At 42.9% G+C, this 71,641-nt stretch overlaps 3 protein-coding genes and 1 long non-coding RNA gene across 5 annotated transcripts in view; 1 reads left to right on the forward strand and 3 right to left on the reverse strand.

Annotated features, from left to right (window-relative positions):
- Positions 1–778, reverse strand: part of LOC146756962 (uncharacterized) — a 7,238-nt gene extending 6,460 nt beyond the window's left edge. Inside the window, exon 1 of the long non-coding RNA XR_014937005.1 lies at positions 651–778. This is a non-coding gene — a long non-coding RNA (uncharacterized LOC146756962). The remainder of the gene's footprint in view (positions 1–650) is intronic.
- Positions 779–3,273: 2,495 nt separating this feature from the next.
- On the forward strand, positions 3,274–15,562 carry LOC146756963 (uncharacterized). Its single transcript, XM_085523283.1, has 4 exons — positions 3,274–3,324; positions 12,028–12,154; positions 12,753–12,863; positions 12,969–15,562. Exons 1-4 carry the CDS (start codon positions 3,274–3,276, stop codon positions 14,738–14,740), a joined length of 2,061 nt encoding a protein of 686 aa, XP_085379409.1. The 3' UTR covers positions 14,741–15,562.
- Positions 15,563–19,571: 4,009 nt separating this feature from the next.
- LOC146756964 (zinc finger CCCH domain-containing protein 11A-like) lies at positions 19,572–30,055 on the reverse strand. Its single transcript, XM_085523284.1, has 3 exons — positions 29,998–30,055; positions 20,620–20,693; positions 19,572–19,789 (listed from the first exon to the last, which is right to left on the reverse strand). Exons 1-3 carry the CDS (start codon positions 30,053–30,055, stop codon positions 19,616–19,618), a joined length of 306 nt encoding a protein of 101 aa, XP_085379410.1. The 3' UTR covers positions 19,572–19,615.
- Positions 30,056–31,223: 1,168 nt separating this feature from the next.
- LOC146756965 (ankyrin repeat domain-containing protein 26-like) lies at positions 31,224–55,091 on the reverse strand. Of its 2 annotated transcripts, XM_085523332.1 has the most exons (17): positions 54,992–55,091; positions 54,827–54,890; positions 51,796–51,881; positions 48,556–48,773; positions 46,790–46,970; positions 45,061–45,207; positions 43,530–44,486; positions 43,138–43,290; positions 41,694–41,869; positions 41,432–41,498; positions 38,852–38,964; positions 38,303–38,444; positions 37,260–37,553; positions 36,340–36,572; positions 35,706–35,952; positions 33,731–33,776; positions 31,224–32,215 (listed from the first exon to the last, which is right to left on the reverse strand). In XM_085523332.1, exons 2-17 carry the CDS (start codon positions 54,864–54,866, stop codon positions 32,073–32,075), a joined length of 3,243 nt encoding a protein of 1,080 aa, XP_085379458.1. In that variant the 5' UTR covers positions 54,867–54,890; positions 54,992–55,091; the 3' UTR covers positions 31,224–32,072. The 2 variants fall into 2 exon arrangements, with proteins under 2 accessions (XP_085379458.1, XP_085379459.1); XM_085523333.1 differs by lacking the exon at positions 45,061–45,207.
- Positions 55,092–71,641: the final 16,550 nt, after the last annotated feature.

Consider the following 71,641-nt stretch of genomic DNA (forward strand, 5'->3'; position numbering starts at 1 on the left):
AGATTTCTGAAGACATTTCTTGGAGAAGCTAAGAACTCTGGGGAAACTGCATCTGTGTGGAAAGCTCAGAAGTTAACCGGGTCTTGAAAATAATTTAAGCATGCTTTGTTCAAGCCAGATAGTGAATTTTTCATTAAGTTAACACTTGTCAAGAGGTCACAGCAGCCTCTGGTTTTCCCCTCATCATACTTGATAGCTATAAGCTTTGTCCTTTATCTCTGCTGAAAGCTAAGGATGCTGATGCCTCTGTTTGCTTTAAGGGCCTCAGACAACCATCAATTAGGAATTCAAAACATCTGTGACTGTTCCAATCTATGTAATCATAAACTTCTCGGTTCCTAATGAGGAAAATGTGCTTTGACTTCTTAAATCACTCCAGATCATCTGATTATTTTCCTAATGGAACTACAAAAATTGAAGTGTGCTTGAAGAGAAAGGTATTGCAAATCTGGGAGCTAACATTTTCTACAATGAATTTTATTTTCCTTAGTGAATATTTTGATTGTTCCACCCAGACTTTCAGCTGCTGTTGCTGCTCTGCTCAAGTAACTGATTCTATTCCAGTCTTGACCAGAGACAATCCATGTACACAAGCCTAGGAACATACAAAGAAAATGTGTCACTCTCAGAACTGCAACTTCAAAACTTACCTTTTTCAGTCGCTTACAAGGACACTTGAGTTTAACCTTCTGGCTGCAGTTCAGAGGACAATCACCTGAATGGCAAATCTCTTCACACCGGTGACCACAAGGCAACTACAAGCAAAACAAGAAATACCCCACCAATGAATAACTGAAATTGCATGCAGTCTATGAACTAGTTTTATTTCAGACACAGCAGCTAAACAGAAAACTCATTCAGCTCATCAGGTTTGTCTTCCTACCTGCAAAACTGGAAAGAAAAAGGTCAACTTATTTCACTAGTTACTCAGAGTTTTTTGGTTCACATAGAATTATTTATCTTTTACTGGGAACGCTTGATCAAAAAACAATTTTTTCTTTCAAATGTTACAGGAACAGTCATCTCCACAATGATTCATATATCGACTGCCCTACCTACCTGTATGATGGAGGAATAAAAGTAGATGAAGTAAGAAGAAACTGAAAACTGAAATGAAGTGTGATGTGACCCAGCCTGACCCACAAATTGCTAACAAGAGGGTAGAATTAGAAGCAAAAATACCACAAAACTAGTTTTTATGTGCAAGAACCTTGCAAACTATGCAGGAGTCAAATACAGGCCACCAATATTCTGAATTAATTTCACTAAATCCTAAATTTCTGCATTTGGTAAATTATCCTGTTTTTGACATCTGATAAATAGCATTTCCTTTTTTTAAACTATCAGTGAAAATTTTAACACTTATAATGAAACTATTATTATTCATTACTGTATATAATTATTCATTACTGGGATAATTTAAATATGCTGCTGCCTTTTAGGGATGTAACAGTGTTCCCAGAATGACATTAGAGATTAAAAAAATAATTCACAAGAATAAAAACAAGTTTTCTTCCACAGTGTGTTGGGAGCTCAACTGACCTTGCTCAGGTCCCAAACAAAATCTTCATAATGATGATTTTTCATTTCCAATTACATAAATCAATACTGTCCAATACTGTTTATAAACAAAGGCAATAACTCATGTAAGATACCCAACTGATTCGTTTATAAAGGTAGGTTTAAACAATATCACTCCCTGTACAGAAAGAGTTGGGGGAAAACACACTGGACAAATGACCACAGAGTCTCTTCCAGGATCCCACCTTAAGAGGCAAGAGCTTTTCCATTCATTTACATTTATTTTATCCAGCCATTAGATCTTATCCACAGACTGAAAAACTTCTCTACTGTCCTTTCATAACAGGCTCTTTATTCCCATAATATTCCCTTCATTGAATTCCAAGCAGCTTCAATCAATGTTTCTTGAATACAGTAGCCAGAACTGCAAGTAATATTCCAGCTGGAAGAACATTGTACAATGCCTTAATTGCAGCTTATTCTCCACAGAATATCTTTCCCTATACATCTTCCACTCTCCTGTTCACTTCTCTCCAGTTATCCATGCTGCAACAGTAAGGATTTCTACTGTCTCCCAGGAGGGTTGTTATTGGCCTTGACATGCCCAGTCTCACTGGTTTTTCTGTATCTGTACCATGTCCCAAACGCATGTATTCTGCTGCACATGCATTTCCTCAGTTGTCACCTACTGACAACACACCACAAATTCTCATAAGAAAATCCCAATGAGTTTTTGGTGCCAAGGTCATTACTGCAAACAGTGCAAGACTAGCCCTCAATTTGAGCCCTTGGAAAATCCCCTTATTGCCAACATTTCTCGTTCCAATCACTCCTGCAGGAATTTTTGTTGTTGCTTATGGCTTTTGAGGTGGTTGCCCTAAATAAAAAAAAGAACCACAAGCAGTTGTTTCCTTCAGTAAACACCAACTCTCGCAACGATCATCTCTTTTACATGAATTAGCTGTTTACTGTCTGGCACAGCCTCAAGAGCACAAGTGAAGTATGACATATGGGACTACATCTCTTCTCTTTGTCTGGAGGAAAAAAGGAATTGGTCGTTCTATCAAAGAAGGAATTCAGTTTTGTCTTGCACAACTGATCACCTGCAAATCTACTTGAACTCTGCCTCATTGTTAAAAGATGGGTTAGATGCTCATGATTAAGCCTTGCACATGCTGAAGTCAGGCATGCTTCCATTAATAATGTCAAAGCCTGAACAGTTACATACCACCAGAGCACAGCACAGGAATATACTTAATGCAATACCAAAAATCGTATTTGCTTATTGAGTTCATACACAGCTCACATTCAGTGGGATGCAGGACAAGAATGAAGCTGACAGTTTCAGCTGCTTCTCAACCCCTCCAGTGCAAACACAACATAAACTCATGGGAAGCAGTTCTATGAGTGGCAAAACAACAGCCCCAAGAGCTAAGAGAACAGAAGCAATCCAACCAGTTCTGCCAGATAAGTGCTGTAGTGGGAAGGGAGGTGGTTTTGTCCATTTATTTTTTGCAAATGTTGAGGTGCTAAAATATAATGTGTTTATCCCCTTAGATCTTTTTCACTGTAAATATTCTGTTGTTAATAGCTAGTAAACTAAAGGCTGAAAAGAACAGGCTTTATATTTGTCATAGCAAGCCCATTAAAAGAAAGCAGTATAACCCACAACTCTGAAAACAATCAAACAGAAATCTTCATGAGCGTTTTCCACTTTGGGAATGCATTTAAATCCTAACATTATGCCTGGTGATGACAAAAACCGTCAACATTTATGGATGCTTAACTAATCTTCACCAGCAGGTAATAAGCTATCTGTTAATGCACACATGAGAATAACCCCACTCTTGAGCAGCTGTCACAAAGTTACAAACAAAAGCCAAGCTTATCACTTCCAACCCATGGGGCAGACTCACCAGTTTTAAAGTGTAGCTCTGCTCTCAGAGCTCTGTGAAAACCTCTACTGCTGAAGCTAGACACTGAGAAGGATACATGCTTATGATAGAAGCAAAGCTTTCATTGCACAGTAATAAAATGTAATGGAATACTGGCGGGGAGGTTCAACCTCTACTGCCATCCCACTAACATCTGCCTCTGATGTCATGGGCTGACATAATAAAATAGGAGGCATTACTTTCAGAGCAGCCCTCATAGATGCATTACAATGGGGTCCCATGTTTTACAATAAGATAATAGCAGAATGCACAGTAAAAGCACAAAGTACTGTTATTTTGTTGAAAAAATAATAATTACACGGAGCAAAGAAAAACATGTTAAACAGACCCACAAGTACTGGTAATGGACATGTAAGCAATGAAAACAGATATGACTGTTAAAACTTTCGTTTAAGATCTGTCTCAAAACATCTGCTAACGTGATCATAAGAATTTAATCACCCCTGATTAAAAAAAGTTACATTTCCTTCAACAGGATATTTAGCTATTGCTACCAAACAAAGCAAAGAACTTTTTAATTAAAGCTTCACATCCAACAGCTGTAGCAGTATCAAAGACTTTGCTTCTCCCTTTAAGCAGATAGGAAATACGAGCTGTACCGCACAACATCTGAAGTCTTTCTTAATAGCTCAATACTACCACATGCAAAACAAAAGCATGAAACCTGGCAGGACTTTTCAATTCCTGCTGTATTTTTCCCAAGGCACCAGACAATACAGCTGATTTTCATAATCCTTGGAAGAAGCACAACACCTGCAATTCAAGTACAATGCTTTCCACCATTTCCATTAATCAAAAAGACAAACATCTCAAAGCTTCAGGAGAATACTGTATTCCATTGAACCTAAACTGCACCATGCCGAACGTGGTGGAGTTACAGAATACACTGATTTTTAATAAACATTAGTTTTCCTGAGCTCTTCTGGTAAACCAAGCTCAGATTCTGACACTGAAAAGGAAATTCTCATAAAAACTAACCTGGTATTTACTTTTGGGCTGCTAAGATAACACAAAAACATTTCAGGTTTGGTGTTGAGGAGACAATTCTATTTAGGCATGTAGAAATTAAGAAGAACAGAGAGTACTTCTGAGGTTATCAGAACAGGACTAGGGAAAGCAGGAGGAACAGAAAAACAAGGACAGGAACTACATGAAGCAGGACTGTGCTAACACATTCCAAGAAAATTACTAAGACAGAACTAGAAACACAGGAAGGGAAGAGAATGTATTTTTATGTAACTGATTACACTACAAAGTTTTGCGTGTAGATGAAACAAGATAAATCCATATCTACAGGAATGAGAAAAGTTAACCAAAAGCCTTATCCAACTAAAACAGACCCTGCTGCCCTGAGTCTTCTGTTCACATCCCACTGAATTCAATTCTAAAAAGGCCCTGCTCTACAAACGATGCAATTCTGAATTGCAGACTTGAATTCAGTAGTACTACTGGATGGATTTTAAACCTCAGACTGAGTCTTGGGAATATATCCAGAAAAATCTCAACAGTTAACATTAATCAAAGTCAAAGAAGAGATATGGAAAAAATCTTTGAAGAGAACCTGAAGTACAGGAACAAACAGTTCATGTTAAGAGATTAGAAGTACTCCTGAAAATAAAGAGGAGGAAGCGTTGCAGCAAATAAAACCAAAGTAACAGAGAAGGAAATGGAAGGACAAAAGTTAAGAGGTAAACAGTGAAATAAATCCCCTGCCGGGAAGAGAACTTTCAGACATCCAGGTGAGAAGATTGTGACAGATGGATTCATTTACTCAAGTAAGACAAATAAAGAGGATGTGCAAAACGAAGACATCACAAAGACAAGGGCAGAAAGCAGAAGATGCAAGTAGACACACAGCAAAGAGTCCAGAATTTCTATTGGGGTTTCATGGATTTGTTAACATAACCTTGTCTGAAAAACAGAGACTCTTGGGAAGCAGGCAGGAATACTATCAGTTTTGCAAGTTACTCAAAACCAGGAAAGTCTATCTAGTAAAAGACTGGACACTTCTGAAACCAGAAAATAATGCAACACAGGTTTTGAATCTATGTCTATTCAGTTGAGGCAGAATTCAGGCAAGGTGAGACAACAGATCTCAGACTAGAGGACTCCACAGGCAAAGCAGCACAACGGAACAGAAAGCAAACAGTGCAGAAGGACAAGCTGAATCAAATTACTTCTGAGTGCCAACTACATACTACTGGAGACAAAGTACAAGGCCAAAACAGAGTAAAAAACCAATAAACAATTTCAGGATTAAGTATTCTCAACCCTTTGAAATTATGCACAAGCCTTTTCTTTACAGCTGGGATGCAGAATTTCTGAGAAATTCTGAAGTGTCTAACAGTGGAAACACTTTCCAAAATATTCCTGACTATTCACGTTTTTTCCTCTTTGTAAATTTCCTAATTCTACAGTAAGGAAACAGAGTGAAGAAAGGGCTGTCACCCTTGCCACAACTAATGACAACTAAAGAACAAAGGCACAATGGTAAGTAATACATAGATTTCTGAAAACACACAAGCAGCACAGAATAACAGCACTGGGAGGGACTAGGAACAAGTCATTTTGCCCATCCCTCATGTCTTACAGCAATAAAATCCATAACTAGACTAACCCCAATATATGTCTAAGCTGTTACTGATGAAAATTCTGTAGCTTTTCCAACCTATTCTTCCCAAACTCTGCAAGCTTTACTACTCAAAGGCAGTAACTAACACGAATCTTCCTAACTGATACAACCACTAGTTCATAGCCTGTTTGCCATATAACAAGTTTACTATTCTTCTTCACAGCAACCCTTCATATAGTCACATACAACAAAGCAATTAACTCCTTTGTCTTAAGCTTCAAGCTACTCAATATGTTTCACTAGCACAGTCAGTCATTAAGAATTCATTTTACTTAGGTCCCGTGCAGTTTTTTTTGTTTCTCTTTTCTTGTTTCCTAAAACTGTTGTGCAGACACTGATCACTGACCCTGCGCAAGAAAAATCACAAATACACTCCTCTGTATTTGTCCCAACCAAAGAGTATCCTGTTGAGAAAGTCTGTTCAAGATCAGTTTTCAATCAGTTTTTCAGATCAAAGGACATACTCTTCCTCATTCAACCTCAGCAGCTTCAAGCTTCAGCTTTCAAGCCATGAATGAAGTATTCACTGATACTGTCTTGGAGTCCTTAAACCTCATAGAATAAAAAAATCATTACGGTTGGAAATACCTCTAAGAACAAGTCCAACCATCAACCTATCAGCACCACATTTGCAGCGTTTGAGGCACGGACTCAGATGTGAACGATCCAAATCGTTTATTACAAGTTCTCACATCCCTTATAGACCTTCACAAGTTGTTATTTTCTAACTTTCCCGTCCGCCCTTACAACTTTCCCAAACACCTTTACATGTCAACAAAGCATTCTACAGAACCCTTTTCAACTGTCCATGCAGGCACGTATCCAATCAGAGCTCTGAGACCCTTCTTCTCCTTGCAGAGGTGTCCTTGGTTCTCATGCTGTTTATCTTGCTCCACAGCTGCTGCTCTGAACAGCTTTTCTTGTATTCCCACAAGTACCAGTGCAGCCACCGCCCTCAGGCACCCTGGCCATCCCTTACTCACTTCCTTGGCAATTTGCAGCTCAGGGGTTTGGCAGATGACTTTTTTCCTGGCAGTCCTTAAGGTTCAAAGTCCAGCTGTAATCTCATTTCCCAAATATGTCACTTGCTGTTGAGTTATTTGTGCTTTCTGTAAACCAAGAAACTCAGCAAACTCTCAGTCTATTGTACACAGTCCTTTTGTTGCTGTGGCAGCCACGTGCTGCAGTAAAGTTCCACCCTAGGATGGAGGATCCCAGATCTCAGGCTCATGAGTTGACCATCATTCAGCTGTTCTCACAACCCTGGGTAACACTGTCCAGGTTAACTGAGACTCTTCTCCCCATATCAGGGCTTTCCTTTTCAAAGGCAAATAACCTTAGGCTTCCTTTGGCCAAACCAGGCAGAAGAGACATCCCTCAAATCCAGAAGGTAAACTTAATCTTTTTGTTCCTTAACTTGGTTAATAAAGTGCATGGATTTGCCACCACTGAGTGTATCCATTCAACTATTCTAGTACTTGCCCTCAAGTCTTGTACCAAACTACAGCACTTGCTATCAAAATTGGAATCCAAACTCCAAAAAGTTACCTATTATTTCTTTTATCCTTCTACAGTCCCATACCCTCAAAGGGCACCGCTTTACGCTGACTAGGCAAGCTCTTGCTTTTAACTTCTATTTAGGGCTTCATTTTTGGCCCTGATGCCCACACCACTAAGTGTATCATATTTGAGATTGCTGTAACTCCTGGGGGTACAACATTGTTTTGCCCAGTTTGTGTTAAAGCCAGAGTTACAGTTTTTAATCAGTCAATATCGTTGCACTCTTAGCTCCAGTTTTATTCAATTTCTTGCCAGAGTAACCTGGCAGGTACAAGAATTTCTGTATTCCTGCTTGTTTTCTTAGCTTATGTTTAATTAATCCAAAAAAGGAAACCTTTTCCCATTGGGCAGTAGCATCTACTACTGTTACAAAACCATCTATGGGTAGTAAGAAGCACCCATATCCACCAGAAAACGAACCTCAATATCCTGCTTTCCTAAATGCAATTTCCCATTGCAGTTTGCACACTGCTTTTCTTCCAGTGAGGTCACCCCCAAGTACACTGCCCGGTGCAACTCAAGGGTAGGTATGGCCAGCCATACGGACCACAAACCCACACAGAACCGCAAGGTATCGCTGCACAGAAGACTTATTAGGACCCTTAGACAAGGATCTGGGGAAAGTCGTATTCTTACAGCAGCTTCTGGGTAAAGCTCCTACCCACAGCTCGGTTCCATTGCAAGAGTTCTGTTCAACACAGAATGTCCTCTGGTGCTGTACCGGAGATTGCCTCTTGCTGGGACATACTCGTGGGGGAGAGGAGTGAAAGGAACGCCAGGACAGCAAGGGAGGGATGCCTGATGACAAGGGTGTGCGAATGTCCCCACCGAAGGAAGCAAAGAGAGCCGGCAGAAAGCGATGCTTCATTAGCGTAACAAAACACAGCCCCCATTCCTCCCTCCCTCCTCCCCCGCATCCCTTCCCTTCGCCATCCCCCGGGGGCAGATGTGCCATGAAAACGAGCTCTGGGCGTGATCGTTGTGGGAATTCCTGCCTTCCTGAGCCTGTGCGGAAGAGGCGAGAGCCTGTCTGGAAGCCATCCGGGCAGCACCGCGGTGGCAGGAGGTGCACCAAGGCCGTCCTGCGGCCAGCTCCGGGCTGAGGGCACTCGGCGTCCTCTGCTCTACGCGACTCCGAGGAGCCCGGCTACCTGCACCAGAGCTGGGAGCAGCCTGCTCCGCACCCAAGGTAGGTGCCCTTCGTGGCTCGTGCAGAGGAGCGCACGCTTCCTGCCCCCTGCCAGCAGCACCGGGAGAGGAGCGGGGAGCGGCCCCGGACGGGGCGGAACCCGCACTGCCGTACCCCAGGCGGGACCCTGGTCCCGGCTCCAGCTCCCGCTCAGCGCAGCAGGTTTGCTGGCCCAGACGGGCTGCAACCAGGGCGGCAGTTCATGCAGCCCGGGCTGGGCTCCGAGGGGCACGGGAACGGGCTGGGAGCTGGGACAGTGAGGAAGGGAGCAGAGGAGGTCAGCGTGCTCTGCTGCCCGGTTGGATCTCTGTAACACAGCGCAGCTGGGGCTGCAGTTCTTCCTCTGGGCCACGGGAGACACGAGACGGCCTCGCTCTGCAGCTGTGCACGCGTGGATTGATGGAAGCTTTAAACCCCCCGATGCCTCCTTTGGAGTGTCTTAATGTGAAGCCTCCAAGTGGAAATTTGCACTCGCCCTGCTCCTCCTCCCCGGCAGCCCCCAGCTTCTCTTTGGGGACCCTGCGGGCAACACGTGCCTCTGGCGACCCTTGAAATGGCGTTACCTTTTGTTTGCTGAGCGCTTGCCTGATGGCTCAGCTGGGGTTGTGCAAAGCCCTGGCAAGGCTTTTGTTCAGGCTGTCCCGGCAGCTGCAGATGCCCTGAGCACACAGCTGCGGGCCCTGAGCACGTTCAGCATCTGCAGCAGCTCCGGCACTGGGCTCTGGAACAGACGATGAGAAGCTGGCAGCCTGTGGGCTGACTGGAGCACGCGTTGAGAACACGGCCGAGCAGCAGCAGGTCAGTAAAGCACAGCCCAGGTGCCTTCTGCAAAGGGCACGCGCTGCTGAGAGCGTCCCCTGGCAGTGAGCGCAGTCTGCGTGCTCGGCTGAAGAGGGAGGGAGGAATGAATTTATTGATATCATGCAGGTGTCCTGGAGTGCTCTAACAACTGCTTAACAAGGCTGTTGTAACCACGTGGTTGTTTATTGCCTTAATTGTTCTGTTTAGCACTGCTGCTATTCGATAAGTTGCCTTCACGGTTCAGTTAAAATTCCCAGCACAGCATCGGCTGGTGGTGGCTGTGACCGTCACAGGCTGGTTTGGCTGCAGTGCTGTCAGATACTCTCTCTTCTCAGGAGATGGAAAAATAATCTCCATGTGGTTGGATGTTTTGTTGATTTATTGTTGTGTTTAAGTAAGCCTTAAGTAAGTTGTGTTTAACTCCTCGCCGTTTTGCACTTCCTTACCCGAGGAATGTGAGCCATCACCACTTTTAGGTAACATCAGCAGTAGGTGGTTTTGAGAACTACATCAGTCACCTTTACAGAGTACTTTTCCCAACCCTTTTCTGAGGGCTTGCTTGATTTCAGCAAGCCCAGGGCTACTTCCACTCCTGAGAGGATGTACGGACATCTGCCAGAGGATTTAATCCATTTGCCACCAGGTGTTCCCTCACGGATCTGTGGAGGTGGTGCTCCAGCAGGCTTGCTGTGTTTGAGTGTTGGGGGCTGCATTCACGGTGTTCTTCCATGAACCAGGTGCTTTTCTGCACCTCCTGCTGGATGGTTGGATGGCCATACCATTTTCTAACAGTATTTCTGTTAGGGCAGGCAATAAGCCGTCATTCTGCTGCCTCTGTTTGCCTTAACTGTGTAGAGGCAGTGCCTTTAATTAGTGCTATGGGTGCAGTTTTGCATCTGTTTGGAGCCAAACCCTACAGGTGGAGGATGTGTGGCCTAAAGGATTGTAGGCGACTCAGGGAGGTCTTCGTTTATTGTGTGAATAAGCATTACCTGCACAACTTGCACCACGTAGTGCAGCAGAAATATTGTGGAATATCAGTCGCTTTTGATTCTGGGAGGACCGGTGCAGTTCTCTTTTGCTTCATATGTCACTTCCAAACCCGACACGATGCTGATAACACTTTTCCCATTTTGCGTCCTATTACTGCCCCCAGTGACCTCTGCTTTCTGCTCAACTACAGCAGTCGCCACGAGAACATTCACAGAAGAATTTGGGACGTGCTTCATGTCTCTTGTCATCGGTTTGTTTCCCTTCTTGCCATCCTGCAGACTTTGCCCATTGGTCACAAGTGGATCCAAACACAGCATACACTCCTAAGGGAGAAGCAGGACTATATTTGTTGATATAATAGGGATATGCTGTAGTGATTTAACAGTGACACAGCAGGATCGGAGGTGGCTGGATACACTTGGTTATTTACTGCATGGAGGGTAGGGTTACGCACACACCTACAGGAGGCCCTCCCATTGAGTCACGAGGCTCAGAGTAGTTCCCCTTTTTTTCTCATGTCTTCAGACCACAGAGGTAAGGAGCTAGGATGTGGCTGGATCCTCTCCTAGTCCCAAGCTTGGTCAAGGCTTTGTGTGGAAGGAATCATACGTGCACAGTCCCTCTAAGACAGAACCTTAGAGAATACATGAAAGCTCCAAAGTAACCATGGGTGTCTTACAGAAGATCTGTATTGAGAAGGAGTCTTGATGTCAAGCTGCAAGGGATCTCTGTGCAGGTGTGAGCTGCAGAAACAGCCCTGCTCGAGGGCAGGTCCTGTGGTGCAGCCCGCTGCTGTGCAGCAGAGCTGGAGGGGCACTTGGGCTGCTCCCTCTTTTGGGGTAAGATGACTGCCTCCTTGCCGTGCTTTGTCTTAAGTCCCCTCTCAGTCTCAGCTGTTGAACTAAGTGTCAGCTACCAGTTGTTTGAGCCTCCCAGTCTGAGACAGCTTTGTGACGGTTCATCTCTTTGAGCCAGATTGTTTCCTGTGCTGCAGCTCATTGTCTTCCTCTGCAAGGCTGGGCAGTGCCCTGCAGAAGGGCTGAGCTGGAACTGGGACTGCTGCATTCCCTCACAGCTCCCCTGCCATTTCTCTTCTCTCTGCAGGCTCCAGTTCAACTTCTGCCTTCCAGCCGTGATCATCCCAGCCTGCAGGAGAGCAGCAAATGGCCGCAGCACATCCAGTTGAGGTAGGGGTTGGGGAAGCAGGCAGGAGAGGCCAAGGGGCCAGGGATGTGAATGCAGGGGTAGAGGGAGGTGTCCTCAGCCAGTGTGTGTGTGCTGGGGACAGAAAAGCAGCTGGGGTGTGAGGTTCTGTCCTGTGCGAGCTGCTTGCCTGGGCCTTGGCTGTTCCCAGCAAGGAGCCTCTTTGCTTGCAGGAGCCCGTGAGCTTTGAGGAGGTGGCCGTGTATTTCAGCAGGGAGGAGTGGGCGCTGCTGGACCCTGTGCAACGAGAGCTCTACCGGGACGTGATGTTGGAGACATACCAGTGTGTGGCCTCGCTGGGTGAGAGCTTGTTTGCCTTTCCTCCTCGTTAGGGCACCTTTGGCTGTGCAGAATGAGCCTCTGCAAGCCGGGCCTTGAATAAACACCATGCAGCTACATATTGACTCACACCACAGTGCCAGCAAGAAAGGAGATACTGAAAAGCATGAGTTTCAGAAGGGATTAGTATGCACGGCACTCTGATCTAAGCCACAGAGTCAGTGCTGGCAAGCAGGCATCAGCCAGGAGGGAGAAAACCAGCCCTTGTGTTGTGTGTTGCTTGGTGCCACCAGCTCCAGCTCACAGATGAATCCCTGGTTACTGCTATGGAATTGAGGATTTTCCATGCAATTGCCATCAACATTTTGATGCCTTGACCACTGGTAGACTGTAAGAAAACAAATAAGCTGTTGTAAAGTTAATTTGAAAGAAAAAATATCCCTTCACAATGTTCAGAGATGTCAAAACATTCTTTGCTCCAAGGGAAGCTGTAGGCACGGTGTCATTTAGACATAAATGGTGGTTTCTCCTTGGGGAGGGGCACAGAGTGGAACTGTTGAACAGGCACTGTGCCAGCATGAGGGAAATGCTCTCTTGTTCCCTGTTTCTCTCCCTGAAGCTCCACTTCCAGCCCCCAAGCCCATGCTGATCTCCCTGCTTGAACGAGGGGAAGACCCCTGGATCCCAGATGTGCGTAGCCCTGAGGCCATGCCAGGAGACCTCAGCCCAGGTGAGGTGGTGGAGGGAAGGGGAATGTTGGGGCTGTAAGAGCCTTCTCTGCCTGTGTTTTATTTTGGGCACCGTGTGCTATTGCTGCATTTCCTCTGTCATCCAGCAGCTGATGGGATCAAAAATACAAAGGAGGTTCCGCAGAGAAATTGTGTAGTGGAAATGCAGCAGAATCGCATCTCTGTGGAAGAAATCAGAAGGGATGTCCAGGAAGTCCTGCAGCAAGGTCAGGGTGAGCACATCAAGAAGCCCCTGGGAAAGCGTCTGGGAATGACACTGAGGAACCCAGTGGACTCCAACATAGGTCCAAAGCAGCCTGAGGAAACCAGGAGCAAGGATGTGTGCCAGATGAAAAAGCAGAATCCATGCACTGAGTGTGAGAAAAGCTTTAAACTGGATTCCAGCATCACTAGCCACCAGTGCACGCACTCAGCAAAGAGGCATTATGAGATCTGTGATTCTGCAGAGAGCATGAAATGGAGACTCCACCCCACTGGCCAGCAGTGCATGTACACAGGAGAGAGAGCCTTTGAGTGCTCTGACTGTGGAAAGACTTTTACGGACAGTGGGAGCCTCACTTCCCACCAGTGTATCCACAGAAGAGAGAGACTGTACAAGTGCCTTGAGTGTGGGAAGAGCTTGAAAGGTATTTCTAAACTCAAAATACACCAACGTGTCCACACAGGAGAGCGACCGTATAAGTGCCTTGAGTGTGGGAAGAGCTTCAAAAACAGTTCCAGCCTCACCATCCACCATCACATTCACACAGGAGAGAGACCCTGCAAGTGCTCTGAGTGTGGGAAGAACTTCAAAAACAGCTCTGAACTGAAGGTGCACCAGCGTGTCCACACAGGAGAGAGACCATATAAGTGCTCTGAGTGTGAGAAGAGCTTCATAAGCAGTTCTAATTTGAAGCTCCACCAGCGCATCCACACAGGAGAGAGACCCTGCAAGTGCTCTGAGTGTGAGAAGAGCTTCATAAACAGTTCTAATTTGAAGCTCCACAAGCGCATCCACACAGGAGAGAGACCATATAAGTGCTCTGAGTGTGAGAAGAGCTTCATAAGCAGTTCTTATTTGAAGCGCCACCAGCGCATCCACACAGGAGAGAGACCCTGCAAGTGCTCTGAGTGTGGGAAGAGCTTCATAAGCAGTTCTGATTTGAAGCTCCACCAGCGCATCCACACAGGAGAGAGACCATATAAATGTCCTGAGTGTGGGAAGAGCTTCAAAAGGCGTGCTGAATTGAAGATGCACCAGCGTGTCCACACAGGAGAGAGACCATATAAGTGCTCTGAGTGTGAGAAGAGCTTCATAAGCAGTTCTGATTTGAAGCGCCACCAGCGCATCCACACAGGAGAGAGACCATATAAGTGCTCTGATTGTGGGAATAGCTTCATAAGCAGTTCTGATTTGAAGCTCCACCAGCGCATCCATACAGGAGAGAAACCCTTTCAGTGTCCTGAGTGTGGGAAGAGCTTCAAAAGCATCTCTGAACTGAAGGTGCACCAGCGTGTCCACACAGGAGAGAGACCATATAAGTGCTCTGAGTGTGAGAAGAGCTTCATAAGCAGTTCTGATTTGAAGCACCACCAGCGCATCCATACAGGAGAGAGACCATATAAGTGCTCTGATTGTGGGAAGTGCTTCATAAGCAGTTCTGATTTGAAGCACCACCAGCGCATCCATACAGGAGAGAGACCATATAAGTGCTCTGAGTGTGGGAAGAGCTTCAAAAGGCGTTCTGAATTGAAGATGCACCAGTGCATGCACACAGGAGAGAGACCCTATAAGTGTCCTGAGTGTGGGAAGAGCTTTAAAAGGTGTTCTGAGCTGACACTGCATCAGAGCATCCATCAGGAAAAAGAGACCCTGTGAGTGTCCTGAGTGTGGTAAGAGCTTCAAAGGGAGTTCTGAATTGAAGCTGCACCAGCATATGCACACAGGAGAGAGACCATAGCTTCTGTCGGACATTTTAGAACATTTTGGCCAGGCCTGCATGCAGGGAGATGCCTGGGAACTTGTCTTTTCTCTCCCTCAGAGAATCCCATCTGCTGTGTTACCAGAATGTCTGCACCAGTGAGCTGAAATGGCAGGAAGCCTTGAGTGTGAGAAGGGCTTTGTGCCTAGCAGAGAGCTCCTCACACTCCCAGAAGAACTTCATGCAAAGCTCAGTCCTCATTAAACATTGCAGTCCACAGGACAGGTAGCTACTAGGAGTGCATCTCCTGCAGGAAGAGTTTCTCTCAGGGCTGGTGCCTCATTTCTCATGGGAAAACCCCCAGCAGGAGAGACCCTCAAAATGCTGGAGAGCCCGGGGATGAGGGAGACCAATGCTTCTCTCCATGCAGGAAGAGTTTGCAAAGGAGACGGCATCACCGACACCCTCTGCAGAAGGGACTTAACCCAGGAGCTTCAGATGGCCTTTCCTTGCTGCCCAAAGCACTTCTCTCACCATGCCCGCTTTCCACTTCTACTCTTCCCACCAGCTGCTTTTTGATGCTGTTTCCTAGTGGAGAAGTGGTTGTGTAGGGATCTGCTGTGTGTCTGTGTGCATGTGTTGCTCTCAGTCATTTCTGAGCGCACTGATGCATCCCAGAGAAGGGTCAGCAGAGCAGTAAGGTGGCTCTTGGAGGTTTTCTGAGAATCTTCTGTAGTGGAAAGAGAAGGGGGTGAATAAAGTAGCTGAGTTGTTCTGGAGCTTTCTTCACTGTAGTCTTGTTTTTGCTCTTAAAATAAATGTCAGCATGTGGAATGAGGAGAGGGAAAGGTGCAAGCAGGGTTTGGTTTTGGTGCCCTCTCCAGCCCACTGCTTGCTTCTGGACAAGGCATTTCCTTTCTTAATAGGGGAGATGCTCCAGGCCCTTCACCATCTTCGTGGCCCTCCGCTGGACTCTCTCCAAGAGATCCCTGTCTTTTTTGTACTGGGGAGCCCAGAACTGGACACAATATTCCAGATGAGGCATTAATAGGGCAGAGTAGAGGGGGAGGATCACCTCCTTCGACCTGCTGGACACGCTCTTTTTAATGCACCCCAGGATGTCATTGGCCTTCTTGGCTACAAGGGCACACTGCTGGCTCATGGCCAATCTGTTGTCCACCAGGACGCCCAGGTCCCTCTCAGCAGAGCTCCTCTCCAGCAGGTCTTCCCCCAGCCTGTACCGGTGCATGTAATTATTCCTCCCTAGGTGCAAGACTCTACACTTGCTTTTGCTAAACCTCATCCGGTTTCTTACTGCCCAGCTCTCCAGCCTGTCCAGGTCTCGCTGAATGGCAGCACAGCCTTCAGGCATGTCAGCCAATCCTCCCAACTTCGTGTCATCAGCAGACTTGCTGAGGGTGGTCACTATCCCCTCATCAAGGTTGCTGATGATGTTTCACAGAATCACAGAATCACAGAATTACCCGGGTTGGAAGGGACCTCAAGGATCATGTAGTTCCAACCCCCCTGCCTAGCAGGGCCACCAAACATACACATTTACTAGATCAGGTTGCCCAGGGCCCCGTCCAACCTGGCCTTGAACACCTCCAAGGACGGGGCATCCACAACCTCACTGGGCAGCCTGTTCCAGGACCTAACCACTCTTCTAGTAAAGAACTTTCCCCTAACATCCAACCTAAATCTTCCCTCCTTCAACTTAAAACCATTTCCCCTAGTCCTGCTATTATCAGCCCTTTCGAAGAGTTTACTCCCTTCCTGGGAGTAAGTTCCCTTCAGGTACTGAAAGGCTGCAATGAGGTCACCCCACAACCTTCTCTTCTCCAGGCTGAACAAACCCAACTCCCTCAGCCTGTCCTCATAGGGGAGGTGCTCCAGCCCCCTGATCATCTTTGTGGCCCTCCTCTGGACCCTTTCCAAAATCTCCATATCTTTTTTGTACTGAGGGCTCCACACCTGGACACAGTACTCCAGATGGGGCCTCACAAGAGCAGAGTAGAGAGGGACGATCACCTCCCTATCCCTGCTGACCACCCCTCTCCTGATGGAGCCCAGGATCCCATTTGCTTTCTGGGCTGCCAGAGCGCACTGCTGGCTCATGTTAAGTTTCTCATCTATCAGGACCCCTAGGTCTTTTTCTGCCGAGCTGCTCTCAAGGACAACTCCTCCCAGCCTGTACAGGTGCCTGGGGTTCTTCCGGCCCAAGTGCAAAACCTTGCACTTTGCCGTGTTGAACCTCATTAGGTTCACCCGAGCCCAGCTTTCCAGCCTGTCAAGGTCCCTCTGAATGGCATCTGTTCCCTCCACCGTATCGACTGCACCACTCAGCTTGGTGTCATCAGCAAACTTGCTGAGGGTGCACTCCATTCCCTCATCGATGTCATTAATAAAGATGTTAAAGAGCACCGGTCCCAAGACAGACCCTTGAGGGACGCCGCTCGTTACCGGCCTCCACCTGGACATAGAGCCATTGACCACCACCCTCTGTCTGCGGCCTTTCAACCAATTGCTTATCCATCTAGTTGTCCACCCATCAAATCCACCTCCCTCCAATTTGGAGATGAGGATGTGATGGGGGACCATGTCAAAGGCCTTGCTCAGGTCCAGGTAAATGACATCGGTCGCCTTCCCTTCATCCACCAACGCCGTCACTCCATCATAGAAGGCCACAAGATTAGTTAAGCATGACCTTCCCCTGGTGAAGCCATGCTGGCTGTCTCGGATCACATGCTTGTTCTTTATGTGATCAAGCATGTTGTCCAGGAGGATCTGTTCCATAATCTTCCCAGGCACAGAGGTGAGACTCACCGGCCTGTAGTTACCCGGGTCGTCCCTGCTCCCCTTCTTGTAAATGGGAGTGACGTGACCCTTCCTCCAATCATCCGGGACCTCACCTGACAGCCACGACTTCTCAAATATGATGGAGAGCGGCTCAGCAACCACCTCAGCCAGCTCCTTCAGGACCCTGGGATGCACGCACAGTATGTATGTACCAGGCTCACTGATCCCAGCACAGTCCCACTACCCCCCAGGCCTTTCCAGCAAAGCGTTGCCTTTCACCTTCCTGCCACCCCGGGCCTTTGTCCCCATTCGCAGTGGAGCAGCTCTGCCCCTTTAGCTGCTCACTGCTCTGCATCCCACCACCACCCTGCACTCTGCTCCCTGCTCTGCAGTGCTGCACTGCCTGCTCCATCAGCCCATCCCACACAGCAGCAGGTGCCTTTTCTTGCTCAGAGCTGTTGTACAGAGCCCAACTCCTGTTGGTGAAGGCTTTTTTTCTCTGCTGGGTGGTGCAGCCCAGCACTGCGCTCTGGGTTTGTCAAGGTGTGTACAAATATTTGATCCCTCGATGTGTTCCTGTAAATAGTGTAACTTATTTCGCTCTCATGATGTACGTTGGTTTGAATTGTTTCCCGATGGATGTGTTTGTTCCTCGCCTCTTTGTCTTCACAAATAAAGCGTTACTGAAAGGAAGAGACAAAGCAGTGCTGACTGTTATGGGGAAGAACAGAGCTGGGAGCCGCCCGTCCTGATGTGCATCCTGTCCTTCTGTGCCGTGGGTGCTGTGAGGAAGTGAGCACATGGGAACAGGGTCCTCAGGGACTGCAGGGATGTCCCCGTGGCTCTGGGATGTACCTGAGCAGCTGCCTGGGCTCAGTGAGCCAGCTCAGGGAGCAAAGTGCATTTTGGGGCACTCCACCCTACAAAAAGGTCCTTGAAAGCATCGCAAGGAGGCGACAAAGCTGGTAAGGGCTACGAGGTTCATCCTGTACGAGAGGCTGAGGACCCCCGGCTCGTCCGAGCTGCAGGAGATGGGGCTGAGAATCCGTCCCGTTGCTCGTTGTGGCTTCCTAAGCAGGGGAATGGCACAGAGCTGCCCGTAACTGATGAAGGAAGCGGGGGAGGGCTGAGAAACGCGTCTTTGCCGTGGGGGTGGTCCAACGCAGGCACGGGCCCTTCTGGGGGGTGGTGGATGCCCCGAGCCCGTCACTGACCGAGTGGCGTTTGGACAATGCCCCGAATGTGGTGCTTAACTTCAGGGCAGCCCTGAAGCGCTCAGGACCCGCTCGGTCCCTTCCGGCTCCTCCATCCAATTTAATTGCCCCCGCATTTGTCCCATCCTGGGGGCGGCCCGGCTGCTGGAACCCCCGGCAGCGCTGCGGGGACAGCCGCCAGGTGGCAGCGCGGGCTGCGGTGCGGGGACGGCGGGCGGTGGGCGGTGTTGGCACCGGGGCCGTTTGCGGGATGTTGTGAGGTTCCTCCCTCCCTCCCAACTCCTTTCTGCCCCCCCCCCGCCCCCGAGCCGCGCTGACTGCGCTGCAGTGCCCGCAGAGATGATGATGCTGGCACCGCGTTGTGCCCCACTCCGGGGTGATGGCGTCAGTGGGTCATACCTCGCACACTGGTTTGAAGGGAGCAGCAGGGAGAACCCGCTGGGCTCCCCCCTCATCCCAGCACCACACGTGCCAGGGGCAGCACCAGGCAGGTGGGTGCCAGGCTGGAGGCTTGGGCACATCCCAGGGCACAGATCCCCACTGCTTTCTTCTCTTGCTGCTGAAAGGAGCCAACCAGGATCAGGGACAGGACCTCAACTCTGACCAGCAGGAAAACTCAGGACAATGGAATGCAGTCTGCCAATCTTTTACCAGTTCAGCTGTGCTTTATGACTCATTACTGCAAAGACTCTTTTAGTAAAGTACCACCCTGGGGTATCCAACCAAAAAGAAAAGGTTTTTATTAAATTAAAGGGTTTTTTTTTGTTTTTTTTTTTGTTTTTTGTTTTTTTAAACATACTATAATAACTACTATGCAGTTCAACTGTCAATCATCTCAGAAAGTTCACGAAGGAGATCATCCTCATCCTTCTCCAGGTCCAAGTCAATTTCTGCTACCATTTCCCCTCCTGAGATTTCCAAGATGAACTTTTCAGTGTCATCTTCTACAGCCTTGGTGAGCAGGCTGACCTCCGGCAGGGCTGGAGCAGCAGTCTGGGAAGAAGGAAGACAAAGTCAATGATTGCTCAGGAGATCCTTCCTCTGCAGTGCTTCTCCTTCAGCACTGCTGATCCTGAACCCAACACGGGGGCTAAGGGGCTCCTGAAGGATGTTAACAACCACGGGAAGTCTGCAGAGCACCTCAGGTCTTTTTAACAATGCAGCATTAATGGACAAATTCCTTCACACTACAGAGGTATCACAGGGCTGCAGAGCATTGTGCACACACTGTCATTCATCCAGCATCCTGCACACAGTGACTACTTTGAAAGGAAACCTGCAGAACATTTCAGTTCTCCACACTTTCTACAGGAGTTGTATCTCAGTATCAGCCTGACCAGGACAGCACTGACACTTCTTCCCCTCCTTACCAAAGCTGCTTTTTTAGCTGGAGGCTCCTCTTCTTCAGTGCTCGTTTAAATCAGCACAGTGCTAGAGCTGTTACATACCACATTCTATTTGAGCAACAGAAAGTCATTCCTGTTCCCCTACACAACATCCACCCACAGTCTGATTTCATTGAACACGAAGCCATCGTGACCTTTTTGTATCCAGTGCTCCCACGTTAACCTCACAAGTTGCACCTGGTGCCAGCAGGGTTACTGCCTCACTGCCAGATACAATCAGATCAATTCTGAGTTTGAGGAGTGCAAAGCTGTCTGGGAAAGCCATTGAAAGTACCAGGATTGTGAAACATGGCTGCAGCTCTTCACCAAAGGCAGAAAGGTAGGAATGCACTCATGATGGTGGCACATGGTGAGCAGTGAGACATGAGAACATGTGAAGAAATTGTGTCACTGTGTCCATCTACAGAAGGGACTCACCTCTGCGGGTGCAGAGACAGCTTTGGGAGCAGCCCTGCTCCATTCCACAGTCTTTTCCTCTTCTCTTCCAGGTGCTTTAAAACAAGGAAAAAGAAAATCACTTAATCAACAGCAAGCATAGAAAGAAACCTGAGTGCCAGCGTTTCCTCCATGTGCTTATTTCCTCACATTCAATAACAAGGAACACGAGAGAGGCGACATCTCGCAGTCCATACAGTATCCAAGCTCTTCCCTCCTTCACATGCTGTCTCTTCACAAAGCCTCTCTCACCTGCCCAATGAATAACTCACCCCCCTGACCTTTCTGACAGAGGTTGGCCCCCATGTTAAGGACTCAATCCTGGCTTTACAAACACATTTACATATTAAAACAAGCAACACGCCAAAGATGAAGATAACCTTGGCGTCAACACACAGAACATGCCACACCAAAAACATGGCAGAAAGAAAGTACAGGAGAAACTGAATTACAAAACCTCACAGCGAATGAATTTTCCAGAATGAAGCAGGCAGACACCACGGATTCAATGGAAAAACACATGGATGGACATCTGGCACTTCCTGCCTTTGCATTTGGTAAGAAACAGCCCAGGCAATTCTAAGCAAACTCCATTTGCTTGACAGGGGAAGCACTTCAGCAGAGCAGGCAGTGAAGCACCTCGTTACCTGCTGGCTTTGCGATCTGCTGCATCCGCAGGGCTTTCTCCTGCTTGATTTCTTCTAAGCTTTTAATATGCATTTCTTCCAATCGCTTGATTTTACGCGGTGGCTCTTCCAGTTTCACGTTACCAGGCTCAGGTGGAGGGAAAATTCTCTTCTTCTTGCGCTTATCCTTAGATCTCTTCTCAGTAAGAACCTCTTCTACTTTTTGCTTCTCTTCTTCCAGTCGTCTCTTCTTCCAGATCTCCCCTGCTGGCTTGGCACCCTTCTCTGTCATCATCAAGAAAGGAGAAGCATAAGGATTACAAGAAATTCCAACGAGAGCTCAAGTTTCCAGATTTGTCATAATATTACAGAATATACGTGTTCCCAACAACAACGCTCCTGAGAAAGAATAAGCAGAAAGCCTAGAGAATCTGTGCAGCAAACACCGATGACCATTTACCTCTCCTTGGTGCTCTGTCAACCTCGATCTTCTTCCCCAGCCTTTCTACGAGGCTGCGCTTCAGCGGAAGGCCACTGACATCAGCTACAGAGAGAAAACAACAACATTCCTAAGATAATTCCTTTGGAGAAAGATTTTTACAAGTCAACCACAAACTTTGGTTTCTCCAAGTGTATGTTCTCAAATTCACCTTTCAGCTGCTACACTTGTGTGCCACTTGGAGTCATCACAGACCCACGACACACTTTCCTCCCTCCTGCTTCAGCAGTGCCCTCCCATTTACGTGGAGGCAGCCAAACAGCAGCTCACAAGCAGCCCTTACCTACAGAGGATTTCCGTTTTCCAGGTTTATCAGCAGTATTCGGTTGACTCACAGGCACCTCCCCTAAAACAAAGAAAAACAAAGTGCTTATTTGACAGAAACTAACAGAATTACTGTCTTGTGAGCCCATTTCCCACCCAAAACAAATACAACCAAAAGACACCACTTTGACAGCCCTGACACAAAATAATATTGCAACTGTAATGCACTCAGGGTAAGTCCCAATTGTAATTTATCCATTCCACTTAGGAGCCACCAAATGGAAGCAAAGGTACTCATCAGTACCCTGCTTTGCAGGCAGCATCACAGTGCTGACCAGTGTCCGCACATTCTCCTTCTTAGGCACACGAACAATCTGAGATTTGAGCCGATGAGCAGGAGCTCCTGAAGGTCCTTCTGATCCAAGTGTTTTTATTCCAGCATTCAAACTGTCATCTGGGAACACAGAGCAGTAAATGAGACTGAGGGACAGAGGCACACGCTGAGGACCACAGCTCTGCAAACTGCCTCCTGCTCAGAAGCATGCAGAACAAACCCTGTCAGCTCTCCCCACAGCTAAGAGCACCATGGACCTGATGTCTGTCTGCTGCCCTCCTTTCATCCTTCTGGATATTAAAAGTAGGCTTTATCCCTTACTTTATCCCATCCATATGACATTAGATTCCTCTATCAGCAAATGTGGCTTTCACCACTGGTTGAAAAGATGCACATACAGGCACTTAAACTCCATGCTGTGGCCTCGTCTTGCTCTAATGATGTAAACAAAGGAGTTTACCTTCCTAATCTGAAAGGCACATGAAGTTACAAGGTAGGAACAAGATCATGGAAATAGCTGATTCCATTCAGCAACCCTATGTTCTGTTGTGTTTGTACAATGAATTGCTTTGGAGTTAATTGGCAAGTGCTTCTGATTAATCCTGGAATACCTTGTTTTGTATCAGCATCAGATTTTGTAGTGGAAATTATCTGCAATCCATGATGGTTTTCTTCAGCTGGTTGCTGGACAGGTGTTTTTGTTTCTTCTCCCTCCTTAGAAAGCTGGTCTGTACAAGCAAAGAAAAAATCAGTCTCTTCAGTTATGCGGTAGGAATTCAATCAGATTATCCACTGCACAAAGATGGCAGGCAAGGCTGAAAACCCACACAGATAAATGCTGTCTCCACTTGCCCATCCAAATGGCTTCTCTGTGAACAAGGAAATCCCCCCCTACACAACATTCATCTCCCTGACACCCAGTAAAAGCTTAAATGCAGGAGAACAACCTGCAAGGCAAAGGCCACAGGAGCAGAGAGAAGCTGAGCATGCAAGATAAAACTGAGGTATCAGAAGCACACAAAGTTCAGCTCTGAACCTATCTATCAGCTCACAAGTGAACGTTACCTGGCGTTCTTTATGACACTATACCCACCTGTGAGTAATAGAGTTAATCTTTCGTACCTAAAAAAGACAAACTCACTTTGGCTTGGTGGAAAGAAAACCCCATTGAGGTAACGTCCCTTGGTGTGATGGAAGGCACAGTTGGATTTCTGGCAGCCTCCTGGCTGGTTCTCCCAGTAGCAGGAAATCATGCTGCGTTTTTTCTGAAGACAGAAAGGAAGAAGAGCTGATGGTAACGTGGACCTAAGATCTGCAAAGGGAGACTGAGCTCCAGATGGTGCCAGTGAGCAGACTGCCACAAAGCAGCACTCAAACACCACTCTGAAGCGTGCGCAGGCTGGGAGCACCAGGCTCACTGAGCTTTCCTAGCATTCTGTGGGTGAGGACACCAGTTTAGAAGGGGTTAAACTAACACACCTTGCAGAATGCTTGTCTGATTGATGTGGTTCTTTAGTATCTGTTGATAGAACACTGTTGGTATCAACTACAAGAATATTCTGCTATGATATACCAATGCCATTGAGCTCTCTTCCCTCTGCTTCCTCCCCTATTCTTAACCGTAGGAACCATCATCATTTCAAAGCAAATGAACCTAATCTGCAAAAGCACATTCAGCCCACCTAAAGAAATGAGAAGTGGGTTTGGTGATAAACTCTGAGGAGCCAACACTCACACTGATCTCCATGTGCCTGAACCTGCAGACATTCCTGAAGCAGCGGCCCTCCTTCCACAGCGTGCAGATGGTTTCATTGCCCAAAGCGGCTTCACAGTGCCTGAAGGGACAGTTGTCTCCCTGTAACCCAATGGAAACCAAGAGAGGAAAATGAAATAGTACAGCCTGAGAACTGGCCATGCTTTGAGCTCATTTTTAGCGAGTTGCTCTATTGTACAATGCAATTAGTTATGAAGTTTGCTGAAGACCAGTAATACTTCTACTTATTCTACCCATTCCTCTTAACTTCAGAACTGAAAGAAAGAAAAAATGAAGGAAAAAACCCAAGCAGACCTTTTTACAAGTGGAATAGAAGTAGAAATAGCAATCATTTCCTTTAATCGACATGCTGGACGAGCGCACAGAAGCAGTTCTGGTCTCGGGGATCTCTGTGCAGCTCTTCCTGTGCTTCTCAAAGAGCTGGCTCGTGCTTCCTTGGACTGAAAGTCTTCTACAGTCTTGATCAGTGAAATCTTCTTTTGAAAAGGAACCCTAAGCAAAACACCGACAAGCAGAAAAGGATGAGGAATGCCCACCCGTCTTCCCAGCTTTGTTCTCTTCATTCAATCAGTCTCTCAGGAGCAGTTGTTTCAAAACATTGCCCTCCTCAACACTGGTCAAACTCTAGTGACATCACCCTGACTCAGCACGGAGTCCCTGGGCTGCACGGCTGCAAGCCCTCCAATGGAGCCCCTCCTTCAACACCACGAGTGACAGCAGTGAGTAACCCCAACACATTTGTCTGACCGCTGCAGGTCTTCAAGCTCAACCACCTGGACAACCTCAGCAAATACAGTGATCTTCAAAGCTTTGCAGTTCACTTCTCCTGTAGGCCGAACCAACACTGAATCCGTGAATTAATTAATTATAACAGGTTAGGAAGAATTTTCCTCCTCACTTTGCCTATGTCAAATTCTGTAAGTTGGAATTTCTGGTCTTCAAGGATTCTTCACCTTTGAAGAATCCACAAAAACCATCCTCCGTCTTTATTACCTGTACAGCAAATCATGACAGTGCGTATCAATACACAAATCCACACACATGTGCCTGTATACTGTAACTCAGCACTGCATGGAGCTGCAGCACGTTCTGCTCAGCCACAACAAGGGTTTGGGTTGGTTCATTTTTTTTTTTTCTTTTCTGATGTAAAAATCAAATATTTTGGTATTTTAGATTTGTTTTGTTGCTTTCTTTTTTAAGGTACTAAATGCAGTAAAACCTGCAACCAGGCCAGACAGAAGATCAAATTCAAGTGATTCAGAACTCTTTCATTAAAGTGCTGCACATTTCTGAGCTAAGCATTTCCGATAGTCAATAAAGGTTGGAACCTTTTACTCACACAGACACTAGTGAATTTTCGAGGAAATTTTTTTTTTTTTTTTTTCAGGGAATTTCCCCAAATCTAAACTAAAGAGAGGAGAAGTCGGGTTCTCAAGTTAGTTGCTGGATTGACTGCATGACAAAGGGAACAAAAACAGCACTTAAGGACAAAGTTTCCTACCCTCCTCCAGTACTGATAGAAATGCTGCCTTTTACCTTTAGTACCTTCACATCAGATTCCTCTCTGGCAGATTCCTATGCTTCTAACAACCTCGGTGCTGCCCCGCACAGACGCCGGGCACCAACTGTCACTGGACTCTGCACCGTGGAACACGCACACAGCTCAGCACTTCTGTTTCCTCACAATTGGAAGGGTTCTGGAATCGGGAGCATGAAGCGGACTAGAAATACCTCACATCCCTCTGCTCCTTACGAGCCCTTCCATTTTAAAACAAGATAACCCCAGACACATCTGTTAGCACAGCAGCCCAAATGCTAACCAGAACACACAGTGTGTAACGCTGAAAGTACCAGTTTAATGCCGCACCACAATCCCTATATAGTGGTACAGGTGACCACCCCTATCAGATACCCGTGACCTCCATGACTCCACTGCTGGTGCATGCAGGCACCACCTGCCCAATACCCAACATCTCCCCCCTCTTTATTATCTGCAGCCCCTGTAAAGGTTCCCCTGCATACTCCCTGTTACCCCAAAGGTGATTTGCACATTTAAGGCTATTCCGCAAATGAATCAATCATTAAACATATGCGAAAAACAATGAAACTGTCATAATAACATACCAAAGAGATGCAGCTGCAGTGACTACAAACCTGAAAGCACACAACAGCAATCTGCCTAAAAATTGTGAAATGCTGTATGGCAACACTTAGTCAACTTGTAGAGAACGGTGCATTCAAGTTCAAGATAACAGCACAGTACACAATGGAGTTACAACTTCTCCAAGTTCAATGTAACACTATTGTACAGAATCTTCATGGCAATCCAGTTCTGTCCAGTGTGCATTATAATGTCACACTCCATAACCAAATAAGAAGACAAAACCATATTGGCTGTGCAGAATCATTCTGAATGTCCACCACTGGGGGATTATCCAGGAACAAGGTCTCCCCCGCTCACGAACTATCAGTCCGGCATGAAGGCTGGATTCCCAGTTCGGACCTTCAGGCACATTGGGAGCAACGCAGTCTCATGTGCCGTTACCAGCAGCCGGTGCCCAGTGCTGACTTCAAATCACTGGCTGCACTGGAGACATTAACCAAGGAGTTGTTGACCAAATCTGGTGCTGAGATGTTCGGATCCTCACGGTGCACAGGATGGCTCGTCATTTGGTGCCGGCTTAACCCAATGTGCCGGCAGCCAGCAGGGCCCACTTGGGGTCCCGACACAGACGTGTTTCCTGCCCTTGACAAGGAGTGGCATAGGGTCTGGGAGCCATGGCCCTCCGTCGGGTCTGATCAGGACCTGACCTATTGGTGTCCATTTGGTCAGCTGATGGTCTCCCTTCCAATTCTCTCAGTTAACTTTCTAAGAGCACCAAAGGTGGGTAGCAGCTTCTGCGCCTCTTCGTCCCCTGCAAAAGCTCACAGAACTCCATGCTGGCTTTCTCTAATGCTGACTGACTCACACAGTGAGAAGCTCCATCAGCCAGACCTCTCCGCATCATCCACATAATAAGCAGATTGAGGTCCTCATCACACACTCTGTGTCATTTCTTGTCAGCATGTCCTGTCGCATCCCTGGCTCTCCAGCAGGACTGTAATGCTGGGGTGAGCAACACTGGGCACTGTCAGTGTGTTTTTCTTGCAAGCATCTTCCAGGGAAATACGTGCAGGCGTTCCCCACTCTTGGCTGTATCTCTGCAGTGCTGGGTCCTGTGTGAGCAGAGTTCTCTGCCCCAGAAGCCAAGTCACTGCTGTGCAGAGCTCAGCCTCGGGGTGAATGTGCTCCTGAGTTTGTCCCAGTGCAAGGACAACCTTCTCATTGCCCTTTAGGAGCACCTCTGGTGCTGATGGGTGCTCTGCTCTCAGCAACCACTGGATACACGGCTCCAGGCGCGTGTGTGCTTTGTCACCTTGAGCTGTTTGCTCTGATCGCATCTCACCCTGGGGAGCCGGGATTTCCCTTTGGTCTCTGTGTCACTTCGAGACCAGTAGCAACACTAGGGGTCAGAGGAGAGCTGCTGAATGTGTGAGCACAGCTGCTAATTGAGAAGGAGATCGCACGCGGGTGACTTCAAAACCCGAATTAATGAGCTTACCTTCACCCTCCTGACTAATGCAGACCTCATGCAGCCCTGGGCCTGCCCTTCTCCAGCCTCCTGCCTTGTTTTGCCTACTCATAGGAAAAGATTTAGCATAGCTCAGAGCCCCAGGCAGCGCTTGGAATGCCAGCAGGAAAGAGCTGCTGGTGTCCACATAGCTCAGGACTGCAGCAGTGGGGCTGCTGGACCTCAGTGTTCTGAACACTCTGATGTGGAAGTGATTGGCAGATGCTGTGGCCGGAGGGATGAGGTGCCTGCAGGGCGTCCCTTGGAAGAAGGTTTGGTGAGGATGGATCCTCTGAGCCAGCATCGGGGACAGGGTGCTGGGTGCAAATGCCAGTGCTGCCCCCTGTCATCCTTTTGGTTTTAAAAGGAGTACAGCTCCGTTTCCAAACTTTGCCAACCACGGGCTGGCTGGCAGCTTGAAGGAACTGCCATGAAATTGGTCTAATGAAGTGTTCCTGGCAGAGCTTCAGGATGGAGAAAGTGCAGTTTGTCCTCAACTGAGCTGAGGTCCAATGAGCTGAGTTTCCTGGCTCAGAGCAGAGGCCGTGAGCATCATGTCTCACAGTCTGTGTCACCTGGGCAGAGCCGTTAGGCAGGGGCTGCTAGTGGGGAGATGCCAAGGTTTAACATGAAGATGATTGCTCAGATATGCCTGAGTTCAGATGGAGGGGCCCATTGCCCTACCAGGGAGTGGAAGATGCTTGGGCGTGAGGCAGCTCGTGCTTTCCCATGCCTGTAGGACCTTACAGTGCTGTGCCTTTCCACATACCTACCCCACCTTCTTTCTTTCCCATGCAGGGGGCATCATTAATCCAGTGGGTGGCACCAAGAATGCCCGGACAGCCCCACTGCAGTGCGTCTCTGTGGCAGAAGGACACACCAAGCCTGTGCTCTGCCTGGATGCCACCGATGAACTGCTTTTCACTGCCTAAAAAGGCATATATTGGACAGAACAGGTGTGGGGGCTGCTGGCTTTTTATGCGCTATTCTCATAGATCTCCCCAGGCTGGCGTGGGGAATTGGGGTGCATGGCAGGGATGGCTCCTTCTGGGCTGCTCCCCTGTCCCTGCCTTCTGATGTCCAGGTGCTGGAGCAGGCTGGCTCCATTGCCCTGGAGTGGAGCTGTGAGTGGTGGGAGGCAGCGCTTGGGAAGGAGTCGGTGCCTCCACACCACGGAGGAACTCCCCAGCCCAACTCTCTCAGGCACGTTCTTCTTCCTACAGACCGGAGCTGTAAGATGTGGAACTTGGTGACGGGTCAGGAAATTGCTTCCCTCAAGGGTCACCCAAATAATGTCGTTTCCATCAAGTACTGCAGCCACACGGGGTTGGTGTTCACCGTGTGTCATGGTTTTGTAATTTTGTAATTTTGCTATCAGTATTCCACATCATAACATCATGTAAAGTATGGATACTTCTATTGAATGTGCAGTCCACAGAAGAAGACTACGTTACCCCTGTTGTTCTCTGGGATATGATAAGTCACGGGACCAGGACGCTGTATAATCTCGTTCCCAGGCTGGAGTGCCCTCCTCCTTCTCTCGGACTTCTCGGAGAGTGGGAAGCGTTCCAGCCGTGTTGCATAGAGTTCACAGTAGGCCTCTCTGTTTTCGGGGACTCTCTCTCTCTCTGTTTGTTCGATTTGTTAGCCTCAATTATATTATATTGTGTTATCTTGTATTTCGATATCATATCCGCAGGCACCGAACCCCAAGGGGCCACACACGCTTTGCCTCACTGCTCCGGCAGCCCAACTCTAACTCGGTCCGGTCCCGGGCTCGGCGCAGCTGCTAGTCCGATGGCAATGGAAATTATAATAATTGATCACAGTCCGTTACAGATTTCTTTGTTCTTTCTCCACACCCACTGCTGCATTTGACTAGTCTTTAAAAAATCTGTCATGGGTTACTTAGATTTACCTATGCCCGTGACAGGGGAAGCCACCCCGTGGGCCCCCCCAGGGGCCCAGAAAGGAGGGGGAAAAAGGGGAATGGGATAAAAACAGCGGCAATCTAAGGAGGAAAAACTTATTTTACTAAATATGATATCGAAATACAAGACTCCTCACAAATTGAGGATTTCCCCTGCAGTTTCCTTAAATGACAGCATTCCCTGTCCCTTCTCTATCACAAGGAACTATCCACTCCCTGCACTGAATCTAGTTTAAAGTGCTGGTAATCAATCCAACCAGCTTGCTCCCCAGCATGCTTTTGCCCCACCTGCTCTGTCACATTCTGTCTGATGTCCACATACCTGGTCTCTCAAAGGCCTGCCCAAGATCACAGTAACCAAAACCTTGATCTGACACCATTACCTTAGCCAGTAATTTACCTGGCCCATTCTCCCTCTTCATTTCTCAGCCCCCAGTCAGCAGTACAGAGAAGACTACTTGTGTTCCTGCTCCCTTTAACATCTTCCCAAGGGATTCAAAGTCCCTTTTAATGTTCTGTAATTTCCTTTTTTGCAGCCTCCTGGGACCCTACTTGAATGAGACCTTGAGTGGGTAGTAGCCTTCTATTTTATCAGAGGCAGTAGAGTCTTCTTAACATCTGTGACATGTGCCCCCGGATAACAGCAAACTGCTCTGGAGAAGTTATTTTTGGTGGCAAATTCGGGGCCTCAGTGCCTCCCAGCAAGGAGTCCCAATTACCAAGGCTCGTCAGCTGATTTTGGTGGCACTAGTTTTAATAGGACTCCTTGGTTGGCCCTGCCCCGCATGCTTGTTGTATGCAGTGGAAGCAGGGACAGGTAGCTGGGAAGGGGCCAGGGATGCCGTCTGGACATGCATGGGATCAGGAAGGCTGAGGCACAGATGGAACTGAACTTGGCGAGGGATGTAAAAATAACCAGAAGGGAGCCTACAGGTGCACTGGGCAGAAGTGACAGACCTGGGAGAGTGCACTCCCTCTGACAAATGAGGAGGGAGAATTGGCTTTAACCAACATGGAGAAGCGCAAGGTACTCTATGAGTGCTTTGCTGTCTGGATTCTGCTGGAGATATTCTTCCACCTGGCTCCTGGCTTGTACCAGCTGGAGAGAGCACAAAGGGCCACCAGAATTTATCTCATAAAGGAATGGCCAACCTGCAGAAAAGGCTCCAAAGATCCCCCTCCCAAGCATGGCCAGGTTTACAACAGAGACTTTACCCTCGGCTTCCTGTTAATGAATCACCACCGAAGACCTGAAAGTGGTTCAGCACACCCATTAAAATCACAACCCTCCACACTTGTTTCAAGCATATACCCCTTAATTTCTATGATGACAAACCTTATGACATATAGTAGCTGTTTGCCCCACTGCTTCAAGTACCCAGGAGGAAAAGAACACAAATGCATGCTGGCCACTTGTCTGATCTCAGGGCAGACTGAAGGCACCAGAAGGAGAGATGGAAGTGAGCAGAGGAGGACTGTAGCAAGTCATAGAGGCAAGGAATGAGGTGGAAAGCAAGTCAAGAAGGCCAACAGAATAAAACAAAGATGTACCAGATATGAAAGTTTATTAAATACCAAGTTGGAACATAAATATCTGGAATTAAATATAGCATATTAGTGTCATAAAATACATTCATATAAAAACGTGCAGTACCAATTGGACAGAAGGTTGAAACATTAATTTTCCTTCTTCCCACTATGAACCGCTTCAGGTTCATCATGTGTTCATCTACCAACTGTGAATGTCTTAAGATGAGTCAAATTCTAATGCAAAATCCAACAAGGATATCAAGTCAGAAATATCAAAAAGGTCACATTAAAGCTTTCTTGGCACTGCTACACACGCACAGTATTTTTAAACCCTAGGTGCGTGAAAGTGACAGCAATGTAAAGTGCATTCTTCTCCAGCTTAATCACTGCTAAAACTTCCACTTAACCAGCAGAAATATTCACAGCATCAGGACGGAAACAGCTGGCAGGAATCCAATCAAAATCTCCTATGCGTTAAAATAACACTGGAGACTCTACCACAAACAGTGGAAGGGTTATATAGAACCAAAGGAATGCTTCTGGTAAAACCTTTAACAAAAAACATGGAGCAAAATAATGTGTCAAAAACATTTTGACAGTTCCGTCAAGTTCAAGAACCAACCTTACTCAGTCTGACAGTAATTAAAAATAGATATGGTTCTTATCCTGAGTGCAAAATAAACTGACTACCCCTCAGTGACCAACAGGTAAGTGCAGAGTGTCAACCTATTTAATATATTTAAAATTTATATTCAAACCGCAGTAAAGATGTTTCCACACTAAGCTGCAGGATGGGAAGTCACAGACCTCCTATGTAAACAAATGATCTCCAGTACTTTTCCCTTTACATTTTAAATAAAAATATATTTAGATCAGGTAATTTTGGTTTAAAACATCCCGGTACTCCTGTACTGCTCTGCAAAGGGGATCCTGGTCAACATTGAGATTTTTTGAAGATCCATAAGTAGATTTCATTAGAGAAGCTCTAGCAGTTTCAAGCTCAGCGGTGGCTGGAAAGAAAAGAAACAAGATTGACGATGTTACTTTTACAGTAGATTGAGTCAAATCAGTCACTGTAAAAACATTACTGATAACTGATCAGGCTACGCTCTACAGAGATATTTAAAAACTTCCAAGGAAAACACAAATCAAAAAGGACAGGCATAAAGGAAGAAACATTTTTTCACATTCAATGATCAGCCAATACAATTTTTAAAGCTAGTTAAAGAAATTCCAGGTTTTAGAAACACAGAATGGTTTGGGCTGGAAGGGACCTTTTAGGATCACCCAGTTCCAATCTCCCTTCTATAGGCAGGGACAGCTCCCTCTAGACCAGGTTCCTCAGAGCCCCATCCGGACTGGCTCTGAATGCCTGCAAGATGGGGGCTATGCACAACATCTCTAAGCAACCTGTTCCAGAGTCTCACCACCCTTACATTAGGAAGTAAAGAGTTTCTTCCTAATATCTAGTCTAAATCTACCTACTTTCAAGTTTACAGCCATTTCACCGCATCCTGTTATTACATGCCCATATATATATATATGAAAGTTTTAGCCTTAACTTTAACTGCCAGGGATGTCTTAACTTTCCCTGGCTAAACCCTCTTTCGTTCATGGAAACACATCTTCGATGGAAGCAGAAAAGGATTTTCAGTACTTCCATCCATCAGCCTTTTCCAGACAAGATCCCCAGACCAAGCAAATACTACGGCTCCTACTACACATGTAATTATGTTTGAATATGCAAATGGGCACATGGCAATGGGTTTCTGTCTATTCAGGGAAATTGGAAGAGCTGTGAAGCAACAGCTGGATTCTCAAGGGCTCCCTGCTTCAAAATAACTCTAGGAACAGCAGCAGTGACTCTGGCAGAATGCTAATTGTGAAACAGTATGAATTCTTCTCTGAAGACCTGGCCTTTTATTATAGAACAGGCTTTACACTGCATATTAAAAGCAATCAGTTCATGCTGTGTTTGCCTATATATTGCTGAATGATTTTTACCTAAAGAAAGGCTATCTTTTCCACTGATTCTTCTTTATCCAAAGACAAGTATGACAATATGTCAGGTACAAAAAAAAGCAATGAAAAAGAGCGAGCAAAAATTAAGAACACCAGAAAATGTATATGGTATATTTGAAGTGCTGAATGCAATGAATGTATGCAGAAAGAGAAGTAGTGACAGAAGTCCATAAAAATCTTATTTCTGGGCTTTTTTTTTTTTTTTTTTACATTTGATGTTTGTGCCTGAGGATGAAAGGTGACTTGAACTTAAGCCAAGTGTATCTGTGCGGGGGAGATGGTTTGCTCTCCATGCTTTTTCTCAAAAGTAGCTGCAGAACATTCTGAAGAGTATATTGGTTAGCAGGAAGTTTTCCATTAAAACTCTCTAAGTTAGAGTTAAAAACAGCCCCACACTGTGCTTCAAACAGCACAAATCTTAACAACTTTTGAAAATAATTACATAGAAGTTACGAACAGTCATCATCTTCCTTAAAAACACTGATATCAGAGTAGCATATTACCTTGCTGAAGTTCCTTATTGATTTTTTCCTCCAATTCCTTCTGTACCTAGAATTATAAATAACACATGCATTATAAATAACACTGCACATTTTATTAAGTAACAGAAACCAGCTTGGATCGCTAGAAAGGAGCATTTGCCCCTCGCTCTCTCAGGAGATGTTTATTTACTGTCATTTACTCTGAATGCAAAGTTTTCATAAGGAGAAATTAGACCTTTTAAAGGGCCACAGTCCAAACACCGTATGCGATCATTTACATTTGAAGATATTTGCGACTCCTGTGTTATTTTCCATCAGGTCTTTAACGCATAGAAGTAATTGTCAAAACAGACAGCATATAGCTTCCAGACTCATGTCATTAGCAAATACAGTTAAGTGCTTGGAGCATGTGGCTTACGTGGAGAGGCTGAGAGCATCAGGACTGTTAAGCCTGGAGAACAGAAGGCTTGTGGTCTCACCTACAGGTGTAATTATCTGACTGTGGGATGCAGCATAAAGAAGGCAGAGCAAGAAATTTCTCGGTGGTGCCAAGTAAAAGAACAAGAGGAACAGGCAGAAGTCAAAAGAGTGGAAATTTATAAGACTGCTAAAAATCAGGAGTGCAGACAGGAAATAAAATCAGAAAGGAAACAGAAACTGAGAGACGGAATGGGAAGTAGGTGTTCCCTTTCTTATGCTACCAGTAGGAAAACTGGTTTCATGAATCCATGCACTCACGCTGGTTGCAGCTAGCAGAAGTCACTATTATTTCCTGCACCCACTTTTCAGAGCTGCATTTCTTTCTCCTGTTTGTAATCAGTGCAATTTGTTTCTTCAAACAGTTGCATGGACAAAGTAATTGATACCAGCATTTTGAATAACGGCGGCGTAAAGTATTTTCAGCTTCTTATCCTTGAAGCTTTATCAAAGCTTTTGCAAAATCAAAGCCAAAATCTACACGAGCTTCCTCATCCCAGGAGATGCTCACACTCTACTTCAGATAACCTCCCTTACTTTGAAAAACACCAAATGTGCACTGAGAGCTTTACATAAAAACAAAAGTGCAAGATGACTACACGAGGCAAACTCCAATTAAAGTTCCTTAGTTTCCAGTTATTATGAACTTTACTGTCAGGAGAACTTGTAATCTCCTCCATCCAAGAAGGCAGCACTTAGTTTGAATTTAATGGCAATACAGAGGTGGTTTTTTTTGTTGCTTTTTTTTTTTTTCCCAATAGAAGGAAACAGATTACTGGAAAAATCTGAGGTATAACTGAAGCAAAGACAAGGCTCAGAGTCAGGTAAACTCTTGTCTTTTTAAGTAGCCTGGTGAACAGGCCAAGTACTAAGCAGCACAACTGGCAAAGTACTTCAAAGCTATTGCAGAAGTTGCAATCATGTATAAATTGCTGCAAAATATTATAAAGCTGTGAAGACTTGAAGAGTAGGTTGTTGTTTTCTCAGGTAATAATACATAGCAGGAAGCACAAAAAGAAATGTTTACTAGGCACAGCATGCATCCCACAGCAGACTGTATAGGAAGAAGCAAAGCAATCATACTCATATCATCCTAGTTTTAAAGGATGTCTTTGTTAGTATTAATGTACTAAAAGAAACTAAAAATGAAGATCAGTAAGGAAAAAAACAACGTGGCTTGACCAGAGATGTCTGATGGGCTGAGCAAAGATGTCAAAGTTATCCATTTCAAGTATGTCATACACTTATGCACATTCTATACAGTAAAGTTTAATAAATAGCTTAGCTGGGAACTTCCAATGCCACAGCAGCTGCTTATTAAATTTTCTCTAGTTGAAAAAAAAGAAAAAAAAAAACAAAACACACAAAAACCTTACATAAGTACATAGTTATGTGTATATACAGTTAGATAGTTCATCATTTAGATGTCAGTATTTTTGGTGTCTGAGCACTCTAGGAATTCTGTACAATCTTAATGACCTAAAGTCTTCATCACTGAAGAGTATTTCACAATGCTTACCTTATCCATGTACACTTCAACTTTTTTTCTTGCCAATAATGCAATCCCAGCAGCATCTAGGAAGCATTCCTCTTGGCTGGAGCTTCTGTTTAGTGCGGAATTGTTTCTGAGATTTCCCAGTTCAGCTGAATATTTTCCTGGACTTGCAGGAGGACCTCCACTGACAGTGCTGCTCGCAATTAAAGATTTGTTTCTTTGGCGTTCCTCAAAGAGCTTACAATTGGCTTCTGCAAGTCTCTTGGTTGTTCTGAAATATTTAAAAACACACAAAGAATTATCTTTGATAATATTTTTGCAGAGTCACTTCTTCCAGGTCTTTGACTACTATTCAGCTTTTGAAAAGAGAAGGCATTAGAAGTCCAAAATGAGAGGGGCCCAAAGGCCATGTGTTAAAATGCTATCAACTTCAAACATGGGCCAGTGATGCCATAACTAGTGGTGTGACTGCTAGAACACTGAAGTGAAATGATGGTGGTTCCAAAAATAAAGGGGAAAGGTTTTAGAGGGTTACGCTTACATCCATAGTGCTGACAAGACACAGAAAAAGGATTTTAGGAGGAAACAGTACAAGGTTTTTCATGCAAGCTACTGCTACTTCACGTCTTGTTACCACTCCAAAAAAGCACGCACTTACCTTTCCAGCTTATTTGCTAGCCTTATTCTCATTTTCATTTCTTCACGATGCAGCTCTTTGTATTTTCCCAGTTCCGCAAGCATAGATTCGTTTTGAAAAATATTGTCTTTGGTATTTTTTATTTTGTCCAACTCACATTCAACCTCTTTTATTCTGCACTTCAGCTGGTCTCTCAGCGAGGCATGATGATTTTCTCTGATTTGTTCTATCTTGTCTTGTGAGGCTGCCTGGACCTGAAGCAGATAATACAATTTCAACCATTGCAAAGAAAAAGTGAACTGCATCTCCCTATACGGTTGCCCATAACCAATTTAAAGGGCCCAGTTTTACTCAACTGAGTCAACTGGACCTTTTCACTACTATCAGCAATCAAGGCAAAACCCTGGAACCAACACGTTAAATAACTGTTTTCATCCAGACAGATCTGCTCTTAGCAATATTACTTATGGGAGCAGCTACTAAAAGAATGCTATGGCTGAAGGACAGGGCACACAAAAAGGATTCTACAAAGAAATTATGAGAATCCCATCCCCACTCTTTCTGCCCCACGGTAACTTCAGTGACTTCTTCCCTGAGCATTTTATCCTGTACAATGATAAAACATAACCTGTACGTATGGCCAAGCCATCTCTAAGTTATAGCATTCATGTGATGAACAGCAATAACAAGATGACCAGATGGCCATAGCTTCTTCTAAGAACTGCAAAACAGAAGTCTGTCAAGGGACGGCTATTAGCTTGGGGACCTGCAGGCAAATTACACACACAAAAGCACTTTCGCCAAACAATTTTCCATTCTTCCACTTCCCTTCAGGAAATATAGAAGTATGGCACTAACACAAAAAACCAAAGTACGAACAAGAAATGGCAAAAAGAAGTTACATAATAAAAACTACAGACATACACAACAAATTCACTTACCTGCAAAAACAAATTGACTTCTTGAAGTTTTTGATTTATTTCTTGTGCAGCTCGCTCTTCCACTTCTTTCTTGTATCGTTCGATTTGGTTGTAAGTCATCATGTGCACATTGTGGACAGCCTCCAGATGTTGTCTCAGGTTTGCCACCTCTTCTTTCAGCTGGCATCTGGTCTTCTCTAGTTTTTCATGTTTTTTCATGTTTAGAGCCAGCAGTTCTTGCAAATAATGGTTTTGTCCTTGTAGTTGGACGCATTTTTTACACTCTAAATCCAGCTGATGAGAAAGTTCAGTAACCTACAGACAGTAATAAAATGAACTTAGAGGGGTGTAAAATTATTCTCTGAAAATTTATGAAGGGGAAGACCATCAAGTCTGTAACTGTCATCTGCTGACTCAGTACCCGAGTCAAAGGAAAGACAAGATCATCTTTTAAGGGAAGAACAACTTTTAAGTTCTTGCCAATAGGGTTCCTTGACTTACAACCTTCCTCAGTTCTGCAGCAAGTAAAAGATCAACAAGTAGCAAACTAGCAGAATTTCACTTACGGGAGTGTGCTGAAAGGCACTAGGGCCATTCTTTTGTGCACTGCTCTACTGCTCGATGGAAATCAAACCACTCTACCCAGACAGCAGAAAGAATGCCTATCATGCTTCAGGGGGAATATTCCAGTACAGAGTTAACTAGGCACAGGAAACAAGTACTCCTCCTGCCATTGCTCTTGAAAGCTTTGTAAACAGTGCTTCAAAAAGCAGCTTCCACAGCAGTGGTAAAGGAAGGTATTTTCTCTCTAGGTCAAATCCAGTGTCTGGTTGCAAGAATATGTACAAAATATGAGATGTTTCAGTAGTTTCCAAGGTCAACTGTGAAGCCAATTTTCTCTCCCAGAAATATAACTTTTCCATACCTACTGAAAAGAATATTACAAGTCTCTAGAAATTAACATGACCCAAAGAAAACAACAACAACAACAAAAACAAACAAACAACAACAACAACAACAACAAAACCACCAAAAAAAACCAAAAAGAAACAACAAGAACTTGCCTTTGTTCTTAATTTTTCAACTTCATTCACCATTTCAGAATACCTGTTCTTCATTTCTCCCTGGAAATTAAACTGGGAGTCTCTTTCTTTGGCTTCATGCATCTTTAGTTTTTTCACAGCTTTCTTCAAAAGGCTCTTGAACCTGCACAACAAATCAGTCAAGAAAATAAGCACAGGAACTAGGTATCTATTTGTCACGCTTGTACAAGAAAAGCATAGCTATGGCTTGCTTCATTTTTAACATGCTCAACAGGCCAAAAGTTAATAAGAAAAACCAGCATTTCAATGCAATAGATCACCTGGAGGGTCCACATTTCACCTCAACAGAGGAAAAAAAGACTTCCCTCCCAGAAGTGCAAGGCAGCCTACATTTGCTCTTCTTATGGCAGCTACAGAAAATCATAGGCTCATGTACCAGAACTGTCTTGCAAGAACTGATGTGAGATCTGAATTTGTTCAGAGTTAAACACACCTACTTTTACATGCAAGTTCCTTAAAGCCTGACTTCTAACCTACATGAGCTCTCTTTCAAGTACTAGTGAACCATACCTGTCACATTCCTTCTGCAGTTCAGTATTTCTTTCCCTTTCCTGGTCAAGACATGCTTCAAGTGGTCGTTTCAATTCTATCGGCTTCTTCACATTCTTTCTTTCATTCTCACACTTTCAAAAAACAAACAAACAAAAATACATGATACACTCAGCACAGGACAGTACACATAGCAACTGCAGATAGCACATATCCATCCCTTTGCCACATTCAGCAGAACACTGAGGCACAGGATTCTTGTAAACATTTAAATCACTTCAGGCTTCACACAAGCGGGCCAAGACCTAGGGATACCAATTAACGCCCCTGCTGAAGCAAATGCTCCTCTGCCCCCTTATTGGGCTTTGTCCCAAAAAGCTGGAAAAAAGATGCTAGAGAACAGCTTCCGCAGTTCCTCTGCTAATAGGTCAGCTTGCACAGGTAGCCACAGCCCTGGAGAACACTGCACACTCTACAGCATTCATTCCAATGACCAGCAGGCTCTTGTGGAAGAGTCTGCTTTTCTGGAATTCACCAGTGTCTTCTCAGTCATTACTTCCATATCTTATTTGTGGGTGTTTACTAATTTAGTTGCTGTTCCTCATGGTGTTTTTTCAGACAAACTACAGGAGAACTGGCAACTAGTTCTGTAGTTTGCATTTGCACCTTATTTATTCTGCAAGGGTTTTAAGCTCCTGTTATTCTGAAAACATGCAGCAGTTCCTCCGTACACTGCACTGAAAATAAGGGGTGTTTTAATCCTGCTTGGAAATCAAGGGGTCAGACAATAACCAGAAGGAAATCAAATAAAGAACACAGGAACTGCTGCCTTGCTCCATGTGCTCAACTGGTATCAAACCACACCGTCTTTCTGATAGCACAACTCCAAGATATTCTCTTGGCTTTTATTCAATTCCTTCATGACACCCAAATCACAATAGTACTCAGGGCCTGAGTAGCAGGGATATAAAATCAGAGTATGTAAGAACTCAAGAAAATGTCAGCATTGCTCTGGGTATTGGCTAGGTGTTAGGGACTGTTTTCTGGGCTCACTTCTTCTAAAAGCTCAGCATTTTCCCTACTCAGTTTAGCAATATGGTCTTCAAGGTGGGCTCTCGACTTTCGATCTTCCTCGCACATCATGCATGAGCCTCTGGATGTCATAGCCAACATATTCTGATTTTGTATCTATGGAAACAACAATGACAAAGGGAATGCCAAGATAACCAGAGAGACAACACTGCACATGAACTGCATTATAAACTAGTAACTCAAATGGAGGCAGGGCTAAGCTCTCACCACTAAGGATCTATAGTGAATGTTACACTGAGTTTATAAAAGATGGCTTGAGAAGCACTGTCAAGAATAGCACTTAATGCTAGTGGAAAAAGTGAATGCTCTCTATATGATAAAATGAGGTTACATCATTTGGAGATAAGAAGACACACATACAACATTAACTCACAGTTTTCTTAAAATTCCCTACACTTACTGACTGTGAAATAACTGCAGATCTCCTCAGAGCAAGAAAATGTTTTCAGAACAGCAATGTTACTTATCCTTTTACACAAAGGAGCAAAGATTTGCATCACAGATGCATTTGTGTGTAAACAAGTTTGCTTATTCAGTTCCCTTTGTAAAGAATGAAAGTTGCCTACATGCTTTGAATAGCACATTTTAAGAAAAAGAGAGACATCCCTGACGTACAGAAGGACATAAAAACCTGAGCTTAAAGGCTTATATGACAAACTCATAAAACTTCCTCATGTGTCTTTACAGGATATGTTAAATGTTGGTTCTCCCTATGTGACAATGTATGGGTAAAATACAGAAGTGTTAAAAATGCTAAAAACCTTCTAATTGGTATATCACCAAAAGAAGATGACAGGAAAGGAACCTGGAAAAGAACTCAGACTTTTTGGGTGCAGATAATCAACAGCTTTTCCCTTCCACTAGATCCTTCTTATTCTCCCTATAGCAGCTTAATTTTCCAACAGCAAACTAATTAAAGAATATTCCAAGGTTACACAAGATGCTAAGCCATGCATGCACACCAGCTACTTCCCAGCTGCCTGCCACTGACTGCACAGCATTACTTCACCTAGTTGTTCTTTCCTTACCTCAGCCCCCTGCGGGGCAGTAAAGAACCAACACATATTCACAAATGGAAAAAGAACCTAATGAGCTCAGGTGGAAACTATGACAAAGCTCTGAAGATAAAATAGATTTCTCACATCCAGGTTTCCCCTCCCAGATCTCAACCACACATCTCCCTCCTGCTGACACTGTCCGTCCTATCCATCAAAAGAATCATGCTGATTAACACAAACATTTTCATACTACTGCAAAGACAGAAATGGCAGCAGTGAAAGGTGGAGATTTACAACCTTTACCTTATGGGAAAACTCTCAAAACTGGAGAATAGACCATCAGGATTTTCAGAGTACCCTACAGTCACACCACAGCTCAGATGACTCAGCTCCCCTATGATCCCCAGGAAAACCACATAACTTCCCCACGAAAAATATCTAAATAGGCTCAGAAGCTCACATAAAAAAATAAAAAATAAATAAATAAAAGGGAAGTTTATGACTGGCTTACTGAGGCTTCAGTTCTCTTGTCCTGGTGTTGCGCAGCAGCTTCCACTCTGGCATTTTCCATTTCAAGCCTTAAAGAGAAGCACAGATCTTATTAGACAAATCCATAATAGCGCACACTGCAAAAGAATGGTGTGAAAGAATGCTATTTAAAGCAAGAGCTTCTTTTAAAATCATGTTTTACCCTGATGATGCAACAAGGCAATTCTGACGTTTTCAGAGAATCCCAGAAAGCAAAACCTTGCTTCACTCTGTTATTTTCTTACCGTTGGACATGTTCTTCCAGCTGCTTTATTGTAGAACTGCTTCTGGAAGCTGCTAACAGAAGGTCTTTCATTTTTTGGTTAGAAGCTGATATTTGTCTTTCCTTATTATCTAGGTCAGTCTTCAAATCTTGAATGCAACGCTCATATTGAATACGCTGTTTTTCAGAGTCATGTAACTGTAAAGTAGCAATGAGAATCCTCAGCAGCCCGGTTAGGTTCAGTATAGAGAGCTCAGTGAGCACTGAAGAATTTGGATATTGCATGTATCTACATACACCCCCTACCCAAAGTACTGGAATCGTTTCCAATTCATTCAAGCCTTCATTTCTCTTAGCAAATGAACAATAACAGATGATATTTCATCCTCTGTGACACTGGCCTCTCCCATCTGTACAAAGGATTTTCTATAACACCATTATGAGCATTGACACTGCCAATCCTACCTTCTCAGTGACTTGTGACATCCTGAAATTACTTGTTTGCTATTCTATCGAAAATATTAACCAAAAAACCTCATCCTTTTCCTAAAGTGATTTCACAGCTCATTAGTACGTTATTATGGTAGATGTTTCAGAAAAAACCCACAACTCTCACAGAGAGCAAAAAAGAAAAACTCAAATTCAGCTGTCCAGTATTTCTACTTTTTCTCAGAAATCAGACACCAAACTTGGCCAAACCAAAAGCGATAACCTGCTGAGACACCAGGTCATTTTGCAAAGCAGCTTATCAAATACAGATCTTCTCCAGTTAAAGACATAATGACTTCGTGTCGAAGACCACCCAGTCATGGACACCAAGTGCACAGAACAATGCAGTTCATATACTTGTCTTTAAATCTATACCCCTGAATTTATTTCTAGGATAGGAGGACATTTGCTTATACTTTGAACTCTCTGCTCTGATTTGGCACAGGCATGACTGTGATCACAGATGACAAGGGGCAAGTTGAGAAGACTAAGGGGATAAAGACCACCTTATAGTGTTTACAACCAACCTTATAAGACATAGAAAAACAATTTGTAAATTCAGAGCACCTGTGTAATGTTGCTTCAGATAGTTGGTAGTTTGTACACATCCCATCCACAAATAAATTCTTAATTGTGTTTGACACCAGGAGAGGGAAGTAAGTTGGGAAAAGAAAGAACACTGCTACAACACCCTGGAGCCACAAGAAGAACTTTAGCTGTGGGGCTGAAGAACGGCTCCTACTTGCAAAAGAAACTAGTTGGCTTTTTGATGATTCTAGTAACACTTATCTTTCACTACAGAGGAGGAGGCCAGCTGGCAAAGATTTTACCAGCTTCGTGAATTATGACAGGGTATCACTGCTAACCTCCTTAGCTCTCTCTGGTACTTGCTCTCAGAACATTATTTTTCTCTTCTTCACCAGAAACAGGGAAAAATCACCCTCAGATTTTATGTGTAAGTTACAGCCTCTCTGTACCTTAGCTTTAATCCTGTCCAGTTCCTTCTGCAAGTGCAATTTGTCTTCCTCAAGGTCACTGCGGTAGCATGTAGTAACTACAAGGGAAGCTTCTGACATAGACTGCTTTTTAAGAGCATCAGCAAGCTCCTGCTGCAGCTGTCTGACCAAACCCTAAGGAAACAGATAAACATGAGGAAAAACATGAAACTTGACTTTACTCCTTTAAACTGACTATATTATACAGTTCAGTCATTTACCGGTCCTCCTTAATTCTAAGAGAAAAAACAATGAACCACAACAAAACAACACAATTTGGTCCTATGTGTAAAACTTACACCTGATGCATTTTAGAAATACAAAATCATTTTATGAATTGAAACATTTTAATTTATTCTAATTGTATAGCTTACCTCTCTTTCTACTTTGTCAGTCTCATATTTAAAGACTTGTTCCTTTAAATCAGTACACTTGGTATTTAATTCCTTGTTTCTCTCTTCCATGAGGTAAACCTGCTTTTCACTGTCAGCTCTGAGTTTGTTGAACATATCATGAAATCTGTCCTGGACATCATTCACAACCTTTTCTTTGATGATCTCCTTGTTCTGCAAATCTTCCAGCTGCTGACGGAGTAAAAGGTTTTCACTTTGGAGCTGGGCCAATCGTTCCTGCATAGATTCATGCTTTATCATAAATTTACTGACTTGATCTTTCTCAAGTTGCCACGCATGCTCATTTTCTTTTGCTTGACACTGGGCTTGATTTAAGTCTTTTTGTGTCATTTCTAAAAGCAGTGTTTTTTCTCGAAGTGTTTGTTCCAACTGGTGAAGCTCGTTTTCTAGACTATTAACTTTGCTTTCCGTTTTACTCAGCTGCTGAGACAAGCTCTTGTTGCTCTCTCGCACCTCAGAGAGCTCACGATGGAGCTTGTCTTGTAAACGAAGCCATTCATCACGTTCTCTCTGAAATGTTCGTTCGGCATCACTTTTCAATGACTGATGATGTTCGAGATCTTGAACCACTGCATTCAAGCGGGAACACAATGATTCAATCTCTGTTTCCAGTCTGTCTTTGCTTTCTTTTTTCTGTTCAAGCTTGGAAGTTAGCATTGCAGATTCCGTCTTGAGTAAATTCAACTGTCCATTGTACTGAAATACTGTCTGTGTTAAGGTTTCCTCACTCAGTTTAAGTTCCTTCTGAAGAGGATCATTCTTTTCTTTCAAAGACTCATTTTCCTCTAAGTATTTTCCTTCATCCTCCTGGTGCTTAAGTTTTACTTGATTGAGTTCTAGTCTTAGCATAGCAATCTCTTCTTGCAGTAACTGATTTCTGTGTAGCAGATCCTTTTCTCTGTCATTAGTGTCAGATTTCTGTGTGATAAAGGACAATAATGAATAGTTAGTTGGGAAATAAATTCAGGTTTAACCCATCAGGCAGCTAGGCACCACACTCTCATCACTAAGTGGGATGAGGGAGAGAACAGGAAACAAAACAGAACTCATGGGCCGTGATAAAAATAATTTATTAAGCAAAAAGATGAAGGACATGGAAACAAGAAAGTGATGACAGTATAATAACGAATTCAAAAGCCAAGTAATAGGATCACAAACAGCCTCAGCCAGCCTTTTTCCTAGTGAATCTCCAGATATCTGGACATTTCACCTTAGAAATGATTGTAACAACTATACAGTGAAGAACAGCAGGCAGTTTAAGAGACTGGGAACACAATGTCTTATTTTCCAGTGGCTTCCTACTTCCACATGCAATTCAGATCTATGTGGGATTGATGATGCTATTCAGAGTTTTTAGACAACAGTAACAAAATTTGGTTATATTGATAAACTGTAGATAATCCACGAAAAGGCACAAAAGGTTATTTTTCTTAAGGTTTTAGAATGAGCACAGTGAAGTATAACCAAATTAATTAGGAATGGAACTGCTTACCTCTGAATTTTTCCCAATAGTTTTTCTTGTCTCTTCTTCCAGCTCCTTCTGTCTCCACAGGTGGTTGCTCAAAATTCCTTCTTGCAGAGCTCGAGCACTCCTTTCATTAGAGAGCTGTCTCTGTGTTTCATCACGCTCTTCTTCAACCTACAGTAATATAGTTGAACTTGTGAATCTTGAACAAAATCAGAATTAGCAATACCTTCCTATTTCATTCTTTTTATTCTTACATTCTATTAATTCTATTAAGAGTCATTTATCATAAAATCATAGAATGACCTGCATATCAATTTTCCATGTTTGCAAACAAACATCTTTAGATTTATCTGAATTGAAAGTTATAAGGATAGTGTGAGTCCTTTGCACAAATCAGCATCATAGAAGTTTTATACTTAATGAATCTCCCTCTATAACACAAGAAAAAAACAAACAAACTAGAACTACTATTCTTGGAAACATACAGAGTTTAAGTAGAAACCCAAGTTATCTTTCTAACAAACTATATATACATACTAAAACCAGAGATGGACACTCATATGCTTACAGTCAAAGATTTAAAAACATCTATTCATCAATATGAGCACTAACACTAAGAACTGCACAAAACAAATGACTAAGATTTCCAAAAGCACAATAACTACACTTACTTTACCCCACTGCAAGGTCTTAAGTCTACATCTCTTCTACTAATATTTAGAAATGCTTCAGAAAATGTGCCAATCCATTTTCAGTTTACCAAAATCTAGCAATACTGCTGGATAAATTGAGTTGTATGAGATTTCCAAAGGCTATTAATGAAGTGAGACACAGAAGAGGACTGACCAGCTGAACAGCAGACCAGGAGGTAAACTAATGCCAATGATGTCCCTGTTAAATCCAGGCAGACTGAAAGAGGTGATGCTAACTACTTACTGCTTCTGCCAGAGCAACGTGGCCACTGAGGATCCTTAATGACCACTTTCACATGTTCTTAATATGTTTGCAAATACAAGTTCTGAAAATTTGAGGCTTACTATTTATGGGGAAAAATACAACACAACAGACCGAATTTCCGAGGTATATTTCAAACTGCGTAGAACCATGACAGGAATGCTGAAAAGTAGGTAAAGGCCAGTGAAAAGACCCTCAAAACTGTATGTAAGAACTGAAGAATTCATGCAGGTTGTGTACAGTGAGAACATCATCATCTCAATTGCATTAAATAAGCCACTAAACTTGTAATAAAAATAAAGGTGAGAGTTTTTCTGGATTCAGTCTTGATTGTAAGCAACTGAGGCAATTTACAGATTATCAGGTAAACAGTAACATTTAGGCCTAAATTTAAATTCATGTAAGTATAATTGAAAGAATACTACAAACAGTAACTGTAATTTCCTTCTGAAGAAAAAAAACAATAATAAAAACATTATATATATATATATATACACATATAATATATATACAGATATATAGATATAGACATACATATACACACACGTGCACAGAGTTCTGTAGTAATTAGGAAAAATAACTCAAAGAGAAGCTTTGCCTGAAGCACAAACCAAACTATAATTCTGAAAAATGTGAAAAGGTATCATGAACTTGTTTGTTCACGCTGGTTTCATGACAATGGTCCTCAAAATGCACCAAGATAATTACCTAATGTCTCTTTCACCAACAAGTTGAACATACTAGCATAAAATATCAGTTTGAAAGAAACAGAAAAACAGAAGATATATATTTAATATACCTGTTTCTTGAGCTGTTTCAGCGTTATTAACTCTGTTTCTAAATTCCTTACACGAAACTCAAGTTGTTTTTCCTCTGTCTCTCTAGAATATTGATCCTTTTCCCTCTTTAGTTGCTTTCTTGTTTTTTCATATTGCATTTCAGCTCTATGTCTCTTTTCCTCTTCTTGTTTCACAGAAAATCTGGGATTTAAAAGAGAGTATTTGAGGAATTAAAGCACTGACAAAAAAGTAAATATGCCACATCATGAACCAGGAGAAACAACTTAAAACTGTAGAAATGTCACACCTTTTCAAATATAGAAGTTTTTCTGCAATTTGAAACTTTTAACATCACTCTAATTTCATTCCATTAGTGGTGGAAGACACCTTATACATGAGCTGCACAAGACTGACAAATAAGCCCTTAAGTGATGTACAAAATTCATCATGTATTTCCATGTCGACATAGGTAAACATGAACAGTAAACCATGAACTTTTACTAACAAAAATACACTGTTTTTAATAAGTTGATCATCACCTATATAGTACAGATTCATAATGACTGCAAGTAATACCGATAAAACATCACATCACTTATCTAAGACAATTCAAAAACTTTTAAGAAGCCTTCCCTAAGACTATAACAACTGCTTACCATGTGCGGATGAACCTTTTCATTTCTTTTAATAAATTAAAGGATAAGGATAGTGTTCAAAAAAAGATTTGAATATCACCAACCACTAACAAGTAGTTCAAAACATTGGCTGTAACATCAGTATTGAAGCAGCTTATTCTAAAGGAGAAAGATTTACATGTAGTCTTTAGCTTCCCAAAAAGTACAGCTTTTACTCATGTATAGCTAATACTGTTTTGAGATTTTACATAGAAGAAAAAATTAATTCCTTCTATTTACAGATGTTTGGGAATTCTGAAAAATGTTTAGAATCAAATCCAGGCCAAATCAGGAACGGCTTTGTCTTACTTACAATCCCCTTCCACGTACTGGGAGACTGTTGGCACATCCTGAAGTTTATTTCCCTCAGCTTATTCTCACAGAGTTTCATGCTCTGTGATCAGCCTGGAAAGCCTCTACTGAACTCACACATGTTGACTACGATCTCTTGAAGGCCATAAAAAGAAATGCACACAAGTACTTGGAGGCCAAAAGTTGGACCCAGTGCTCCAGACACAGACCAACTAGATGCTAAGTAGGGATGGACTCCTCCCTTCAGCTTCTTGACTCTGCAACCCAGGATGCTGCTGGCCTTCTCAGCTGCAAGATCATCCTGACTCATGTTGCACTTAATCTCTGCCAAAGCCCCCAGAGGCTTCTCAGCGAATCAGCTCACCAGCCAGAGCATTTCACTGTGTACACAAGGGGTTCCTCCATCCCACGTGCAAGGGCTTTGAATTCGTTCTTGATTAATTTATTAGGCATAGGAGGTAAGATTCTAAAGACACGATTAGAGTCAGTGTTAAGGAAGAAATTCTCTGGGAAGCCTGGTCTGGTGGTTGGTGACCCTGCACATAGCAGGGGGGTTGAAACTAGATGATCATTGTGGTCCTTTTGAACCTGGGCCATTCTATGATTCTGTGATTAAGACCTCTATCACCTCCAGCAAAATTAATCTGAACCTCCACTGTGCATTTAGTTCTTTGAAAAATATACTTTTAAAACAGTTTGGGGAGCAGGGGACTACTCAGCATAGCTTTCAATACCGAGGAAAGTGCTTCAATTACAAGATTTAAAACAATCTAATTCTACGGATTATTTTATTAGCTTACCCTTTTACTGGCATTTCAAGTAATTTTGGTCTCTCCTCAGATGAAGAATTCTTTGTGTGTTTTTCTTCTATCATTTTTTCATTCTTCCTTAGAGCAAGCTTTTCTTTTACTGGTTGATGGGTAATATTGCCCACTGGTGTATTTGATTTATCAAGACTTTCCTGTTTCTCCACTGCTTGCATTTTGAAATGTTTCTGCTTCCTTTTTTCCTTCTCAACCTATGAAGAGAAAATTAAGCTTCATATATTTTTCTGATTCTAAAGGAGATCCAAGACCAAATAATCTAAGCTTGACTTTTAAAATAATGTAAAATAAAAAAGATTTTCCCCCAAAATTACTCTACAAAATGTACCAAGTCAACAAATATACTCTGAATTCACTCTTGATTTGAAGTATAACAATCAAACAAAAACAAAAAAGCAAAGCAGCCCTAAGGAAACAAACAATAGAAGCATTACTGATGGATAAGAAATCAGATGGACTACACAACAGTAGTTGTAGAAACACAAAGTATGAGTGGATGTATGATGTCGTACTTCCTTAATGATGAGGAAAAAAGCAAACTGAACTCAAAAGCAGAAACAGCTTCACAGCAATCGGGAATTTTAGTGAGAGGCAATGAAGGCACACCATGCACAAACCACAGCAAATGAAGAGATAAATCAAGACCCTGTTCAGAAGCTATTTTCATTCCTTGATCGACAATCAAAACTGGTGTACTTGTATGAATTTCTTTTTATGGTAATGAGGTGATAACTACTTACACTGGAAATGACTGCCACCTATTGTCAAACTGAAACAATACACTTTGCTTTCTCAAAACCTTCTGATTACATTATGGGGAAAAGCACAGTTCTCCACTGCTTTCCTTATTTATGAGTAACGTTCTTCTCTTAAGACAAAAAAAACAATTTGCACAAAGCACCTTCTTTTAATGATCAATAGCTAACATGAACAGGACCACCAATACTGAGAAAGACTAAAGAATAAGGAAAAGCAGGTGAACTTCTACCTCTTTTTGTAGCTCTACCTTCTCTTTTTCCAAAGCCAGGAATACCATTTGCAGCATTCCTACCTTACTCTTAAATCTTTCCACATCTTGTTTTAGTTCTTCATCCAGATTCCTTTTCAGCATGCCACAAGGTTGCTGAGCATGCGGGAAAAGATTTTCGATTTCTGTTTCTCCTATTTCCTTGTTTTTGATAAGGAAGTCTCTGGGAACACTGTCACTAAGACAGATGTCCTTGCCAATTTTCTTCTCACTTATAAAGCCAAGTGTACTTTCACCATTTGTGCAAACAGGTCTTATATTAGGAAGATTATTAGAAATGTCATCCCAAATATTTGTTTTTAAACAATGTCTCAGGGAATACTCAGGACTTCCCTCTACATCTCTACTAATCCCATTCTCATTCTCTTCCATTTCCTCTGCTTTTGATAGATGTACTTTTGTATTATCTGTGTAATTAGTGCAGCCTTCTTCATCTGGTATTCTCCAGGTATTTTCCATGCTCGCATTTAAGTTATTGTGATCAGGAAGGACACAGAGACTCAGAATAACTATTTCAGGTTTGGGTTCTTTTAGGTCTACATTAAGTTTCACATCTCCAAATTCACCTTTACTTTCTAACTTATCACTTGATTCTGTCACACAAGACGAAACACAAAGACTCTTCAATTCTTCAATGAGGTCATCTTCTGACACTTCTGCCACAAGGGATGGAGCTTTCTCAGATTCATTAATTTCACCAAACAGCTGCTTCAGCTCTGCTGTAATGTTTGTAAAATTTCTTTTCAACTCCCTTTTCTCTTTTTCAATCCACATTTTTTGTATCTTTCTTCCCACAGCTTTAGACTTAACTGCTTGTCAGCACTGTGGGATTCCTCATTTTCTGCTAGGGCTTCCTGATGAGAAATTTCTGCTTTGTCAGTCTGCTTTTCATGTGCTGTATTTTCTATCAAGTTGGTAGTTTCTAAAACATATTTATCCTTAAGTAAGCAGGTAAAGACAGAAAAATTACCAAGAAAAATGAAATTACCGTTAAGCCATATAATTTACATTGCAAACTCATCCCATCATACAACAACAACAAAACAAAGATACCTTATTTATTTTTTCCTCAAAACAGAAGGATCTAGTTTAGAAACATAAACCAATCAAACAGATCAAAACCAATCAGTAACAACAGAAAACACAACTGCCCAAATTTTCCCATACTCCATTACTTTCTACTGACTGTCCCTTTAAACCCCCTGCTGGTGAGCGTTCATAACAAGCGTGAGTGATCATAACAAGCTTTTTTACTAACCACCACAAGGGACTGGCTACATTACAATCACTTATGCTCCTCAGAGTCAGAATTATTAAATTCTATTCCAAGCTCCCAAGACAAATATTTACAAGGAATACCTGTTCATTCCTGCCCTCAGCCCAAAATCAAGAACTGAGACATCTATCCAAACGGTACCATGCCTCAAGCTCACTGACCAGCTCCTCTCTCCAGCCTTCTTACTGTCTCTGACTTCACAGTCCCTGCAAAGTTGCCCTTGGCTTGTGTTCCCTTCTGAACAAGGTCTGCAGCCTTGGCATCCCAAGGAACCACAACTATTGTCCTTCTTACTCTGGTTATAGAGGCCCTTTTCTCCTTCCACATCGTAACTCCACAAAAATCTTTCACAATGGAGAGCATCTCAGTCACCACCTGTCTCAGCCACTTCATTTCCAAGCTCCATTCACTTTGCACATCTGCTACCACCTTCCAATACTTGAGTTCCGCTCTCTACCTGCTGAAATGAATCACATCCCTCTTCCACAGTGCCTTGGATGTATGATGATATTACTTCCTCCACTTCCCTTGAGGTATTACAGAAGACTCCAGACACTCAATGAAGATCCCTACCCAGTCCTGTATGCTCAATACAAACAGGACGCCTAGCCTATATTCCTCCATAATGACCTTCAAAAAATATTTTCGAACACTTACTAACTTGATCAGATAAGGAGATATTTTGCAGAGGCAGAGAAAGCACTGACAGATCATATTTCAGGTTTTTACTTAATCTTTCTAATACACAGAGGAAAATCTGGCGTGTTTTGTCAAAGAAATAATCACATGATATAAAATTTTGCTCCCAAATGAGTATGTATTTTGCATAGGAAAAAACAAAAAACCCACCACATGACTGCACTGTTTCTCAGAATTGCACGCAAGGAAAAACACAATATTTGGTTTCACATACCTGCCTCCCAAAGTTTTCAGTGGCATCCTTGACCATCTCTTTTTTAGCTGATGACGACACATGAACGGTAGATTCTGAGCGCTCACCTACAGTGAAAAAATTACATCTTTATAACGAACATGACTTATTACAAATTAATTATACCTAGAGTACATCCTGAATCATTGCATTTGTGAGAAAATAGCACAAACTAACACAGCCTCTCAAGCGTATGATTATTTACGATTTGAACATAATATTACAAAACAGTTTGAAGATGCCTCTGTGCAAACTAATCCCTCTCAGGGCATTTTCCCTTTCATTCCTAAGGGAAATTTGATGAAAATCAGTCAGAAATACACCTTTAAGAATCTCAAATGGTTTACATGTAGAACTATATTTATACATACATGACACACTGTATGCTAGACAGCAATCGGCTAGATTCCTCTAGCTACTTTCATTTCTCCTTGTTTTGTGCCACAAAGGGTCTCGTTTAACCCTTTTAGAGTTAGAAATACTTGTACCATAGGAATTATAACACTCTGCAGAAGAAATACAGCTTGCTGAAACCCAAACATAGGAGTTTGAGACAAACTTTCACATATATTTCTTAATACCTGATCTTTGAGCAAATACATGGATTATAGAAAAAAAACAGACACGAGGAAGGATGAACAGAAAATACATGAAATGATGACATAAAATGATCTATGAAACGACTGTTTTTCCTATCTAACTTTGCCACGTCCCACACCATCACTGGACTACATTTCACATGACTACATAAAACAGACAAAACAAGAACTCACAGAATCACAGAAACACAAAGGATGGAAAAGACCTCCAAGATCATGGGTAAATTAGGTTGCTAAGTCACTATCCACCATATTTAAAGAGTTGTGGCAGTCAGGTAAAACCCTTAGTGACAGGAGAAAGGGAAACATCACACTTGTTTTTAAAGAGTTTAAGAAAGGAGGTACTTTCCAAGGCCCAGACAACCTTCTATTATGGAGTGACTAGAGTGGAGGATAAAGAAATAGCAACTGATGTTAGCTACCTAGAGAGCTCATCTCTCTAAATTGGAGAAATATCATGGATGGATTCTTTGGTAGACAGGGAAGTGCTGCCAAGTGGTGTATCTGATATGTTAGTGAAAAGAGATCGCATTCAGACAGATACTGACAGCCTACAGAAGCAGGTCTTATGATGTTCAGCAAGGCCAAGCGCAAGATCCTGCACCTGGGTTGGGAAGTCATCAGCTTCAGCACAGGCTGGACAATGAACAGACTGAGAGCAGTCCTGTGGAAAAGGACTTGGGGATAATGCTGGATGAAGAATTACATATAAGCTGAGAATGCATGCTTGCAGTCCAAAAATCCAATTGCATCCTGGGCCACAAAAAAAGAAGCACTGCATGGCCAGCAGGCCAAGAGAGGTGGCGTCCCCTTCTACTCCACTCTTTCAAAACCCTACCAGGAGCACCGAGTTCATCTCCGGGGCCCCCAGCACAAAAAATCTCTGGCTAGAGCAGGTCCAGGGAAGGGTCTCAAAAAACAATTTGAGGACTGGAACACTTTTCCTATGAGGAAAGCTGACAGAGTTGGGGAATATAAGAGTTTGCAGAGACCGTATGATGGCCTTTCAATAATTAATGGGGGCTTACACGAAAGACTTTTAACTATGGCCTGTAGTGACAGAGCAAAGGGTAACAGTTTTAAACTAAAAGATCGTTCGGATTAGATATAAGGAATAAATTCTTGATGAGGGTGATGAGGCACTGCAACAGGTTACCCACAGCTGGGAAGTTTCAATTAGGTGATTTTTAAAGGTCCTTTCCAGCCCAATTCTATAATTCAATGATTCTAACCACCTTTTGTGCATCTTACAAAAACAATATCACTGCAGTAGAGAATCTCCTTTTCTTTATGCAAACACACGTACATTTTTTTTCTAGAAAGAAGTTTAACCTCTATTGTCATCAAAAGAAACAGTACCTTTTTTTCCCAAGACATGGATGTCAAACAGCTTGGAGCAATTTCCATTCCATACTTAGAAGTTGCAATAGTTTTCTGAACTCTTATCTAATCATCTACTTCATATGCTTGCTTATATAGGTTTTCACCTGATTTGTAATTTTCAGGGCTTGTTGTAGAAATTCTAAGACCTTAATAGGGAACTGTTTTGTATCTCGCTAACAAATAATTAAATTCACATATATCAGAATTAAGAAACTAAGAACCCATTGAGGTTAGATATACTCTCTCCCATGTATAACAAATGATCTAGCTGCTTCACTTTTATTTATCTTTCCCAACCAAAAGGAATACCTGCCAACATACTTCCACTCACTACCTCCCACCTACACTCTCTTTCCCATGTCCTTCCACTATCTCTAAACTCAGTGGCCAGTTTAAACAAAACATGAGAGGATGGCTTTGGAAGAGCATATGTAATACATGTTTTCATACAACTGCCAGAGAGGCAAAGAAAAAGCCAGGTAAATAATCAATCATGCTTATGAAGCATAAGCCTGTGAATCACCCATTCTGTCCCACCTGCAGCTCCTGGACAGCTCCATCTGCAGACCCTAGCCAGGAATCAGACACAGGACATGACCCCTATTGCTCCTCTGCAGATTGGTATATTTGGCAATGAGAAGGAAATGAGTAAATGTGGACTGCCTGACAAGGGGTGATGATAGCAGGTATGCTGGAGGAACCTTACACTGTAGAAGGATGTTTAGAAATGTTGAATGGAGCTGTAGTGGAGAAAACACCCAAAGATAGAGCCATATTTCATTAAATCTGCTGCTGAAATAACATCTTGCTAGCAAAACATTAATTTAATATGAAGAATTTACAACTACAATGTATCTGCCCACAAAGGGACATGACAAAAAAAAAACCAACAACTATTTATAAATACTTTCAATATCATCTACACTCAATTTCTCCTGTGGATCTGCAAAACAAATGAATCAAATGCTTAATTAAATATGCTTATCAGAAAGATTTTGAAGCTAAAATCAGAATATAAAAGACAACATTACCTGATTTTTGCTTTTCTGTTTTTGAAGATGTTTCATTCATCTCTAAAACTGCAGAAACCTTTAACTATGAAAGACAAACCAATGAAAAATAAACACCCATACATTCAAAGTAACTACATATTCATTAATGAGCAGGACAAGTAGATTTCAATGAAAAGCATTTACCTGCAAATTACTGGGTTTCTCTGAAAAGCCTGGAGATGAAAAATGAAAGCGTTATTTTATTTAATTGAAGATATCTTTTATTCTTTACAACATTAGTAGGCTCTGTAATTGTTTCTTGCACAAATTACTTCATTGAGAGTGAAATAGCTAATATCCAATTATCTTATCACACAGAACTTGTAGTAGTATATAAGAAATACAGAGTAATTCCCATCATCCAACTTTTATTAAAAAAAAAAAAAAAGAATCAAATCACAGAATGACAACAATTCATGTGAAGCATTAAGTCATGTCTATTAAGAGAACAAGATTAAAATATTTTGTTCCTTTTGGAAGCTGAATTCTGCTTTCTGGAAAAATTAATTAGAGCAGATAGCTTTGGCTTCTTAATGACCAATCAAGAAAGAACCCAGCAGAACTATGACTACTTCTATTCTAGCAGTGCATAATGTTGAGGCTACTTTCTCATTAACAGCTTATGGAGAGCAAGGGTACAAACACAGCAACCTCATACAAACATCATTCAATGAGGTAAAAACAATCTGGTTCTCAACGGACCTCTCTGGATCAGTTTGCAAGGAAATAAATGATACAAACATTGCTTGGTTGTAATGCACAACATGTGCGTTATTCCAAATCTCCAAGTTTAGTGTCAAATCTTATTTCCTAACTCACGCAACCTACTGCCCTGTGCTGCAGTCATCTTATACTTTACGACTCCATTCATGAAACAAGCATACAAAATGCTTCTACGAATTGTTCCACAAAATAATTTTTAGATTTAAAAAATACTAAAAACAAATCATCAAAACTTGATTTTCGAACACTAGGTGGTCAAGTAACATGGAAATACATTAAAAAGACTACCACAGTCACCTCTTCCCCCCTCCCACACTGATTTAAAGCTTAGCAGAATCATATGAAGCAGACATTAAAGACAATTGGTAAGTTGATTTATGGATTCCAGAAGCTTGCTAAGATTTGGTGTCTGCTTACAAAAATAAAATTGGACTTGCCTTTTAGGCTATGTCATTGAATCCATATTATAAGCCACATTGCCAAAGCACTATCAAAAAGATAAAAGATTTATTCCAATAGCAAAATTTTCCAGCACACTTATGATCAATCAGGATGGTCATAAAGCAACTGCCATGAGCTGCAGGTGGAAACCCGCAGAAACATAACAAGAATTTGCCCACATATTTTAGTTCTTAAAGAAAAACAGGAAACTAAAAAAAATTAAATAAACAAACAAAAAGATTAACCAAATGATATTTTTCTTCTGCTGATTATCCAGAAATATCCAAATCCTCAGACAGATAAATCTTAAACCAGATATCACTCCCACCACTTTAAGCAACCACTTAAAGCAAAGAAAAACACCCGAACAAATACATATCCAAAAAGTATACATAATGAACGCAAGAACCGCCTGGACTAATCAAGCAGACCAGCAAGTTCAGTGTTCACTGCTGTTAATTAACATCAGCCAAGCACTTCATTGCTACAGCACATACTCACTGAACAACAGGACTGACAAGGAAAACAAAAGAAAAAGTTCACTTGTCTATAAACACAGACAAATCCAATCTATCAGATAGTTACCCTTGTTGTGCTCCCCTGAAACACTCTGCAAGCGTACTCCATGTTCAACTGCAGGTGGGAGAAACACAGGAGGAGATGCTTTCCTCGAACCTTCAGAACACGGCTGTACAATACAGTACATACGCGTAAGAATTTGTACAAAACAATTTTTTTAAAATAAAATCTAACAAAGGCTTTTGCATTTTAAATAAAAGGGCAAAAAAATCCTCACAATTCATCTAAACTATTCCATAATGTTGATTAAGGCTGGCAAATCACAGAGCCACACAAGAAATTAACACAGGAAATCAAGATGTTGATTGTGAACAAGAAGCTGCAGCTCTGTGTTGATTGAACATTGGCATCAAATTTGCACCTGGCATTCAAATATCAGCCCACATTGCTGGGGCACATGTCCCACAATGTTGAGTGAGTGCATCACTACGTTGCAAAAGCAAGATTTGATTTGCTTAAAGGCCAAAAAGGCAAAGCTGATAGCGATTAAGCTATCTAGAAAGTCTTGTATTTTTAAGAAAGGAGTGGGGAATTAGTTTTTTTCCCAACAACAAAGGCTAGAGGGGAAGTAGCTACAGACCCTGCTCACTCTCATCTTGAGAATTATCAGACAGAAAGGATAAACACAGCCAGCACACTTGGTGTCTGCTGAACACGATTTTCAAAATCGGATTAAGTCTATCTAGAGAAGACAGAGGTTCTATACAGAAAAATCTAAATGTCTGGGTTGCTCAATGTATTGGCATCCATTAAACTCTGACTGGATCAGCAGAATAGATCTGAATAGTAGGAAAAAAAAAAATCCTCACAAAAATATGCCTGAGAAGTTCATAAGTTTAAAAGCAGCAATAAACTGCTGTATTAAAACTGTGCTAGAAAATCAACTCCAAAGCCTGCAGCCAGGAGGCCAACGTAAGTAGTCTGACATAACTTTGTCCCAGTACTATCTCAACAGAGAACCTACGCTACAGGTATTTCAATGACCCTCAGATACAGGACATCGAGCAGCAGCAACATGGGGTAAATAAGCCTCACCAGGGGCGGGGCTCAACGCAAAGGCAAGCTCTCACGTAGTTCTCATCTGGCTCTCCCACAGACCGGGGAGATGCACATATCTCAGAAAGTACCTCAGAATCCCAGGGAGAATCAGACTCTTCCTTTTTCTCTGTTCCTACTGCTGGCAGAGCACCTACAAAAAAATGGACAAAGAGAGACACTGAGAATTTACTGCACTCCACTTTTATACCCCATCAGTCAAACAAAGGATCTGAAAGATGAGTAACAGTACTACAGCAAAGGACAAACCAAGAAATGAGTTACACTCAACGGTAGCTTTACACCCAGTCACATCACATTATTCTCTTTTCTCCTCTTCATTTCTTTTCCAGCAAAAGATGCATAAGAATGGTGGCTGACATGACAATGTCCCTCGTGTTGGGACAACGTTAAGGAAGAAACTCCAGCATGCTTCAGTCTCAGCATATGGACACCCTGAGTCATCTTCCCTCTTGCCTACACCTCCATCATCTGGCACTTACTATCACATTCCACTCTACAGGACATACCACAAAAGCACGATACAAAACAACCTCACACTAAGAGGAAGCTGCCAACACACACGGCTCCTTGCTTAGTGCTATCAAGGGATACCTCACCTGACCATGATTCATAATCCTGCAACTTCAGACCAGGTACATACATAAGAAACTGACATTTAGGAATGAAACAGAAGCTCACAGCTCCAATACAGTCCAGAACACTGCAAGCATTTTAAATCTTATCACTTCAAAGTCTAGTATCTTCTGACCACCAAACTCCCATCTAGAGCAGACCACAGTCAGTTCTCTCTTCTAAGCTACTCCATTATGTAAAACAAACTCAGGATTGACTCACACAGAAACGCAAGGAAAATTTACAGGAATGAGCCAGACAGGAGCAATGGCGTCCACTCTGGAAAACCATAACTGCTGATTCCAGCCTGAGTGCTGACTATTCACGCTTTTCCAAAATAAACTTTTTGCACATAAAATGCACTAAGAGAAAAGTGAATGCACCGTGAGTGCTGCTTCCACACCTTCTGAGCAGCAACTGACCAATAGCTACACGAGCTCTGAAAACATCTACAGCAACAAGATATCCTCTGGAGACGGACATACTATCTTCTGCTCTGAGACCCTGGGGTGAGTACCTAAGCACCCACCTCTCTCTGATCAGGTCATGCTCTCAAGCATACAAACGAGTAGCACAGGAGAGATCTCCTACATTTTACAACTGAACAAGGTGAGGCACTGGAAGAGTCTTCTCCGACTTTGAATCAGGTCAGCTCTTGGCTGAAGCCCTGAAAAACCACAGCTTTTCAATCTGATAGTACCCATTAGAAAGGGAATCAATAGTGTCACACACAAGGCACACTAGACTACCTACTTGTTTTGTGCAGATCAAGGAGAACACAGCAACAAAATTAATAAAGAAACTTGCATCATACATAATCATTAGGAACCCAGCACCACCATTTGTGACCTTTAGGAAAGAACGAAAAGCAACAAAAGCTGCAGACCTTCTCTACCACAGCAGGCTAGGGTTCACAGCTAAATCTTAAACCAGATACCACTCCCACCACTTTAAGCAACCACTTAAAGCAAAGAAAAACACCCGAACAAATACATATCCAAAAAGTATACATAATGAACCCAAGAACCGCCTGGACTAATTAAGCAGGCCAGCAAGTTCAGTGTTCACTGCTGTTAATTAACATCAGCCAAGCACTTCATTGCTACAGCACATACTCACTGAACAACAGGACTAACAAGGAAAACAAAAGAAAAAGTTCACTTGTATATAAACACAGACAAATCCAATCTATGAGATAGTTACCCTTGTTGTGCTCCCCTGAAACACTCTGCAAGCGTACTCCATGTTCAACTGCAGGTGGGAGAAACACAGGAGGAGATGCTTTCCTCGAACCTTCAGAACACGGCTGTACAATACAGTACATACGCGTAAGAATTTGTACAAAACAATTTTTTTTAAATAAAATCTAACAAAGGCTTTTGCATTTCAAATAAAAGGGCAAAAAAATCCTCACAATTCATCTAAACTATTGCATAATGTTGATTAAGGCTGGCAAATCACAGAGGCACACAAGAAATTAACACAGGAAATCAAGATGTTGATTGTGAACAAGAAGCTGCAGCTCTGTGTTGATTGAACATTGGCATCAAATTTGCACCTGGCATTCAAATATCAGCCCACATTGCTGGGGCACATGTCCCACAATGTTGAGTGAGTGCATCACTACGTTGCAAAAGCAAGATTTGATTTGCTTAAAGGCCAAAAAGGCAAAGCTGATAGCGATTAAGCTATCTAGAAAGTCTTGTATTTTTAAGAAAGGAGTGGGGAATTAGTTTTTTTCCCAACAACAAAGGCTAGAGGGGAAGTAGCTACAGACCCTGCTCACTCTCATCTTGAGAATTATCAGACAGAAAGGATAAACACAGCCAGCACACTTGGTGTCTGCTGAACACGATTTTCAAAATCGGATTAAGTCTATCTAGAGAAGACAGAGGTTCTATACAGAAAAATCTAAATGTCTGGGTTGCTCAATGTATTGGCATCCATTAAACTCTGACTGGATCAGCAGAATAGATCTGAATAGTAGGAAAAAAAAAAAATCCTCACAAAAATATGCCTGAGAAGTTCATAAGTTTAAAAGCAGCAATAAACTGCTGTATTAAAACTGTGCTAGAAAATCAACTCCAAAGCCTGCAGCCAGGAGGCCAACGTAAGTAGTCTGACATAACTTTGTCCCAGTACTATCTCAACAGAGAACCTACGCTACAGGTATTTCAATGACCCTCAGATACAGGACATCGAGCAGCAGCAACATGGGGTAAATAAGCCTCACCAGGGGCGGGGCTCAACTCAAAGGCAAGCTCTCACGTAGTTCTCATCTGGCTCTCCCACAGACCGGGGAGATGCACATATCACAGAAAGTACCTCAGAATCCCAGGGAGAATCAGACTCTTCCTTTTTCTCTGTTCCTACTGCTGGCAGAGCACCTACAAAAAAATGGACAAAGAGAGACACTGAGAATTTACTGCACTCCACTTTTATACCCCATCAGTCAAACAAAGGATCTGAAAGACGAGTAACAGTACTACAGCAAAGGACAAACCAAGAAATGAGTTACACTCAACGGTAGCTTTACACCCAGTCACATCACATTATTCTCTTTTCTCCTCTTCATTTCTTTTCCAGCAAAAGATGCATAAGAATGGTGGCTGACATGACAATGTCCCTCGTGTTGGGACAACGTTAAGGAAGAAACTCCAGCATGCTTCAGTCTCAGCATATGGACACCCTGAGTCATCTTCCCTCTTGCCTACACCTCCATCATCTGGCACTTACTATCACATTCCACTCTACAGGACATACCACAAAAGCACGATACAAAACAACCTCACACTAAGAGGAAGCTGCCAACACACACGGCTCCTTGCTTAGTGCTATCAAGGGATACCTCACCTGACCATGATTCACAATCCTGCAACTTCTGACCAGGTACATACATAAGGACTGACATTTAGGAATGAAACAGAAGCTCACAGCTCCAATACAGTCCAGAACACTGCAAGCATTTTAAATCTTATCACTTCAAAGTCTAGTATCTTCTGACCACCAAACTCCCATCTAGAGCAGACCACAGTCAGTTCTCTCTTCTAAGCTACTCCATTATGTAAAACAAACTCATGATTGACTCACACAGAAACGCAAGGAAAATTTACAGGAATGAGCCAGACAGGAGCAATGGCGTCCACTCTGGAAAACCATAACTGCTGATTCCAGCCTGAGTGCTGACTATTCACGCTTTTCCAAAATAAACTCTTTGCACATAAAATGCACTAAGAGAAAAGTGAATGCACCGTGAGTGCTGCTTCCACACCTTCTGAGCAGCAACTGACCTATAGCTACACGAGCTCTGAAAACATCTACAGCAACAAGATATCCTCTGGAGACGGACATACTATCTTCTGCTCTGAGACCCTGGGGTGAGTACCTAAGCACCCACCTCTCTCTGATCAGGTCATGCTCTCAAGCATACAAACGAGTAGCACAGGAGAGATCTCCTACATTTTACAACTGAACAAGGTGAGGCACTGGAAGAGTCTTCTCTGACTTTGAATCAGGTCAGCTCTTGGCTGAAGCCCTGAAAAACCACAGCTTTTCAATCTGATAGTACCCATTAGAAAGGGAATCAATAGTGTCACACACAAGGCACACTAGACTACCTACTTGTTTTGTGCAGATCAAGGAGAACACAGCAACAAAATTAATAAAGAAACTTGCATCATACATAATCATTAGGAACCCAGCACCACCATTTGTGACCTTTAGGAAAGAACGAAAAGCAACAAAAGCTGCAGACCTTCTCCACCACAGCAGGCTAGGGCTCACAGCTAAATCTTAAACCAGATACCACTCCCACCACTTTAAGCAACCACTTAAAGCAAAGAAAAACACCCGAACAAATACATATCCAAAAAGTATACATAATGAACGCAAGAACCGCCTGGACTAATCAAGCAGGCCAGCAAGTTCAGTGTTCACTGCTGTTAATTAACATCAGCCAAGCACTTCATTGCTACAGCACATACTCACTGAACAACAGGACTAACAAGGAAAACAAAAGAAAAAGTTCACTTGTATATAAACACAGACAAATCCAATCTATGAGATAGTTACCCTTGTTGTGCTCCCCTGAAACACTCTGCAAGCGTACTCCATGTTCAACTGCAGGTGGGAGAAACACAGGAGGAGATGCTTTCCTCGAACCTTCAGAACACGGCTGTACAATACAGTACATACGCGTAAGAATTTGTACAAAACAATTTTTTTAAAATAAAATCTAACAAAGGCTTTTGCATTTCAAATAAAAGGGCAAAAAAATCCTCACAATTCATCTAAACTATTGCATAATGTTGATTAAGGCTGGCAAATCACAGAGCCACACAAGAAATTAACACAGGAAATCAAGATGTTGATTGTGAACAAGAAGCTGCAGCTCTGTGTTGATTGAACACTGGCATCAAATTTGCACCTGGCATTCAAATATCAGCCTACATTGCTGGGGCACATGTCCCACAATGTTGAGTGAGTGCATCACTACGTTGCAAAAGCAAGATTTGATTTGCTTAAAGGCCAAAAAGGCAAAGCTGATAGCGATTAAGCTATCTAGATAGTCTCGTATTTTTAAGAAAGGAGTGGGGAATTAGTTTTTTTCCCAACAACAAAGGCTAGAGGGGAAGTAGCTACAGACCCTGCTCACTCTCATCTTGAGAATTATCAGACAGAAAGGATAAACACAGCCAGCACACTTGGTGTCTGCTGAACATGATTTTCAAAATCGGATTAAGTCTATCTAGAGAAGACAGAGGTTCTATACAGAAAAATCTAAATGTCTGGGTTGCTCAATGTATTGGCATCCATTAAACTCTGACTGGATCAGCAGAATAGATCTGAATAGTAGGAAAAAAAAAAATTCTCACAAAAATATGCCTGAGAAGTTCATAAGTTTAAAAGCAGCAATAAACTGCTGTATTAAAACTGTGCTAGAAAATCAACCCCAAAGCCTGCAGCCAGGAGGCCAACGTAAGTAGTCTGACATAACTTTGTCCCAGTACTATCTCAACAGAGAACCTACGCTACAGGTATTTCAATGACCCTCAGATACAGGACATCGAGCAGCAGCAACATGGGGTAAATAAGCCTCACCAGGGGCGGGGCTCAACTCAAAGGCAAGCTCTCACGTAGTTCTCATCTGGCTCTCCCACAGACCGGGGAGATGCACATATCACAGAAAGTACCTCAGAATCCCAGGGAGAATCAGACTCTTCCTTTTTCTCTGTTCCTACTGCTGGCAGAGCACCTACAAAAAAATGGACAAAGAGAGACACTGAGAATTTACTGCACTCCACTTTTATACCCCATCAGTCAAACAAAGGATCTGAAAGATGAGTAACAGTACTACAGCAAAGGACAAACCAAGAAATGAGTTACACTCAACGGTAGCTTTACACCCAGTCACATCACATTATTCTCTTTTCTCCTCTTCATTTCTTTTCCAGCAAAAGATGCATAAGAATGGTGGCTGACATGACAATGTCCCTCGTGTTGGGACAACGTTAAGGAAGAAACTCCAGCATGCTTCAGTCTCAGCATATGGACACCCTGAATCATCTTCCCTCTTGCCTACACCTCCATCATCTGGCACTTACTATCACATTCCACTCTACAGGACATACCACAAAAGCACGATACAAAACAACCTCACACTAAGAGGAAGCTGCCAACACACACGGCTCCTTGCTTAGTGCTATCAAGGGATACCTCACCTGACCATGATTCATAATCCTGCAACTTCTGACCAGGTACATACATAAGAAACTGACATTTAGGAATGAAACAGAAGCTCACAGCTCCAATACAGTCCAGAACACTGCAAGCATTTTAAATCTTATCACTTCAAAGTCTAGTATCTTCTGACCACCAAACTCCCATCTAGAGCAGACCACAGTCAGTTCTCTCTTCTAAGCTACTCCATTATGTAAAACAAACTCAGGATTGACTCACACAGAAACGCAAGGAAAATTTACAGGAATGAGCCAGACAGGAGCAATGGCGTCCACTCTGGAAAACCATAACTGCTGATTCCAGCCTGAGTGCTGACTATTCACGCTTTTCCAAAATAAACTTTTTGCACATAAAATGCACTAAGAGAAAAGTGAATGCACCGTGAGTGCTGCTTCCACACCTTCTGAGCAGCAACTGACCAATAGCTACACGAGCTCTGAAAACATCTACAGCAACAAGATATCCTCTGGAGACGGACATACTATCTTCTGCTCTGAGACCCTGGGGTGAGTACCTAAGCACCCACCTCTCTCTGAGGTCATGCTCTCAAGCATACAAACGAGTAGCACAGGAGAGATCTCCTACATTTTACAACTGAACAAGGTGAGGCACTGGAAGAGTCTTCTCCGACTTTGAATCAGGTCAGCTCTTGGCTGAAGCCCTGAAAAACCACAGCTTTTCAATCTGATAGTACCCATTAGAAAGGGAATCAATAGTGTCACACACAAGGCACACTAGACTACCTACTTGTTTTGTGCAGATCAAGGAGAACACAGCAACAAAATTAATAAAGAAACTTGCATCATACATAATCATTAGGAACCCAGCACCACCATTTGTGACCTTTAGGAAAGAACGAAAAGCAACAAAAGCTGCAGACCTTCTCTACCACAGCAGGCTAGGGCTCACAGCTAAATCTTAAACCAGATACCACTCCCACCACTTTAAGCAACCACTTAAAGCAAAGAAAAACACCCGAACAAATACATATCCAAAAAGTATACATAATGAACCCAAGAACAGCCTGGACTAATTAAGCAGGCCAGCAAGTTCAGTGTTCACTGCTGTTAATTAACATCAGCCAAGCACTTCATTGCTACAGCACATACTCACTGAACAACAGGACTAACAAGGAAAACAAAAGAAAAAGTTCACTTGTATATAAACACAGACAAATCCAATCTATCAGATAGTTACCCTTGTTGTGCTCCCCTGAAACACTCTGCAAGCGTACTCCATGTTCAACTGCAGGTGGGAGAAACACAGGAGGAGATGCTTTCCTCGAACCTTCAGAACACGGCTGTACAATACAGTACATACGCGTAAGAATTTGTACAAAACAATTTTTTTTAAATAAAATCTAACAAAGGCTTTTGCATTTCAAATAAAAGGGCAAAAAAATCCTCACAATTCATCTAAACTATTCCATAATGTTGATTAAGGCTGGCAAATCACAGAGCCACACAAGAAATTAACACAGGAAATCAAGATGTTGATTGTGAACAAGAAGCTGCAGCTCTGTGTTGATTGAACATTGGCATCAAATTTGCACCTGGCATTCAAATATCAGCCCACATTGCTGGGGCACATGTCCCACAATGTTGAGTGAGTGCATCACTACGTTGCAAAAGCAAGATTTGATTTGCTTAAAGGCCAAAAAGGCAAAGCTGATAGCGATTAAGCTATCTAGAAAGTCTTGTATTTTTAAGAAAGGAGTGGGGAATTAGTTTTTTTCCCAACAACAAAGGCTAGAGGGGAAGTAGCTACAGACCCTGCTCACTCTCATCTTGAGAATTATCAGACAGAAAGGATAAACACAGCCAGCACACTTGGTGTCTGCTGAACACGATTTTCAAAATCGGATTAAGTCTATCTAGAGAAGACAGAGGTTCTATACAGAAAAATCTAAATGTCTGGGTTGCTCAATGTATTGGCATCCGTTAAACTCTGACTGGATCAGCAGAATAGATCTGAATAGTAGGAAAAAAAAAAAATCCTCACAAAAATATGCCTGAGAAGTTCATAAGTTTAAAAGCAGCAATAAACTGCTGTATTAAAACTGTGCTAGAAAATCAACTCCAAAGCCTGCAGCCAGGAGGCCAACGTAAGTAGTCTGACATAACTTTGTCCCAGTACTATCTCAACAGAGAACCTACGCTACAGGTATTTCAATGACCCTCAGATACAGGACATCGAGCAGCAGCAACATGGGGTAAATAAGCCTCACCAGGGGCGGGGCTCAACTCAAAGGCAAGCTCTCACGTAGTTCTCATCTGGCTCTCCCACAGACCGGGGAGATGCACATATCTCAGAAAGTACCTCAGAATCCCAGGGAGAATCAGACTCTTCCTTTTTCTCTGTTCCTACTGCTGGCAGAGCACCTACAAAAAAATGGACAAAGAGAGACACTGAGAATTTACTGCACTCCACTTTTATACCCCATCAGTCAAACAAAGGATCTGAAAGACGAGTAACAGTACTACAGCAAAGGACAAACCAAGAAATGAGTTACACTCAACGGTAGCTTTACACCCAGTCACATCACATTATTCTCTTTTCTCCTCTTCATTTCTTTTCCAGCAAAAGATGCATAAGAATGGTGGCTGACATGACAATGTCCCTCGTGTTGGGACAACGTTAAGGAAGAAACTCCAGCATGCTTCAGTCTCAGCATATGGACACCCTGAGTCATCTTCCCTCTTGCCTACACCTCCATCATCTGGCACTTACTATCACATTCCACTCTACAGGACATACCACAAAAGCACGATACAAAACAACCTCACACTAAGAGGAAGCTGCCAACACACACGGCTCCTTGCTTAGTGCTATCAAGGGATACCTCACCTGACCATGATTCACAATCCTGCAACTTCTGACCAGGTACATACATAAGGACTGACATTTAGGAATGAAACAGAAGCTCACAGCTCCAATACAGTCCAGAACACTGCAAGCATTTTAAATCTTATCACTTCAAAGTCTAGTATCTTCTGACCACCAAACTCCCATCTAGAGCAGACCACAGTCAGTTCTCTCTTCTAAGCTACTCCATTATGTAAAACAAACTCATGATTGACTCACACAGAAACGCAAGGAAAATTTACAGGAATGAGCCAGACAGGAGCAATGGCGTCCACTCTGGAAAACCATAACTGCTGATTCCAGCCTGAGTGCTGACTATTCACGCTTTTCCAAAATAAACTCTTTGCACATAAAATGCACTAAGAGAAAAGTGAATGCACCGTGAGTGCTGCTTCCACACCTTCTGAGCAGCAACTGACCTATAGCTACACGAGCTCTGAAAACATCTACAGCAACAAGATATCCTCTGGAGACGGACATACTATCTTCTGCTCTGAGACCCTGGGGTGAGTACCTAAGCACCCACCTCTCTCTGATCAGGTCATGCTCTCAAGCATACAAACGAGTAGCACAGGAGAGATCTCCTACATTTTACAACTGAACAAGGTGAGGCACTGGAAGAGTCTTCTCTGACTTTGAATCAGGTCAGCTCTTGGCTGAAGCCCTGAAAAACCACAGCTTTTCAATCTGATAGTACCCATTAGAAAGGGAATCAATAGTGTCACACACAAGGCACACTAGACTACCTACTTGTTTTGTGCAGATCAAGGAGAACACAGCAACAAAATTAATAAAGAAACTTGCATCATACATAATCATTAGGAACCCAGCACCACCATTTGTGACCTTTAGGAAAGAACGAAAAGCAACAAAAGCTGCAGACCTTCTCCACCACAGCAGGCTAGGGCTCACAGCTAAATCTTAAACCAGATACCACTCCCACCACTTTAAGCAACCACTTAAAGCAAAGAAAAACACCCGAACAAATACATATCCAAAAAGTATACATAATGAACGCAAGAACCGCCTGGACTAATCAAGCAGGCCAGCAAGTTCAGTGTTCACTGCTGTTAATTAACATCAGCCAAGCACTTCATTGCTACAGCACATACTCACTGAACAACAGGACTAACAAGGAAAACAAAAGAAAAAGTTCACTTGTATATAAACACAGACAAATCCAATCTATGAGATAGTTACCCTTGTTGTGCTCCCCTGAAACACTCTGCAAGCGTACTCCATGTTCAACTGCAGGTGGGAGAAACACAGGAGGAGATGCTTTCCTCGAACCTTCAGAACACGGCTGTACAATACAGTACATACGCGTAAGAATTTGTACAAAACAATTTTTTTAAAATAAAATCTAACAAAGGCTTTTGCATTTCAAATAAAAGGGCAAAAAAATCCTCACAATTCATCTAAACTATTGCATAATGTTGATTAAGGCTGGCAAATCACAGAGCCACACAAGAAATTAACACAGGAAATCAAGATGTTGATTGTGAACAAGAAGCTGCAGCTCTGTGTTGATTGAACACTGGCATCAAATTTGCACCTGGCATTCAAATATCAGCCTACATTGCTGGGGCACATGTCCCACAATGTTGAGTGAGTGCATCACTACGTTGCAAAAGCAAGATTTGATTTGCTTAAAGGCCAAAAAGGCAAAGCTGATAGCGATTAAGCTATCTAGATAGTCTCGTATTTTTAAGAAAGGAGTGGGGAATTAGTTTTTTTCCCAACAACAAAGGCTAGAGGGGAAGTAGCTACAGACCCTGCTCACTCTCATCTTGAGAATTATCAGACAGAAAGGATAAACACAGCCAGCACACTTGGTGTCTGCTGAACATGATTTTCAAAATCGGATTAAGTCTATCTAGAGAAGACAGAGGTTCTATACAGAAAAATCTAAATGTCTGGGTTGCTCAATGTATTGGCATCCATTAAACTCTGACTGGATCAGCAGAATAGATCTGAATAGTAGGAAAAAAAAAAATTCTCACAAAAATATGCCTGAGAAGTTCATAAGTTTAAAAGCAGCAATAAACTGCTGTATTAAAACTGTGCTAGAAAATCAACCCCAAAGCCTGCAGCCAGGAGGCCAACGTAAGTAGTCTGACATAACTTTGTCCCAGTACTATCTCAACAGAGAACCTACGCTACAGGTATTTCAATGACCCTCAGATACAGGACATCGAGCAGCAGCAACATGGGGTAAATAAGCCTCACCAGGGGCGGGGCTCAACTCAAAGGCAAGCTCTCACGTAGTTCTCATCTGGCTCTCCCACAGACCGGGGAGATGCACATATCACAGAAAGTACCTCAGAATCCCAGGGAGAATCAGACTCTTCCTTTTTCTCTGTTCCTACTGCTGGCAGAGCACCTACAAAAAAATGGACAAAGAGAGACACTGAGAATTTACTGCACTCCACTTTTATACCCCATCAGTCAAACAAAGGATCTGAAAGATGAGTAACAGTACTACAGCAAAGGACAAACCAAGAAATGAGTTACACTCAACGGTAGCTTTACACCCAGTCACATCACATTATTCTCTTTTCTCCTCTTCATTTCTTTTCCAGCAAAAGATGCATAAGAATGGTGGCTGACATGACAATGTCCCTCGTGTTGGGACAACGTTAAGGAAGAAACTCCAGCATGCTTCAGTCTCAGCATATGGACACCCTGAATCATCTTCCCTCTTGCCTACACCTCCATCATCTGGCACTTACTATCACATTCCACTCTACAGGACATACCACAAAAGCACGATACAAAACAACCTCACACTAAGAGGAAGCTGCCAACACACACGGCTCCTTGCTTAGTGCTATCAAGGGATACCTCACCTGACCATGATTCATAATCCTGCAACTTCTGACCAGGTACATACATAAGAAACTGACATTTAGGAATGAAACAGAAGCTCACAGCTCCAATACAGTCCAGAACACTGCAAGCATTTTAAATCTTATCACTTCAAAGTCTAGTATCTTCTGACCACCAAACTCCCATCTAGAGCAGACCACAGTCAGTTCTCTCTTCTAAGCTACTCCATTATGTAAAACAAACTCAGGATTGACTCACACAGAAACGCAAGGAAAATTTACAGGAATGAGCCAGACAGGAGCAATGGCGTCCACTCTGGAAAACCATAACTGCTGATTCCAGCCTGAGTGCTGACTATTCACGCTTTTCCAAAATAAACTTTTTGCACATAAAATGCACTAAGAGAAAAGTGAATGCACCGTGAGTGCTGCTTCCACACCTTCTGAGCAGCAACTGACCAATAGCTACACGAGCTCTGAAAACATCTACAGCAACAAGATATCCTCTGGAGACGGACATACTATCTTCTGCTCTGAGACCCTGGAGTGAGTACCTAAGCACCCACCTCTCTCTGATCAGGTCATGCTCTCAAGCATACAAACGAGTAGCACAGGAGAGATCTCCTACATTTTACAACTGAACAAGGTGAGGCACTGGAAGAGTCTTCTCCGACTTTGAATCAGGTCAGCTCTTGGCTGAAGCCCTGAAAAACCACAGCTTTTCAATCTGATAGTACCCATTAGAAAGGGAATCAATAGTGTCACACACAAGGCACACTAGACTACCTACTTGTTTTGTGCAGATCAAGGAGAACACAGCAACAAAATTAATAAAGAAACTTGCATCATACATAATCATTAGGAACCCAGCACCACCATTTGTGACCTTTAGGAAAGAACGAAAAGCAACAAAAGCTGCAGACCTTCTCTACCACAGCAGGCTAGGGTTCACAGCTAAATCTTAAACCAGATACCACTCCCACCACTTTAAGCAACCACTTAAAGCAAAGAAAAACACCCGAACAAATACATATCCAAAAAGTATACATAATGAACCCAAGAACCGCCTGGACTAATTAAGCAGGCCAGCAAGTTCAGTGTTCACTGCTGTTAATTAACATCAGCCAAGCACTTCATTGCTACAGCACATACTCACTGAACAACAGGACTAACAAGGAAAACAAAAGAAAAAGTTCACTTGTATATAAACACAGACAAATCCAATCTATGAGATAGTTACCCTTGTTGTGCTCCCCTGAAACACTCTGCAAGCGTACTCCATGTTCAACTGCAGGTGGGAGAAACACAGGAGGAGATGCTTTCCTCGAACCTTCAGAACACGGCTGTACAATACAGTACATACGCGTAAGAATTTGTACAAAACAATTTTTTTAAAATAAAATCTAACAAAGGCTTTTGCATTTTAAATAAAAGGGCAAAAAAATCCTCACAATTCATCTAAACTATTCCATAATGTTGATTAAGGCTGGCAAATCACAGAGCCACACAAGAAATTAATACAGGAAATCAAGATGTTGATTGTGAACAAGAAGCTGCAGCTCTGTGTTGATTGAACATTGGCATCAAATTTGCACCTGGCATTCAAATATCAGCCCACATTGCTGGGGCACATGTCCCACAATGTTGAGTGAGTGCATCACTACGTTGCAAAAGCAAGATTTGATTTGCTTAAAGGCCAAAAAGGCAAAGCTGATAGCGATTAAGCTATCTAGAAAGTCTTGTATTTTTAAGAAAGGAGTGGGGAATTAGATTTTTCCCAACAACAAAGGCTAGAGGGGAAGTAGCTACAGACCCTGCTCACTCTCATCTTGAGAATTATCAGACAGAAAGGATAAACACAGCCAGCACACTTGGTGTCTGCTGAACATGATTTTCAAAATCGGATTAAGTCTATCTAGAGAAGACAGAGGTTCTATACAGAAAAATC

The sequence above is a fragment of the Coturnix japonica genome, chromosome 24 (assembly GCF_054131305.1).
Source record: "Coturnix japonica strain WE chromosome 24, WE-NBRP24, whole genome shotgun sequence".
Lineage (NCBI taxonomy): Eukaryota > Metazoa > Chordata > Aves > Galliformes > Phasianidae > Coturnix > Coturnix japonica.

Excerpts from the sequence above, each read along its gene's own strand:
- LOC146756964 (XM_085523284.1), bottom strand. The coding sequence starts at position 30,055 with ATGGTGTCAGATCAAGGTTTTGGTTACTGTGATCTTGGGCAGGCCTTT. Across the intron at positions 20,694-29,997 it reads GCAGGCCTTTGAGAGACCAG|CACCTGGAAGAGAAGAGGAA; the intron begins GTATGTGGACAT and ends CTTGTTTTAAAG. Across the intron at positions 19,790-20,619 it reads CTGTCTCTGCACCCGCAGAG|ACTGCTGCTCCAGCCCTGCC; the intron begins GTGAGTCCCTTC and ends CCTTCTTCCCAG.
- LOC146756963 (XM_085523283.1), top strand. The coding sequence starts at position 3,274 with ATGACAAAAACCGTCAACATTTATGGATGCTTAACTAATCTTCACCAG. Across the intron at positions 3,325-12,027 it reads TAACTAATCTTCACCAGCAG|GAGCCCGTGAGCTTTGAGGA; the intron begins GTAATAAGCTAT and ends CTTTGCTTGCAG. Across the intron at positions 12,864-12,968 it reads GCCAGGAGACCTCAGCCCAG|CAGCTGATGGGATCAAAAAT; the intron begins GTGAGGTGGTGG and ends TCTGTCATCCAG.
- LOC146756965 (XM_085523332.1), bottom strand. The coding sequence starts at position 54,866 with ATGAATGAAACATCTTCAAAAACAGAAAAGCAAAAATCAG. Across the intron at positions 43,291-43,529 it reads CTGACAAAGTAGAAAGAGAG|GGTTTGGTCAGACAGCTGCA; the intron begins GTAAGCTATACA and ends CTGTTTCCTTAG. Across the intron at positions 36,573-37,259 it reads AAGTCAATTTGTTTTTGCAG|GTCCAGGCAGCCTCACAAGA; the intron begins GTAAGTGAATTT and ends TATCTGCTTCAG.